General features: G+C 34.0%; 3 protein-coding genes and 1 non-coding gene across 6 annotated transcripts; all 4 read right to left on the bottom strand.

Moving 5' to 3' along the window:
- Positions 1–33,829: 33,829 nt before the first annotated feature.
- Positions 33,830–44,540, bottom strand: LOC121208248 (alanine--glyoxylate aminotransferase 2 homolog 1, mitochondrial). Its single transcript, XM_041078792.1, has 9 exons — positions 44,034–44,540; positions 43,697–43,927; positions 43,022–43,192; positions 36,038–36,181; positions 35,755–35,934; positions 35,392–35,617; positions 34,977–35,090; positions 34,638–34,724; positions 33,830–34,253 (listed from the first exon to the last, which is right to left on the bottom strand). Exons 1-9 carry the CDS (start codon positions 44,301–44,303, stop codon positions 34,210–34,212), a joined length of 1,467 nt encoding a protein of 488 aa, XP_040934726.1. The 5' UTR covers positions 44,304–44,540; the 3' UTR covers positions 33,830–34,209.
- Positions 44,541–45,910: 1,370 nt separating this feature from the next.
- On the bottom strand, positions 45,911–48,765 carry LOC107914377 (pentatricopeptide repeat-containing protein At4g39620, chloroplastic). Of its 3 annotated transcripts, none has more exons than XM_041078791.1 (3): positions 48,365–48,765; positions 46,738–47,971; positions 45,911–46,214 (listed from the first exon to the last, which is right to left on the bottom strand). In XM_041078791.1, the coding sequence occupies exons 1-2, from the start codon at positions 48,710–48,712 to the stop codon at positions 46,844–46,846; spliced, it is 1,476 nt and encodes a 491-aa protein (XP_040934725.1). In that variant the 5' UTR covers positions 48,713–48,765; the 3' UTR covers positions 45,911–46,214; positions 46,738–46,843. The 3 variants fall into 3 exon arrangements, with proteins under 3 accessions (XP_040934725.1, XP_040934724.1, XP_016698768.2); XM_041078790.1 differs by having other exon boundaries at positions 45,911–46,272; XM_016843279.2 differs by having other exon boundaries at positions 45,911–46,314; positions 48,365–48,764.
- A 101-nt stretch (positions 48,766–48,866) lies between these two features.
- On the bottom strand, positions 48,867–48,938 carry TRNAW-CCA (transfer RNA tryptophan (anticodon CCA)). Its single transcript has one exon. It is a non-coding gene; the product is annotated as a tRNA-Trp (tRNA).
- Positions 48,939–49,530: 592 nt separating this feature from the next.
- Positions 49,531–60,558, bottom strand: LOC121208246 (E3 ubiquitin-protein ligase RKP). Its single transcript, XM_041078789.1, has 11 exons — positions 60,286–60,558; positions 58,266–59,884; positions 56,965–57,789; positions 55,575–55,735; positions 54,550–54,688; positions 53,601–53,684; positions 52,695–52,976; positions 52,462–52,593; positions 51,149–51,348; positions 50,351–50,555; positions 49,531–50,193 (listed from the first exon to the last, which is right to left on the bottom strand). The coding sequence occupies exons 2-11, from the start codon at positions 59,754–59,756 to the stop codon at positions 49,888–49,890; spliced, it is 3,825 nt and encodes a 1,274-aa protein (XP_040934723.1). The 5' UTR covers positions 59,757–59,884; positions 60,286–60,558; the 3' UTR covers positions 49,531–49,887.
- Positions 60,559–72,089: the final 11,531 nt, after the last annotated feature.

A 72,089-nucleotide genomic window follows, 5' to 3' on the forward strand; every position in this document is an offset into this window, starting at 1 on the left:
AATTAGGGCCTAGTCGAAACAGTGTCTCAAGACCACAAATCTGACATTAAAATAATTATTTTATGATCATTATGAGGTCTAGGACATGAAAATAAGCATGTGTTAAAGTTTTATGAAGAAATTATATGTGTAAGGTGTCCAATTGGAAATTAAGGACCAAATTGAATAATTGCAAAACTTGGATTCTAGAACCAATTTGTATGAAATTGCTTTGAAATATTAATTAGAGGTCCTTAAAGAGTAATTTGCCCAATTTCTAAGTTTTTAGACAAAAATGGGCATGCATGGAAAATTTGGAAAGGTTAGTAAGGAAGGGCATTTTGGTCATTTGGTTAATTAATGAAATAAAAAGGGAAAATCAAGTAAAAATTCACTCATTTTCTTCTCTATGCTGCTGGATTTGAAGTAGTCTCCATATCTATGGTTTTTCAACATTTCAAGCTCAATAGTAAGTGTTCCCTAGCCCCGTTTTTAATGTTCTTCGTATTTTTGAAACCCTCGTAACATGCTCTATCCATTTTACCCATATTTTAAACTAGGGTTCATGTTAGAAATTTGACCCATGCATGAGATGGTTGTTCTTTGATGATTTATGGAGGGTTATGAAAGTTAGATGTTAGATAAACATTTTTTGCTAGGTGATTTTTCATGAAAACACCAAAAAGGGACCGAAATGAAAAAGGTATAAAATGTGGCGTAAAAATGTGAAATAGAGGAAAATGTGGGCTAGTATGAGTTTATAATACATTCAGCTAAGCTTGGGTAGCCAAGGAATTACATGCATTTCATTATACGAGACTTAGGACTAAATTGTAAATATTATGAAAGGTTAGGGGCAAAATGGTCATTTTTGTCTGGGGTGAGTTTTAGGCCTAAAACGAATAGTGTGATGTATTAATATTCTAATTTTATTGATATAGTCCCCGAGGAAACAATTTCGGATGTCGACTGTGGAAAACGAAATGTTTCGGAATAACCGAAATACGAAATCGAAGCCATTACCATGTAAGTTTGTATAACCCGAAGTAAACTCTTAATATACTTAAACATGCATGTTTTTAAATGTATGAAATTTTAGATATTCATTGCATGATAATTTATGAATATGCTTGTGTAAAGGAAAAATGATAAATGTCCCGATTAAAATAGAAAAAGAAATCTGATGGATAAATTATGGCTTACATGACATGAAATCCTGCATGTGTTGCAGAAAAGGATTTAGCCCGGACCGGTAATCAAATGATCTCAAAGTAGAAAGGATCTAGCCCGGACGGGTGTTCCTTGAGTGATCGAGCCTCCCGAATATGGGTGCATTAAGGATTTAGCCCGGACGGGTAATCCGATTGAGGACTAAATTCAGCTTGGACTAGCAATTCAGATCCGAGCTTATGAGAGCAATTATTGTAAAAAGGGATTTAGCTTGGACTGGTAATCCCGACATTGCTCTACGAGTTAATACTACAGGGGATTTATCCAGGACTGGTAATCCCGTCGTAAGATATAAGGTTCACGGGAGTGCGTACTAGAGATGATCACTTGTATAACTTGATGGTAATTGGGCTATCCATCGAGATTTCTAAGAAATTCAACAAGATTAACAGGAGAAATAGAAATGGAAATATTAAATTGATGAGCTCATCTAAGACTAATGACATGATGTATTGTTATGAGACTAACTTGATGATTGAGTGCATGGGACAGAGAAATTATTTCATGCTTGTTGGAATTAGTGCTTAATATGGTTGTATGCTAATTAACCGGTAAGTTTACTTTCCAGTTATCCGGACTTACTAAGCGTATAAATGCTTACCCCCTTATCTTTTCCCTGCCTTATAGAGCTCGTGGACTCGTGAAGATTGGAAGACGGTTGGAGAATCAACACACTATCGACTTGTCCTGCTTTGGTATATAGATACTTCATTTTGTTTAATGGCATGTATAGGATTTTTGGTTACTTTGTTATATGTGTCATTTGGCTAGCCAATGTAATGGCCAAAAAGGTATACTTATTCTTTTGTATATGGCCATGAGATATGGCTCATATTGATGTAGGTAGTAAACCTACCAATGATGCATGTCTATGTTTAACTGTTTCATGAGATATGATGATGAGGTTTATCATGACTGGATGATTGAAATAGAACCTAATAATTTGAGAGTGGACATATCATATAATGGTATTTGGTTATAAAATGGCCTAAGTGTAAAAAGTAAAATGTACGATGTTAATCCTTAATACAAAAAGGATAATTTAGCATGCACTAAACCAGTGAGATGAGGTTAACATGCAATGAGTTAGATCAAGGTTGTTCAAGAGTATAATTAGGCCATGTTACATACCATTGAAATTTCTAAGTGTATATGGATGATAGAGGGTGACCAAAAGATTAGAAAATAGCCTTAAAAAGGTCCATACGGGTAGACACACGGGCATGTGTCTAGGCCGTGTGTGACACACGGTCAGCCCCATGGGCGTGTTGCTCAGCCATGTATCCCCTGCACTTAAAATTTTAGGTCAGTTTGCATGGTAGTAAACACACGGGTAGAGACATGGTCATGTGTCTCAACCGTGTGGAGGACACGGCCTAGCACACGGGCGTGTGCCTCAGCCATGTGCCTCAAAATTGAAAGATGATGTCATAAATAGAATGTCTGGGTTGTTGGACACGGGCATGTCTAGGCCGTGTGAGGGTCACGGGCGTGTGCTTGGCCGTGTGAAAACCCCTGTAGATTCGAATTGAAAAATAAATCCAAATAATTCAACACGAGTGAGGGACAAGGGCATGTCCATAAGCACAAGGGCATGTGCTTTGCCTCCACACAGGCGTGTGAGGCATAACCCTAGTAATTTTTTTAAAATTTTCTTTGATTCTCGGTTTAGTCCCAGATCACTTTTAATGTATGTTTTTGACCTTGTAGGTCCATAATCGGGATACTGTGATGTTGTTTAGTCGGTTTTAAATTAGAATGAAATTTTATAACCTGATATTTTCAAAAGTGTCCAAGTATATGTCTAGTAACGCCTCATACTTTGTCTCGGTCTCGGGTACAGGTAAGGGATTCAGAAGCTAGAGAAGTGCGAAAGAGATCATCGAGCAACCATTTCAATCTGCATCAAATAAGTTTGGAGATGATTATAGCCGTTCAAAGGCTAATGTAGGTCATGCGAGTAGAGATCATACGAGATCACATTCGAGCTTCAGAGCTCCAGATACATACGTTGCTAGTTTTGGAAATGTCAGATCTAATCACCCTGAGTGCAAACATTATGGTAAAAGACATCCCGACAATTGTAGATTGTATGATCGGGCTTATTTCAATTGTGGATCATTAGACCATTTCATCCATGATTGCCCTGAGTCTGTCGAGCAAGAAATTGTACAAAATCCATGGCCAAGTGGCAATGCATCTCGTGGTAGACCTCTCAGAAATACGGGTAATGTGAATGGTAGTCAAAGAGGGACTAAAGACACTCCTGTTCAATCTGAGGCTAGAGCACCTGCCAGAGCCTACGCCATTCGAGCTCATGAGGAAGCTTTGTCTCCAAATGTTATAACTGGAACTTTTACTCTTTATGATACTTTTGTGATTGCTTTGATAGATCCTGGATCAATACATTCTTATATATGCATGAACTTAGTGAACAGTAAGACTTTTCCTGTAGAGTCAACTGAATTTGTAAGTAAAGTATCGAACCCTCTAGGCAGATGTGTTTTGGGTGATAAAGTTTGCAAGAATTGTCCGTTAATGTTTTGAGACATTTGTTTTCTAGCTGATCTGATGTTATTACCCTTTGATGAGTTTGATGTAACTCTGGGTATGGATTGGTTAACTCTGCATGATGCTATTGTGAATTGGAAACAGAAAACTATTGATTTGAGATGCAAGAATGATGAAATAGTCTGAATTGAATCTAGTGACTTAAATGGGTTGCTGACTGTGATATCTTCAATGAAAGCTCTGAGTATTGTGAGAAAAGGTTGTGAAGCTTACTTTGCCTATATGATTGATTCAAAAGTGTCAGAAAAGAGAGTTGAACCAGTGCCTGTTGTTTGTAAATTCCCTGATTTGTTTCCTGAAGAACTTCCGGGATTTCCTCCAATACGAGAAGTAGAATTTGGCATTGAGTTAGTACTGAGAACTACTCTGATTTTGATAGCTCCGTATAGAATGGCTTTGACTGAACTAAAAGAATTAAAGTCTCAGTTGCAAGAGTTGACTAATAGAGGGTTTGTTAGACCGAGTTTCTCTCCTTGGGGTGCATCAGTTCTGTTTGTGAAAAAGAAAGATGGTACGATGAGAATGTGTATTGATTATCGTCAATTGAATAAAGTGACTATCAAGAATAAATACCCTTTTCCCTGAATTGATGATTTGTTTGATCAATTGAAAAGAGCAACTATATTTTCGAAGATAGATCTGAGATCGGGCTATTATCAGTTGCGAGTAAAAAACTCAGACATTCTAAAAACTGCATTCAGAATGAGGTATGGCCACTATGAGTTCTTAGTTATGCCTTTCGGATTTCCAAATGCACCTACTATCTTTATTGATTTGATGAACAGAATTTTCAGACCCTATTTAGATCGATTTGTTGTCGTATTTATTGATGACATTGATTTATTTACGTGATGAATTCGAGCATGCTGAACATTTGAGATTAGTGTTACAGACTTTGAGAGATAAGCAACCGTATGTGAAGTTTAGCAAATGTGAATTCTGGTTACAAGAAGTCTATTTTCTAGGCCATATTGTATCAATATTAGGTATCTGAGTTGATCCGAGTAAAATTTTGGCTATTCTGGACTGGAAGCCTCCAAGAAATGTTTCTGAAGTCCGCAGCTTTCTGGGACTTGTTGGTTATTACCGAAGATTTGTAAAAGGCTTTTCTATGATTGCAACTCCATTAACAAAACTGCTTCAGAAAGATGTGAAGTTTGATTGGTCCGAAAAGTGTCAGAAAAGCTTTGATCAGTTGAAAGCCCTATTGACTGAAGCTCTAGTGTTAGTACAACCCGAAACGGGTAAAGAATTTGTTATCTATAGTGATGCTTCGTTGAACGGTCTGGGATGTGTTTTGATGCAAGAAGGCAAAGTGATTGCTTATGCTTCAAGACAGTTAAAGCCACACGAAAAGAAGTATCCGAAGCACGATCTAGAATTAGCTGCTATTGTGTTTGCTTTGAAAATTTGGCGCCACTATCTGTCTGGTGAGAAATGCCACGTATATTCTAATCATAAGAGTTTGAAATATCTGATGACTCAGAAAGATTTGAATCTACGACACAGAAGATGGTTAGAACTGTTAAAAGACTACGAACTTATGATTGATTATCATCTGGGAAAAGTAAATGTTGTTGCTGATTCTTTGAGTCGAAAATCACTTTTTGCTCTGTATGCGATGAATGCTCATTTGGTTATGTTCGATGATGGTTCGATTTTAGCTGAATTGAAAGCGAGATCGTTTTTTTTACAACAAATTATAAAAGCTCAGAAGATTGATAATGAGATTTTAGCAAAACGAACTCAGTGTGATCTAGATTCTGATTCAGAATTCAGAGTTGATAAAGATAATTTTCTGAGATTCTGAGATCGGATTTGTGTTTCGAGAAATCCAGAATTGATTCAGATTATTTTGAATGAAGCTCACAACAGTCGTTTGTCTGTTCATCCTGGTAATACGAAAATGTATAATGATTTGAAATAGTTTTATTAGTGGCTTGGTATGAAGTGTAATACCTTTGTATTTGTAGTGAAATGCTTAATCTGTCAGCAAGTTAAAGTTGAACATCAAGTGTCATCTTGTTTATTACAGCCGATTATGATTCCGGAGTGGAAATGGGATAGAGTGACAATGGACTTTGTTTCGGGTTTGCCCTTATCTCCAAAAAAGAAAGATACAATCTGGGTTGTAGTTGATCGATTGAGGAAATCAGCCCATTTTATTCCAGTACAATCCGATTACTCACTTGATAAGTTAGTTGAATTATACATTTTCGATATTTTGAGATTGCACAGTGTGCCATTATCTATTGTGTCAGATAGAGATCCGAGATTCACATTGTGATTTTGGAAGAAATTGCAAGATGCTCTGGGTACAAAATTGCACTTCAATACTGCTTTTCACTCGCAAACAGATGGTCAATTCGATCGGATTATTCAGATACTCGAGGATATGTCGAGATATTACATTCTTGAGTTTGAAGGTACGTGGGAACAATATTTTCCTTTGATTGAATTCGCTTATAATAACAGTTTTCAATCGAGCATTAAAATGACACTGTACGAAGCCTGATATGGTCGCAAATGTCGTACACTTTTGTTTTGGACTAAGCTCAGTGAGAGTAAGATACACGGGGTTGACTTGATAAAAGATACTGAACAGAAAGTAAAAGTGATCCGAGATAGTCTGAAAGTAGCTTTCGATTGTTACAAGTCATATGCGGATTTAAAATGAAAAGATGTTGAATTTAATATTGGTGAGAAATTATTTTTAAAAGTATCTCCGTGCACTCCGATTTGGCAAAAAAGGCAAATTGAGTTCAAGGTTCATTGAGCCGTATGAGATTATAGAGCGTATCAGGCCAGTTACTTATCATTTGTTGTTTCCATCTGAGTTAGAAAAGATTCACAATATATTTCATGTATTGATCCTTCGACGATATAGATTCGATCCTTCACATGTGATGTCTTCGTCTGAGATTGAGATTCAGTCTGATATGACCTATGAAGAAAAACCGATCCATATTTTAGCTCGTAAGGTTAAAGAACCGTGAAATAAGAAAATTCTGTTGGTGAAAGTAATGTGGCATAGACACGGTGTTGAAGAGGCTACGTGGGAGCCTGAAGATGCTATGAGACAACAATATCCGAACCTATTCGAGAGTAAGATTTTCGGGGACGAAAATCCTTAAGAAGGGAGAGTTGTAACAGTTCGGTTTAGACCCTAGTCAGAATAGTGGTTTCGGGACCACAAATTCGAGTCAAAAAATATTTAAATATTATTTTCTGTGTTTAAAAAATGTGAATTGACATGTGTGAAAATTTCGTATAAAAATTTAATCGTTTGTGTGCTCAATTTGATAAAAGGACCTAATCGCATAAATTGTAAAAGTGGCCTTTTAATTGTTAAAATGCCCATTTTCTATGTCTTTATAATTGTAAGGTCCTTATGATGCAATTGGCCTTGTATATTACTGTTTTATATGTTATACATCAATGGCAAAATTGATATTTAGAAATTTAAGTTATTTTAATTAAACCAACATGAAAATAAAAGTCATTATCATCCATTTTGCACCGAAAATCAAAGAACTAAGAAAAGAAAAAGCTTGCCAGGGTTTTGGCACTAATCTTGGCTAATTAGGTATGTGTTTTTATTCGGTTTTTGATAATTTTTATGTTTTTGTAATCGCTGCTTAGAAATCTATCAAGCCCATTTCTCAATTTCTGATTTTGTTGATGATTTTGAGTTGAGCCATTGATGAAATTATAAACTTTGTGAAGCTAGGTGTTGGTAAATGAAATATATGTTTTGGGTTAACATATTTTGTATTTGAATTTGAGTAATTTGGACTAAATTGTAAAATTTTTAAATTAAGGGACTAAAATGTGAAATAAATAAAATGTGTGGACTTGTATAAGTACTATGAGAACTCAGCTAGGCATGTGTGCAAAGAAATTTTGTGTATTTTTTGAATTTTGTGATTAGGGACTAAATTGTCAAAATGTGAAAATGTGGGGGCTAATTTGCAAAATGCCCTAAATATGTGTTTGTGTATTGATTTGAATGATTGGTTGAATAAAATAGTTAAATTTGAATTTATATAGATCAAGCACAAAAGAAAACGGAATTAGATCTGGGAAAGTCGAAAATCGTCCAGTAGTCGATTCTATTCACTCGAATTCGTACAAGGTAAGTTTATATACAAATAAATGTATTTGAAATGGTTTATTTATGCTTATATGTTATTGAAAAATAATGAATGGCTTTATGCTTTGAATATGAGACATCCGAGAAAGTATTGACAAAGTTTCGACGTTTGAAAAGCCCTGTACGAACCTTAGGAATAGTTAGGATACATATATCATGACATAGGAATTGATATGTGTTATCGTGTAAGGCCACGTCTAGGACATTGGCATCGACTTATGATTTACGTGTAAGACCACGTCTAGGACGTTGGCATCCTACTTGATTTCATGTAAGACCCTGTCTGGGACAGTGGCATCGATATTTGATTACATATAAGACCACGTCTGGGAAGTTGGCATTGTACGAGCTTTTTGAGTTATCCGCGTATCCTTATGATTTTGAACAGTTCAACGGGCATTCCGAGATATGAATGATTATATGAAATGCATATTCGATTCAAGTATGTTTGAATTGTACACTATGTCGAGAATGAAAGGTAAGTACATGTACCTTTGTGAACATATGATATAATTATGAGAAAATATGTTATATGAGCAAATGGATTGGAAGTATGTGAATTGTATGTGAATTATGTGGTATATGATAGTATCTTGGCCATGAAATATATGTATTTTATGACGTTTGTATGCTTAAGTTGATAAATTTATTTGTATATGGCTTACTAAGCTTTTGAAAGCTTACTTTGTGTGTGTTTGCATTGTTTTATATATATCGTAGCTATCGGGAGCTTAGGAATCATCGAGGATCATCACCACACTATCGAACTATATTTTGGTACCTTTTGAAAATGTATATATTAAAGTATGGCATTTATAGGCTAGAAGTAGTTGAATATGTTTTGTGAAGTGTATATTTAGCCATGCGATATGGCTTAATTATGGTTGAATTTATGGTTTGATTTTGGTATATGATATGTGATGCAATAGTGGTATGTTTGATGTGTTCATGAATGGCCAAAGAAATTGGTCAAATTGGTAAGTTTTTGAATTGTGCTTATTGGAGAAAATGTAAGATTATGGCATGAGATTGAATGATGGATATTAAGGTTATAAACCATATGTTTTGATATGATTTTGACTTATGGAATGACATGTTTTGGTATGTGATATAAGCATGAATTTGTTGTCAATAATATGGCATGAATGATGTAATTTTTGGTATTGAAATTGGCTGAAATTATAGTGCAAATGTGCTTAGTTTGATGCTTGTAGGTTTGACCCAAATTAGGTGGCAAATTGGCTTTTCAAATGGCCTATTTTTGTCCACACAGGCAAAGACAAGGGCATGTGTCTCAGCCGTGTGCAACACACGGTCATGTTGCACGACCGTGTGTCCCCTGGGGTACCCTACGATTTTAAGTTAGTCTTAAGCACGGCCAAGGCACACGGGCATGTGACTAGCCGTGTGACCCAAGTCAGTTTCAACCACGGCCAAGACACACGGGCATGTCTTGTGGTTGTGTGATTAAGGCAGTATGTATGCACTATTTTGACACGGCCTAGACATACGGGCATGTCTAAAACCGTGTGAGGCACAAGGCCTGTTCACATAGGCGTGTGACCTGTACAACTTTGAAAAATGTTTAAGTTTTGAAAAATTTTGTATGAGCTCGGTTTAGTCCCGATCCCTTTCTAAAGCATGTTTAAGGTCTCGATGACCTAAATAAGGGACACTGTATTGACGTTTGACCTTTGATGCTTTGATATTTGTGAAAAGAATACTTAATGTTCTGATTTGTCCGGTAACGCCTTTAACCTTTTTCCGGCGACGGATTTAGGTTAGGGGTGTTACAACATTAGCTACACTATGTACCACTATTTGATCTGGCAATTTATACTGCATGCCTGTATTGCGGTTTCTCGCATTACACAATACAGCTTTTACGCTAGCTTTGCTACGTAATATACGTGACTGGCAGTTTATCTGCATACTGTTAGCCCCAATACCCAAAAGGTAATGGGCAGTCCTAATTCCCTGAGGGTCAAGGACAATGCTGATGTCCATCATTGCCGGGCAACTTGAGATGACATCATATGGAGTGTAGGGTTTGATGGGCTTTCCGAGGCGCTATATGGAGTGATTAGTTGGATGAGCTTAATAGCTCTATCGAGGAGTGATGGGGGACGGAGAGGTCTGCTGGCGGGATGGGAGTGTTTTCTTTAAATCAACTGCATTCATACACATCATATTGACTGTTTTGTGAGTTCGGCTGACTGTTGTACGATTGGACTGAAAAGCATTTATAACACTATGAAATTGTTAAACTCTAATTGTATCTGACTAACTGAATTGAAGCTTGTGACTGAATGAGAGTTACGGATACTGTGACTGAATGGCACTTACGACTGTGAGGCTGAGTGTGTTTTTATTATGCTTTGAATTCTGCTGTCTGCCGATACGTCCGTTTTGAACGTACCAACTGTTCTGTATAGCTCTGTAAGTATGTTCCGCTTCTGAACTACTTTCTGGCTTTCTGTATCTAATTCAGTACTTAGATGGTTTGCTCTCACACTGAGCTCGATTAGCTCCCCCTCATCTGTTTCCTCTTTCAGGTATAGTTCTGGATTCTATTGATGGACTTGGTACACGGAGGTCTTAGACAGTCTCAGTGGAAATGGATTATCAGTTTGTGATTTCCAATTTTTATATTTGGTTTTTGTACTGTAAGACTTTATAAAACTATGGTACAAATTCTGATTTAAGTTTTACTCATTTTAATTTTGAATTTATATACTAAACTTAACTAAAATTTTACTGTTCAAGTTTTATGTGATTAAACGTTTTGATACGAAGTAATAATTTATTTTTGTAAAAATTTACCTACTATCACCTCGGTGATCAATGTAGCATTCTAGATTCGGTCGAGATTTCTAGGCCGGGTTTGGGGTGTTACACTAATTGACATTGATTAGAATAAGGTTTTTCAACCTATAAATAGAAGGAGTCAAATTTCCTCTTGTATCATCTGAATTTCAACATTAGTGAATTTTCTTCTCCTCTATCCATGGTTTTTTTCCCGAAAGGGATTCCACGTAAAATCTTTGTATTCTTTTTTTTTCATTTTAAATTGTCATTATCGATGTTTAGTTTTTGCAAACTAGTATTAGAGCTTTTCGGGTTGCTTATCTCGATGACGGTAATTGCGACACTGAAGTATGATATTTCGTTGTTGGATTGCAACACCAGATTAACGTTGTGGTAGACAAAAATGCAAGCAATTCTTGCAAAGATGGATTTGGAGGATGCCCTATGAAGGATAGATAAGATGCCTACGACATTGACGGTGGAAGAGAAAAAGCATAAAGATCAAAAGGTTTAACGTAATTACATCTGCATTTGTCAAATGAAATTTTAAAGGACATGATGAAGGAGAAGACTATCCTGCATTATGGGCAAAGCTACAATAGCTTGTTGGAAAAACAGGTTTGGACAACGTAATAGAAAATAAATTTAGGGAAAACCCAGAGTTTTAACTTTTTTTCAAAACAAGATATTATATTGTGATATCTAAAGTAATGAACACTTAATTAAAATTGTACCTTTTCGATTCGTCTAGGATGAGCACTTCGACTGAGTAGCCTTCTCTGCAATCCTTAAGCTCACGCTTTCCTACTGTGAGCTCGCCTCGAATCAGAAATTTTTTCACAAAAATTACCAGTAGGGTAATTTTACAATTTCTTTAAACTTTTGGGTCAAGTTGTAAATTAGAAAAATATCTCTAGAAATTTTCTTGAATAATCTCTTCAAAGAATTTTCTCTCTACAACTTTCTCTTGAATTCAAGTGTGTGTCAATAATGACTCAAGACTCTGTAACAACCCGAATTAGACCCTAATCGAAACGGTGGTTTCGGGACCACGAATTCGAGTCAGAAAATATAAAACATACCATAAAAAAATAAAACAAAAACATAAGTGCATATACTTTCTCATTGCGGAAACTCAATAAAAGAAAAAGAAAGAAGACAAGTTAGGGTTCGACTTATAATCAAGCTTAATCAAGGTTCGTTTTTGTTCGGTTTTTTGATAATTTCTACGTTTTTGAGATCGTTACTTAGTAATCTTTAAGACACAAGCTTTAATTTTTTATTTTGATGAATATTTTGAGTTATGCCATTATTGAAAGCTTGTGATTTTTTTTGTTTGATGATGAAATATGAAATATATGTTTTAGATTAACATATTTCGTATTGGAGTTTTTGATGATTTTGAGTAATTAGGACTAAATTGCAAAAATAATTATTTGAGAGACTAAAATGTGAAATAAATGAAATATATGGACTTGTATGGTAATGGGTAAGATTCAGCCAAACATGGGTATCTTGAAATTTTGTGTTTTTTTGTGTTTTGTGTAATAGGGACTAAATTGTAAAAAGTATAAATATTAGGGTTAAAATGGTAATTTACCCATTTATGTGTTTTTGGACTAAATTGAATGAAAATATGTTTGAATGAGCTTAATTTGAATATGTTTAGATCAAGAACCAAAGAAATCGGATTTAGATCGGGGAAAAACGAAAGTCATCGACTAACTGCCCTGCTCCGCTTTATAACGTCCGAAGTAAGTTTATAAGCAAATAAACGTGTTTAGTTGTAGTTTAATATTAAATATGTATGCTGGAATGAAATGTATGAAGCCATAAATACTATGGCCGAATATGAATAAGCTTGGTTACCACATTCCAAGTTCGTTTCGACCAACCGACGACGTCTGAAAGCCCCGTATGAACCTTAGGAATAGTTAGGATACATATGTCATGACATAGGATTCCGATATATGTGTGCGAGTAAGACCATGGCATCAAAATGTGATTTCGATGTATGTGTACGAGTAAGACCCTGTCTGGGACAGTGGCATCGATATGTGATTACATGTAAGACCACGTCTGGGATGTTGGCATTGTACAATACATGTGTGATTATTCAAGTGTCCTACCCAATTTCGAATGGTTCATCAGGCATCGATAAGTGAGAAACAAATATGTAAAATTAGTTAAAGGATCAGGTATGTATTAGTTTAGTATTTATTTGCAACAAGGTAAGTGAGTGTTATGAAATTAATTACAAGTATGTGTGTGAATATGTCATGTGTATTCGACCCTATGGACAAGAATTCTGATCCTCGTTGGTGTGATTTTATTTTTGCATATATATGTATAATGACCTTGCATAGTCGGTTATTTAGTTAATGTGTATACATAAATTTTATCTTGATTTAAAAGCTTGTTTATACAAAGGTATGTGTATTAGGTTTTATGATGATAATTTGGCTTTTAAAATGGAACAATAATTTGATGACTTAGCCTTGCGAACATTCGGCCAAGGTAATAAATATTTGTGTTTAGGTATATTATTATTGAAGTTGAAAGTTGAAAATAAGCTTGATAATGATATTGTAATTTGGTTGGTTATAATAAGTTGATTATATTATCGGTTAGTTTGTTTGCTTATGACTTACTAAGCTTATATAGCTTATTGTGTGTGTATTTGTCTTTGTTTTATAGATTTTTGAATCAAGTTACAAGCTCGGGGATCGTCAGCAAAGCTCATCACACTATCTATCATTTTTGTACCTCTATAAGTTAAACTCGAATTATGGCATATATAGGCTGAAGCGTGTTTTTGAAAAGACGAATTTTGGTTGTGTATAAAGCCATGCGAAAATGACTTAATTCTTATGTTTAAAGTTGGTTATATTGCTTATGGTTTATGTACATTTTAGTTAAAATGTTGTGTGCCTTGAATGCATGATGATTGTGGTAGGTATTATATACTTGAAAGTATGATGAATTTGGATATTTATGGGCATGCTTCGGGTATAGTCATATTTGAGAGAAAAGTTCATGTGAATTATGGATTAGTTAAATGGGTGGAACGAATTTGCATCTCATTGGTGTTGAATTGTTTATTAAATCGTAAATATGACTTGTTGTAAAGTTTATTTGAATATGTTTTGGATGTTTTTATATATTTATAGCCGAACGAATTGTAGATATTATGTTAACTTATTTTGAGTCTACATGAATAGTATAACCATTATATATAAGGTTTGTAAAATTGCTAAATGTTTCGGCCATATGGGTATAATAATTGTAAACTGTGCAACGATAAGTTATGCTTTAATTATAAAAATCTAGGTACTTATGCAGGAGGTAAATTCGAAATTCATACAGTGACTATATTAATATTGTATATGATGTATAATTTATTTATCATGAAGAGTTTGTCATATTAGGCCTTAAATTTATTTTAGGGATTTGGTTTATTGACAACGGTTATGTGTATTGAGGTACTCGGTTATGATATGTTAAACGAGATTTTATATGTGCTTTTATTATACTCGATGTGATATGTGCATGGTATAGAGATTCGTTGGTTATTTGTGAAGTCATGAAATTGTTAAAGTCGAATATGATATTTGACAAAACCAACTAAATGACTTAATTGACTAAGTATATTTGTTTGCTTGGAAGTATGAAATGAAATGCTTGTCTTTTTATTAAGTATTCGAATACCATTTAACAAATTGATAATTTGTTATGTTATATATGTAATATGTTTTTTTTTTACATATATAGATTTATGTTTTAAACTATGTCAGTAAATAAATGTTACGTGATTTAAGATTTGATATTAGACAATATTATGAGCATTGATGTGAATGGAATTTTTAAATTATAAAATGTAATGTATATTAGTAAGAACTGTGATATTATTACTAATACTTCATAACCCTATTTCGGCGACGGATACGGGTTAGGGGTGTTACAGACTCTCTTTATATAAGGAGAGTTTAGAGAGTTCAACTATTAAATTTAATCACTTTAATATTAAATTAATATAATATTGATCAAGATAAATATTAGATTAAATTTAATATTAAATCTTATTAAATAATAGAATGTTTATCTTGTACATTAAATTAAATTTAATATTAAGATAATCACTATAATATTTAATTAATAAAATAATATTAATATAAGTATTAAATTAAATTTAATATTAAACTATTATTATTTTTAGAATAGTTAATTTGAAATCAAATTCTCTAGTAAAGTTCCAGTATGAGTGTAATTCTTCCACAACTCAACCACCGATGACCAACCACTGATGACCAACCGCAGCCGACCACAGGATGCCACCGTCGCAGCCACTGGCACCACCGTGTCCGATGATGCAAGTACGACACCCTTACGACACCCTGAGCCAGTTCGGCTACTACCAGTTTAGTTTGGGTCAATGATGACCCGACCGGTTCAATCTAGCCACCGGTTGGACCGTCATCCCAGTTTCACAGATTGGGCCCGGTTCAACAAATTTTTGGGTCTTGGTCTCAATTTTGGGCTCTCGGGCCCAATTTACGATCTCATGTCTAATTTTTAAGTTCAATTATCCATTTGGTCGATTGTCTGGCTTGAAAATTAACTTCTAAAAGTACCATATTAATTTTAGTTGATTTGATTAATTTAGTTTCACTTGATCAAAATTAATTTTTTCAAAAATCATTTAGATTTTCCAAATTAATTTTTCAATAAAATTCTTTAATCAAATTCTCTAGTTGAACAATTCTCATGACCATCTAATTGAATTTCATATAGAATAAATCGACTCAATTAAATTATTCCCGAAGTCATAGAATTTTCTTTTAATCCGATCAAGCTTTTGTTGAGCTAGCGGAGGGACTAATCGGACATATACAATTAGGCTTAGTGATTGCAATTTTTTCCAAAAGCATCATTCTAATAATTCGCAATTACTTAATCATCAAGTCAGTCCACAATAAGTACCATGATTAATAACTCTTTATTGCATACTCTTTATGAAAGCAATTCATCCAACTGCTTTGTCCAATGACCTTGTAATGTATGTGTTACCCTCATATGATATCCTTGATTCCTTTGAGTTAAATTCATTCACTCAATACAATCATATTTTATCTCATTGTCACTATTGTGCCTTCTTAATGATTAATATGATCACTGTCAACAAATTATTGTGATAAATTGCTCATTCGAGAACAAGTAACCCGTGGTCACATTCCATATTTACCAATCCACACAATGCCAATGAGAGGATATCATTTACTCTTTAATTGAGTTATGAATTACACTGTTGCAAGTAAAGGCATGCCATACACAAGTCATGTACCCAACATACTAGCTATAGGATTAATCATCTTTAGAGCATAATCTTCCACTTATATAAAAGCATATGAGTTGCATACGCATGGTCAGTGACTAACTCAGGATTTAGGTAAATCACACCATGAACGTCACAAGTGAATTAACTCACAAACGGATTCAGAATTAATTCATCTTGCGTCTAGTCCAATGTATCATTCTACCAATGAATACATCTATGTCTCTACTCATGGAGTCAACTGCTTCGATAGCCAAGACTAGCCATCACCCCAATTGGAATTGTAAATGACATAATAATCATTCTCATTATTTTAATCAAATGCTCACTTTGATTCTTTTATAGGATTACAAACTCATTTTACTATTGAAGTAAGTTGTTTTTCTCCCAATGTAAATGTTCTTTTCAATTCCACTTATCTTTAGTTTGAACTTTAGACAATCAATGAGTTAATATTTGTTTGTCACAATTTTGCTATGCATGCAAAATATAAAAGACAGAAAATACAAAAGACATAATAGTGAAATGTGAAATTAACTTTATTTATTTATTCACCATTCAAATAAATAGAAAGCAATTACATTTTACTACAATATGGCCACATTTCCCAAAAATCTCCCACTTGCCCTAGTGAAGTAAATTTTTCATGTTTCACATTCGCATATCCTTGGCATGTTTGTTAAAACTCCTAGTTACAAAAGTCTTAGTAAACAGATCCGCAAGGTTATTTTCAGAAGCTACTTTCATCGCATCTACAATTCCTTCAGCTACTGCCTCTTGTATCAAGTAATACTTTCGATCAATGTGTTTATTCCTTTTGTGACTTTTCATTTCCTTGGTATTTGTTATTACAACATTGTTATCACAATATAGTGTTATAGATTTTTTCATACTAGGAATAACTTCAAGTTCGGTTAAGAACTTTCGAAGCCATATTGCTTCTTTCGTTGCCTCAGAAGTAGCCACATACTCGGCCTCTATAGTAGAGTCAACAATGCAAATTTGTTTTACACTCCTCCATACTATGACTCCATGACCTAGAACGAATATATTTCCCGACGTCGATTTCCTCGAGTCTTTACAGATTTGGAAGTTTGAGTCTATGTATCCAACAGGAGTAAGGTCCTCCTCAGAATACACAAGCATATAATCCTTGGTTCTTTTAAGATGCCTTAATATATGATTTACAACTTGCCAATTCTTGAGACCTAGATTTGCCTAATATCGATTAACCATTCCAACTACGAAACAGATATTTGGACGTCAGCAAAGCATTGCATACATAAGGTTTCCAATTGTTGGAGCATATGGAACCTTACTCATACATTTTCTTTCTTTTATTGTCTGAGGGCAGTCATATAAAGAAAGACAAAACCCTAATGCAGTCGACTGAACGTCTGGCTTTACATCGATCATTGCAAAACGTTCCAGTACCTTATTGATGTACGAAGCTTGAGATAGTGTTATCTTTCTGTTCTTTCGATCCTTAAGGATTTGAATTCCAAGAATATAACTAGCTTCACCCAAGTCCTTCATGATAAACTATTGAGCTAACCACAGTTTAATCAATGACAATTCTCCTACATCATTTTTGATAAGTAGAATAGCATCGACATACAAAACGAGGAAGACTACCTTTTTGTCCTTTATAAGCTTATAAATACAAGTTTTATCAGCATTTTGCTCAAATCCATAAGTCCTGATCATTTGATCAAATCTTTTATTCCATGAATGGGACACCTACTTAAGTCCATAAATGGAGTTTGCAAACTTTCTACTCATTTCTTTTGATAACATAGCTACTCGGTTAAGCCATGTAAATGGTCTCATCAAGATAGTCATTCAAGAATGTTGTCTCGACGTCCATTTTCTAGATCTCGTAATTGAGAGTAGTGACAATTGACAAGAGTATGCGAATAGACTTGAGTATGGCTACTAGTTAATACCTTCTTTTTGTATGTAGCCTTTCCAGAGAAAAGGTCTCGTCATAGTTAATACCTTCTTTTTGTATGTAGCCTTTCCCTACAAGTCTAGCTTTGTGTGTTTTCACTTTACCTTCTATATTTCTCTTCTTCTTATAGATCCACTTACACCCTGTTGGCCAAATCCCAATCAGTAAGCCTACAAGTTCCCACACTATATTGGATTTGAAAGAATCCATCTTGGCATCTATTGCCTATTTCAAGAGCTCCGAATCAACATCTTGTATAGCCTCATTGTAAGTGAGTAGATCATCATCCTTATGGTTGGCTTTTGTATTATAAATACTACCATCATAGTTGAAGAAGTCTGGTTTCTTATAAACTCTCCCACTACGACGGATTCCCTAACGTTGTTAATCATTGTCAAGTCTTTCTACAACTTTCTCGAGAATTGAACTCGATGATTATTCTACCACTCTTGAAAGCTCTTCGAGTACCACTTTACTTCGAGGCTTAAAGTTATCCATGTAACTTTCCTCAAGGAAAGTAGAATGAGTAGAAACTTTAATCGTATTATCTTTTAGATTGTAGAATAATCCTCTTTTTGTTCCTTTTGGATATCCAACAAACATGCATAATTCTATCTGTACATCCAACTTTTTTCCATCCTTATCCACAATGTGTGTTGGACAACCCCATATTCTAAAGTGATTTAGAGCGGGTTTTTTTCCATGCCACAGTTCATAAGGTGTCTTACAAGAAGACTTGGTTGGCACATCATTCAGAATATAGCAATTCGTTTGTATCGCATATCTCCAAAAAGAAGTAGAAAGTTTTGAATAGCTTAACATTGAACGAAACATGTCAAACAAGGTTCTATTCCTTCTTTCAACTATACCATTCTGCTGTGAAGTGCCCGGTACAGTCAATTGGGATAAAATCTCATTTTCTATGAGCTAATATTTGCTTGTCACAATATCTCTATGCATGCAAAATATAAAAGATAGAAACTACAAAAGACATAATAGTGAAATATGAAATTAACTGTAACAGCACATTTTTCAATAAAATCGGAATAGTTGTTTTGGAACCACAAATCCGATCCGAAAATAAGGTATATTTTTATTTCATTATATGGTCCGTATTATAATAGGTATTTCATGTGAAAATGTTGATATGAAAATTTTATCGATTAAGTGTTTAATTACGACAATGACTAAACCGCATAAAATGTGAAAGTTGAATTCTAGCAGCTATAAAGATTAAATAGCTATGGAATTCATATATAAAGGTCATTATATGGTAATTAGACCATTAAAGAAGTATGTAGATTTTTTTGATGACTCATCCATGGAAATATAGAAAAAGGGCAAGGACTAAATTGGAAATTGTAAAATACTTAATTAATTAAAAGATGAAAAGAAAATATCATCTTATGTTTTTCATATTCAACCTAAAATTCTATGGAAACCCTAGGAGAGAGAGGGGAAACTTTCAAGCTTAATTGGGTAAGTTTTCTTGTCCCGTTTTTAGTAATTTTGATATTTTTAAAATCGGGATAGCTTAATCTCTCTATTTGAGGGATTAATTTGAAAAGTTATCAAAGTATGGAAAATTGTTCAAGGATGTATATGCTGCAAATTAGAAATTTATGGCAGAAAACGAAATGTTGTTGATAGGTAAACAACTTTTACAAAGTGATTTTTGATGGAAACATGGTTTAGGGACTAAAATGTAAACTTGTGAAATTGAAGAAAAATTATAAATTTTTATGAATATATGTGCTGTAAAATTTGTAATGGGATTTTAGTTAGGCTTGGAATAGGGAGTAAATTGCACAAGTTTCATTTTTCGAGCCTAGGGACGAAATCAAAATTTATGGAATAGTTAGGGGCAAAATGGTAATTTTGCCTAGGACGTAAATTGAATCCATTTAAATATGAAATGTGTGAAATTGATGGTTAAATTCATTTATATAGATCTAGACAACACTAATTTGAGGTTAGATAGAGGAAAAGAAAAGGTTTCAGATTAGTAGATTTCTAACGTGAACAAGTGTCGAGGTAAGTTCGTGTAACTTAATCAGGCATGCAATTTTTTTAATTAAATGTTGTATTGTATGGAATGTGACTTATATTTATGTACATTACTTGAATTCTATAATGAGAGAATTAAACAAGTTTGGTATTGTGAAAAAGGGGTTAAGTCCCGATTGAATATTAAATTCCGATGAATTTATGCGCTTCTCAAAATGAATAAGGTTTTGTATTTGTTGCAGACGGGATTTAGCTCAGACGAGTAATCCTATCGACCTTATTATAGAAATAATTTATCCCAGACGGGTAGTCTTGATATAATACTTCTCGAGTATATGTTACTATTAGGGTTTAGCCTGGATTAGTAACCTTAATTGAACTCTTTGAGCATATGTTATATAAAGGATTTAGCCTGGACTGGTAATCCTGTTATACGATATGTGTCTTGAGAGTGTGTTCCTCAATTAAGTGCCCTAATGGGTACCATTGAATAAGAATTGACGGATTATGGAATCTACACCTCGAGTGTACTACTTGAGCATCCATCAAAATTTCAATGATTCAACGGACTTATAACCCTAGACTTGGAATGAGAATTATGAGATGAAATGTTAATGTCTTGAAAGAGTATTGCATGATGAGCTCATCTATTCTTACTTGATGTACATGTTGACCTTGTGACTAACATGTTTGATTGGATGCATGTGTTTAGGTAATTTAGCCAAATGATGGAAAACTTATTATTGTATGCTTAGATTTAATAAACAGGATTGGTAAGTTTAGTTTCCGTTATACGAACTTACTAAGCATGTAATGCTTACTCCATTTTATTTTTCCCCTGTTTTATAGTGCTCGAAAGCTTGCGAGGGTTAGAGATCATGGAGCATTGTCACACTATCAACTAGTCATTTTGGGTATACTTAGTAAAAATCATTTTGGTATAATGGCATGTATAGGGAAACTTGACCATTAGTAGCTTGATAATGATGTTTTGTAACCTAGCCATTGGAATGGCTAGTAATGGTTCATTTTGGTATTACTAAGTAGGTTATAATGATATATATACATGTGTTATGTTAAGTATATGTGAACAAAGGATGTTATTGCCTAGATAATTCAAGGTAAAATTGTAAACACACATGCATGTAATGGTATGCTATGTTGAATGAAGGAATTTGCCTAAAATGAATGAAATGGTTGATATTGGTTGTGTGTTTCAAGTGCAAGTCTTGGGTGAAATTTTGGGTGAGAAATGAAGCTAGAAATGGTTTTTTTTTGTCCACACGGGCAAACACACGGGCATGTGTCTAGACCGTGTGTGACACACAACCTGGTAACATGGGCATGTGGTTAGGCCGTGTGTTCCCTGCACCTTAATTTTGAGAAATAGAATGCTCAGAATTGGGCACACGGGTGTGTATCTCAGCCGTGTGGTTGACACGGCCTTCGACACGGGCATGTTACACGGCCATGTAAAAACTGCACCTAAATTTCGAAAATTAAATTCGCCACACGGCCTGGCGTGCGACTTGGCCGTGTGACTTCAATTTCTTCATGCCTTAAAAGTTAGAGAGTTACACGGGTTAGGGACACAGGCATGTGTAGTACACGGCCTGAGCACACAGGCATGTCTCTAGACCACACAGGCGTGTGAGCCTTGCAACTTGGAAAATTTTTGAAATATCGCGAAAAATTCTTAAGGGTTCTGATTAATTCCCGACTCGACTCTAATGCTCGTAATGGGCCTCGATGGTCCAATTAAGGCACATTTTGAATGATCTCGATAAATGAATAGTAACTTACACGAATTATTTGTAAAATATTTTGAAAATTCTAGTAACGCTCTGAAACCCTGTTCTGACAACAAATACGGGTTAGGGGTGTTACGTTAACTTTATTTATTTATTTATTGTTCAAATAAATAGAAAAAAATTATTTACTACAATGTGGGCACATTTTATAACACCCCCTACCCGAGATCGTCGCTGGAGTCGAGCACGAGGCGTTACCTGACTTAACTTACTAATTCGGGGCATAAAATTTGCTTTTAAAATTAATTTATTTACATTCATTCAATATGTCCCTAAAAAGGGCCTTCGAGACCCTAAAACATTCAATTGAAACGGTTCAGGACCAAACCGGGAACATTAAAAATTTTCCAAATACTTAGACAAATCAAAACAATTTATTTCATTATTTCTTATAAAACTGCATACCTAAGTCATAGTCACTAAATAAATCATAAATTGAGTCACAAAACTCAAAATTTAAATTTGTGAATTTTCCCTGAAACTAGACTCATATATCTTCTTACTAATTTTTTTTCCAGAATTTTTGGTCTAGCCAATTAGTACAGTTTATTAGTTAAAGTTTCCCCTATTGCACTGTTTGACTACTCTGACCTCTCCTCACTACAAATCAATTTTCTCCCTGTACAGAATTCAAATAACCATTATGTTTATTTCTATTAAAATTAAATTCACTAAGGAATCTAGAAATATAAACTATAACTCCTAATTATTTTTTTTACAATTTTTAGTGAATTTATAAAGTCAGGATAAGGGATTCATAAATCGCTATGACCCTGTCTCACTAAAATTCAAATATCTCTTAATATACACTTCTTTTGCTTACTCTGTTTCTTTCATATGAAAATAGACTCAATAATATTTAATTCTATATCTCATTCATCACCTAATTATATTTCTACTATTCTTGGTGATTTTTCAAGATCACGTCACTGCTGCTGTTCAATATTGTTTTAATGCTAATTTTATTTTTTCATGATTTCTTTGTATTAACTACCATTTAGGCATACATAACTCCGATACATGTTCTTCATTTCCATTTCAATAGCTAATCATTATCAAATATTTACATACCATTCTTTAGCCATATCATAAGGACATATACACAAAATGGCTAAGTCCCTATACATGCCATAAACTAGAACGTTTGTAAACGAAGATACCCATTTGGTAACTTAATAGTCGATAGTGTGAAGTGATCTCCAACGACTTCCAACCCGATCTTGCTTTTAAGTATTCTGAAACATGGGAAAGTGAAATAAGTAAGCTTATAAAGCTTAGTAAGTTCACATGTAAAATAATAAGCATTAGCAATCAATTTAGCTTACTACTATGCTGTCATAATTTTCTTAAATAATGTTTAGTTCTTACTTTCCCATCTTACTCATCGGAAACCTTACCAAATGCTCAGAATACAAAAGGAACCTTTACAAAAGGAACCTTACTTAATAGCTTGCTTACATACCTGTAACATCTCACTTAACACATGAGTACTCTTTCATAATATAGGCATATTGCCAATCATATCATAAAGTGTCACAAGCATAACAGAAAACTCATCACTTACTTAATATTTGATAATCTCAATTACTTACAATCTCAATATTAAATAAGCCTTAAATGCATACCTGTACTCTTTCTTCATGTTCTCACATTGTCCTTTCTTTGACTTACTCTTTAGATTACTAGGGAACCTTTTCCTTTTTAAACTTACCATTGCCATTTCTTGACATGGTCTTACGTGGTATCCTTACCTTATGAATTCACCAATGCCATGCCTTGGCATGGTCTTACATGGGACATTTGCCTTATAGTAACTTATCAATTCCATGTCTTGACATGGTCTTACATGATTTCCTTGCCTTATAGAACTTATCAATGCTATGCCTTGGCATGGTCTTACATGATATCCTTATCTTACCAAATGACATGTTTCAAACATGGTCTTACATGGTATCATTGCCTTACCAAATGCCATGTTCCAAACATGGTATCCTTGTCTTAGTGCCAATGCCACATCTTAAAGTGGTCTTACAAGGAGTCCTTAATCAATGTCGATGCCATGTCTTGACATGGTCTTACACGGGATCCTTGCCTTACCAATGCCATGTCTTGACATGGTCTTACATGGTATCCTTAACCGTCAATTCCTCCTTAAATGCCATGTTATGAACATTGACTTTTCCGTCAATTCTTCCTTAATTGCCATGGTACAAGCATGGACTTTGAGATATCAATGCATTGTCAAGTCATAGCTGAAACATACTTGCTCAAATTCTCAAGGTTAGTCGCATAACTCAATAATAACAATACTAGTAACAATAATTGCATAATAATAAAATGCTACTCAACTTACATACTTACATTCTCAATCTCATCATATCATCAACTTAACTTATTCTGATCAAACTATGCTATTAAATACTTTCTTGTTATCATACAAAGCCATAATACAAAATATGGTCTTATATATAAATTATACAAGTTCTCTTTCCAATATCGAATTATTATCGAATATTAATCATTATATCTGAAACTCAATACTAAAGTATTTATGGCCAAAATATCAATTTATCATTCAAATATACATAATTAAATGCTTATTAAACATATGAACTTACATCGATACCAAAACGACCATTTTACCAACTTTTTCAATTTTCGATTTTTCTCCTCTTCTAGGTCCAAATCTCACTTTTCAGGATCTAAAACATCATATTTCACTTATTTAATTAATTTACTATTCAAAACATTCCCTAACTCAAACTTTGGCAAAATTACAATTTTGCCCCTAAACCTTTGCAAAATTATGATTTTGCCCCTAGGCTCGAAAATTAAAATTTATCCATTTTTCTTATGTTTTATGACATGCTGAACATTTTTCCCTTCGATGGAAACGCCAAATTCCCACTATATCATGTACTTATGAACATTAGGTATTTTTACCGATTATGACGTTTTACTCGTTTTCACTTAAAATCGCTTAGCAAAAGTTGTTTAACATAATTTCAATCTTCATATTCTACCATAAAACATCAAAATAAACACATTTAACCTATGATTATATTTCCAAATATGAACCATAGCATGAATTATTGCTAGAATAAGCTAAATCAAGTTACCGGGACTAAAAACGTAAAGAACATTAAAAACGAGGCTAGAACGGGCTTACTATTGAGCTTGGAACGCTTGGAAACCCTAACCATGGCTTCCCCCATGCTATACTCGGCCTCCATGAAGAAGATGGACCAATTTTGGCTTTATTTTCCCTTTTTAATTCTTTTAATTACTAAATGACCAAAATGCCCTTAAATGCTTTTCTTTCAAATTTGTCCTATTCTTGCCCATTTTTGTCCAAACTTAAATATAATGGTCTAATTGATAAATAAGGACTCCACTTTAAGAACCCATTTCAATTAAATCCCCTTTATTATCTAGAACACACATTTTGCAAATTTTACAATTTAGTCCTAATTATCAAATTAGGCACTTATACATAAAATTTCTTCACGAAATTTTCACACAATTATTAAATCAATGAATAAATCTTAAAACTTAATTGGAATAATTTTTTTTGACCTCAAATTCGTGGTTTAGCAACCACTATTCCGTTTAGGCCCTATTTTGAGATGTTACACATTTCCTAACGCAACTACGCATGTTGAAAACCCTAACTAGTAAGTTGCATATGAAGCAGTGTCTTTACGCTCATCTTTTGGAGGAAGGTGCATTTGTGCGCGAACACTTAACTAGTTTTAAATAAATTCTCTCATAATTAGAGGCCATGGAGGTTCAGTACGATAAAGAATATTTAGGGTTAATTCTACTTTTTTCGTTACCCCCGTCTTATTCAATCTTTAGAGATTCGAGATACGATTTTGTATACCTGACTTTTCTTTTTCCCCTTTTTTTCCAAAAAAATATCTCTTTTTACTTCAAGCCCATAAATCTCTTATAGTTGATGAATTCTATGATTCCTTAACCTCGTATGACAAGATGAAACATCTTGTGGTTGGATCCGACTCTCAGGGAAAGGGTATCATTATTTGTAGGAGACAAGAACGAAATACAGATGATAATTTTGGGAGGACACAGGAATGAAATAGTCGTAATAAATCTAAAAGTAGATTGAGATCTTTAAACAGAGGTGAAAATTGTAACTTTTACAAGAAGAAAGAGCACATTAAAACTGAGTGCTATTATAACAGCCCATTTTCAATGAAATCGGAACAGTGGTTTCAGGACCACAAATTTGAAGTTATAAAATTTATTTTATTATTATTTTATGGTTTATAGCATGATAGTAATACCGTATAAAAATTTTGTTAAGAAATTTTACCGTTTACATGCTCAATTTGATAATAAGAACTAAATCGCGTAAAGTGCAAAAGTTGTGTTCTAATAGCTAAAGGTGTCTAATAGCTATAGAAATTTAAAGTGGAAGTCCTTATATGGTAATTAGACCATTTAGCTTGATAGTGGATGTACATGGCTTGGCAATTGTGTAAATTATTAATGTTTTAAAAGGTTAAATTAGTAAAAAGGTAATTACATGTTAAATTAAATAAAACCAAAGTGAAGTATCATCTTTTACTTCTTACTTTCAACCGAAAGTTGAAGCAAAAGGAAACCATTGTTGATCTAGGGTTCGGCTAGTCTTATTTCTTTGATTGGCAAGTCATTTTTGTCTCGTTTTTAATAATTTTTATGTTTCTGGGATCGTTATAGCTTAATCTAGCTAGCCCGGGACTAATTTGTGAAATTGTTAAAGTATTTGAGTTTTTCCATTGATGAACATGTTAGGTTTTTGAAGCTTAATGGTAGAAAATGAATGGTTGTTGTTAGATAAACAAATTTGTAAATGAATTTTTGATGAAATTATCAATTAGGGATTAAATTGAAAACTATGATAACATGTGTGGTAAAATTGTGAATTTGTGAAATATATGGGTTGTTATAAATATGTTTATAATTCAGCTAAGCTTGGGTAGGGATAAAATTGAATGAATTTCATTTTCAGAGCCTAGGAACTAAATTACAAAGAATTAAAAGTATAAGGGCAAAATGGTAATTTTCTAAAAGTTTGTAGGACTGAATTGAATATGAATTATATTGAATTGAGTTAAATTCATTAGTATAGATCCAGTTAGACCTCGTAAGGAATTAAATCGCGGCAAAGAGAAAATCCCAAATTAGTCACCTCCGTATCTACGAACACTCGTTGAGTAAGTTCGTGTAATTAAATTGTGTAATTATATGCTTTGATTGAATTAGATGTATGTTATTTGCATTATTATCATATATGAATACCGACCACATATCCAATGACGTATGACGATTACCGAGTCCCATTTGAACCTTAAGAATCCGTAGGATACAAATGACATGTCATTAGGGTTACTGATTTTAGCTCTTATGAGCTTACCGATACTCAGCTCGTATGAGCTTACCGTTATTCAGCTCGAAGGAGCTTACTGTTTAAATCTCGTATGAGCATACATGTACATGAATTGACAGATTACAGTTCAATACACCTCGTGTGTACTACTCGCATATCCAACGATATTCTACATGGTTCAATGGGCACAGTTCTATTACGAGTTTATATAAGTTCGATACGAACAAGTACAGGTATTTACATAAATTATATGGAAATGGTTTGTATATGATATATGGATACATGGTATATATGTTATATGTATAAGGAGTTTGAATAGTAGTTGAACTCATGCATGATTCTCGGTTTTTATATAAATTACATGGCTAACATTGTTGATGAATATATGTTAGGCTTTTGGCCAAATTGAGTTGAGATATTGTTTGGGTTTACTTACCTTAAATGTGATTAAATTGGTAAGTTAAATTAAATTGGTAAGTTAAATTCTCTATTATACGAACTTATTAAGATTAAAAACTTACTCTGTGTTATTTTTTTGTGTTTTGTAGTGATTCGAAAGCTCGTTTGGGTTGGAAGCTTGTCAGAGCTATATCACACTATCCATCAGCTCTTTTGGTACTTTCAGTTATTTAATTTCGGTTATAATGGCATGTATAGGTTAATTTGGCCAATGTTGGCATATAAGTGTTTTGTTGAGATTACCCACTTATATGGCTTAAGTTTGGTATATTTTGATGTGTGTATATATATATGTGGCCTTATCATATTTGATGTGTGTTTGGTATGGTAGAATGATGGAAAGTAAAATGTGGTTTGAATATACATATAAGATATGTTATATACCTTGGAGTGATTTAGTGCTTTGTTATGGAAAACTTATAGGTATATTGATGTTAGTTAGAATGGTATATTTGGTACCATTTGGAAATATTGTTATGTTTTGGTAAGTAAGTTTAGTGACATGAATTGATGCAAAATGATTAAGTTAAGTGACATGAAATGATGTAAAATGATTTATCTTGTGAATTGGTATTTTGGGTACCAAATGGGTGAGCTTGATAAGTGACCTACATAATAGGTTTTTGCTTCAATTATGTATATATGTATTTGGTCACTTAGGTAAATTTGGATACATGGTTAACATGTTTGCATATTGTCATTTGAGGTGTCTAAGGGCATATTGGTTGTATGTGATGATTTTACATGTTTAAGGCTAGATTTTGGCTTGTTTTGGATGCCTAATTAAGGCTTGTGTATATGCAAAATGTTGAGTGTAGGTGGATGCCAAATTGGGTGAGAAATGTGGCTTGTAAAATGGCCTACATTCATCCACATGGGCAGAGACACGAGCGTGCGTCACACCCATGTGTGACACACGGCCAAGTGACACTGCCATGTGTCACATAGCCTAGCACAACGAGTGTATGGCTTTATCGTATGGCACAAGTCAGTGAGTTACACGAGCACAGACATGGGCTAGGACACTACCGTGTGAGTCATGTAGCCTGGCCACCGGCCGTGTGGCCCTTGCAGTTTTGAAATTTTTAAATGTTTTCGAAATATTTTGAGTTTCTGATTTAGTCCCAAATTGTTTCTAATGTGTATTTTGGGCCACGAAGGCTCGTATAAGGGACATTATGTATGAATTTGATTGGTTTTTGACATGAATGCTATGTAATATGAAAGGTTCGTATTTTCTGTCTGTTTGATTTGTAAACTTTGATAATGCTTCGTAACCCTGTTTTGGCGACAGATTCGGGTTAAGGGTGTTATAGCTATAAAGTGTAGAACAATATCAAAAGAGAGGCTATGAATCAAAAGGGAAAACAACCAGAACAATTCAGTGAAAATGATATTGTAGAAGACTAAAACAATGGTGAACTTCTAGTTGCTTTTGTCGACAACTCTAAAGTGGGGCTTCTCGATTCTGGTTGCACCTTCCATATAAGTCTCAATCGAGATTCATTTACAATATATGAAAAAATGTCAAAAGGTGTTATTTTGATGGGAAATAATGCTTCATATAAAATCGCAGGTATTGGCATAATCAAAATTTAGATGTTCGATGGAGTCACCAGAACACTTAGTAGCATACAACATGTACCAGACTTGAAGAAGAATTTGATTTCGTTGAGTATTCTTAATTCAAAAGGCACAAGTACACAGCTGAAAATGGGGCTCTAAAGATTAGCAAGAGTTCCCTCATTGTGATGAAAGGGCAAAGAAAGACTGCCAAGTTATATGTTTTGCAAGGTTCTACTGTTACTGGTGATGCAGCTATCATTTTCTCTTCCTTGTCAGATGATGATGTTACTAGACTTTGGCATATGTGTCTAGGGCATAGGAGTGAGAACGACATGGCAGAATTAAGCAAAAGGGGACTTTTTGATGGATAAGACATTAACAAACTGAAGTTCTGTGAGCACTATGTTTTTGGGAACCAAAAAAGAGTTTGATTCACCAAAGGAATCCATAACACGAAGGGAACGTTGGATTATATTCATTCTAATCTTTGGAGGACCATCTAGAGTGCTTTCGAGGGGTGGCGCTAATTATATGCTGACGATCATTGATGATTTTTCCAAAAAAGTTTAGGCATTCTTCCTAAAGTAGAAAAGTGATGTATTTTCTACGTTTAAGGCTTGGAAAACTATGATCGAGAATTAGATAGGAAAATAGATAAAACACCTTCGCGCAAATAATGGCTTGGAATTCTATCCTGATGAGTTTAATGAATTGTGCAAATTAGAAGGGATTGTGAGACACTTGACAGTTCATCATACTCCACAACAAAACGGCGTTGCAGAATGAATGAATAGAAAACGTGGAAAAGGTTCGATGTATGTTGTCGAGTGCTTGTTTACTAAAGTCATTTTGGGATGAAGCGACCTCTGCTGGATGTTTTTTTATTAATCGGTCTCTATTCATTTACATTGAGAAAAAGACTCCACAAGAGGTATGGTCTGGTAATCCTGCTAATTATTTTGATTTAAAGATCTTTTGGGCGTCCTGCATATGCTCATGTTGATAATAGGAAATTGGAACCTAGATCCATTAAATGTATTTTTCTTAGTTATAAGGCTAGTGTTAAAGGGTATAAGTTATGTTGTTCTGAAAATAGAAAAGTTGTGATTAGCAGAGATGTTATTTTTTATGAAACTGCTATGCTACCTAACTTATCTCTTAAAGACTCTTCCAATAAAGACCAGTAAAAGTAGGTGGAGCTTCAGATTGATCTAGGATCTACAATAGAGTCTACTCCTCAAGTTAGTACAGAAACTCAGAGTAGAGTTGTTTTTTCACCACAATATTCTATTGTTAAGAACAAACCTAGAAGAGAAACTAAACCTCCAAAGAGGTACGTCGAGGTTGTTCTAGTTGCTTATACTTTAAATGTGGCTAAAGATATAAATACAAATCAAGAGTCATCTACTTAATACGAGGCAATTAGCTGTGAAGATTCAAGAAAGTAGATAATTGTCATGCAAGAAGAGATGGAATCACTTCATAAAAATAGAACAATGGATCTAATGAAGCTTCCTAAAGGTAAAAATGTTGTTCATTGTAAATGGGCGTTTAAAAAAAAGAAGGGACTCTAGGAGGTGAATAACCCATATATAAAACAAGGTTGTTTGCAAAAGGTTACAGTCAAATTCCAGGTGTAGACTTCACATATGTGTTTTCTCCTATTGCGAAGCATAGTTCAATTCGAGCCTTGCTTGGTATTGTGGACATGTATGATTTAGAGCTTGAGCAGTTAGATGTAAAAATAGCGTTCTTGCATGGAGAACTTGAGGAAGATATTTACATGCAACAACCAAAGGGTTTTACAGTCTTAGAAAATGAGGACTATGTTTACTTGTTGAAAAAGTCCCTTTATGGCTTGAAACAGTCACCAATGCAATGGTACAAGAGGTTTGATTCTTTTATGACTACTCATGATTTTAAAAGAAGCAGCTTTGACAGTTGTGTTTATTCTAAGAAAAATAGTTATGTATCTTTTGTGTATCTACTCCTCTATGTTGATGACATGTTGATAGCAGCCAAAGATAAAGGAAAGATAAGAAAAGTCAAAGCCCAGCTTAGTAAAGAATTTGAGATAAAGGAATTGGGAGTAGCAAAGAAGATACTTGGGATGGAGATTCTCAAAGATAGAAAAGCATGTAAATAGTACCTAAGTCAGAAAGGGTACATTGAGAATGTCCTTTATAGGTCTAATATGCAGAATGCCAATCCTGTTAATACTCCATTAGCAGCCCACTTTAGACTTTCATTGGCTTTGTCTCTGCAATCAGATGATGAGATTGACTATATGTCACGTGTTCTATATTCTAGTGTAGTGAGATCTCTCATGTATGCTATGGCTTGCTCATGTCCAAATTTTTCATATGCAATTAGTAGATACATGGCAAATCCCAGTAAAGAACACTGGAAAGTAGTTCAATGGATTTTTAGATACTTACGAGGTACTACTAATGTTTGCTTACAGTTTGGAAGAACTAGAAATGGAGTCATTGGGTATGTTGATTATGATTTTGCTGGAGACCTTGATAAAAAAAGATCTTTTACAGGGCATGTCTTTACAATTAGGGGTTGCGCAATCAGTTGGAAAGCCACTTTGCAAACTACAGTTACTTTGCCTACTAGTAAAGCTGAGTACATGGCAATTACTGAGGCTTGGAAAGAAGCTATTTGGTTCAAAGGACTCTTTGGTGAACTAAGTAAAGACCTTCAGATCAGTACATTATTTTGTGACAGACAGAGTGCCATCTTCCTTACGAAGGATCAAATGTTTCATGAGTGAATAAAGCACATTGATGTTCGATATCATTTTGTGTATGATATTATTGCTCGTGTTGATATTGTTGTGAGCAAAGTTAGTACTCACGATAATCCTACAAATATGATGACTAAGTCACTTCCTATAACAAGGTTTGAGCATTGATTGGACTTGGTTGGTGTTCATTGTTGAATATTACCCCTTAAGGGGTTTTGTGGAAGAGGTGGAGAACTTGATCGTTGAGAGTTCGTGCTGAAGAACTTATTTGTTGAGAATTAGTGTCAATGTGGAGATTGTTAGAGTTATGTGACCCAAATTCATGTTAAAAAAATAAAATAAAATAAAATACAAGTAAAATATGTATAGAACTACTCTTCTTCTATTTGATATTGATTGTACAAGTAGAATCCGTATAGTACTTATATCCTTCTATTTGACATTGATTAGAATAAGGTTTTTCAACCTTATAAATAGAAGTAGTCAAAACTCTTCTTGTATCATTCGAATTTCAACGTTAATGAATTTTCTTCTCCTCTGCCCGTGGTTTTTTCTCGAAAGGGTTTCCATGTAAAATCTTATTTTTCTTTCTTTTTTCTTTGCGTTCGTTCTATATCGCCATTATCGACGTTCAGTTTTTACAAAAACTAATACAAAATGTTATAATATTTAAATTAGTGTGTTATACACCTAATTATACCCCTAACAAATAGTACACGTGGCAAACTGCCGAATGGTCATCATCCTACCCCTCACGAGCCTTTCAATAACCCCTTAAAGAGCTAACACAAGAACGGTCAGCATCACACCCCTCGTTGGGATCACCTAGGCTTAATCATCTTGTAGAACCCCATATGTTGGCAAGACAACAAAATACACATCATGGCAACAACTAACTTGTAATGGCATCCATCGTAATGTTGAATACGTGGCACTTTAGGAAAATGGTGACCCACTATATAAGCCTAGGTACACGAGGGTCCAGGATCTTTTTCCTCTCCCTCGACACTCTCCCCTATCAACTCTCCTTCCCCTTCCTCAGAACATCTCCTCCCCTCTCCTTATTTCATCGACTTTTTACCTCACTAGGTGAACTGACACTCCCCTCCTCCCTATTGATATCTAGTGTCAACAAAGCATATGTAAAAGCAAATTAAGAAAATTAAATTTATTTAAAAAGTATATTAAACATTAATATTAAAAAATTTATGAAATCTTAATGTTTCAAATATACTTATTTAAAAAAATAAAAAAAATTATTGTAAATTCAATTAATTTTAATTTTAACTTTCTTTTAAAGAATTAAATGCATTAAACAAATGAATATTTTCCTAAAATATTGATACATGCAATTTATTTTCCGATTTATAAATGAATAAAATTGTTCATAATTTTTAATATTTCTCTAGAGTGTAATAATTAATTAATTTAATAAATATACGGAATTTCCACAATTATTAATGATATAAAAAAACATCTTATTTTTCTATGAAAATAATCCTCTTAATTGTACTGGAGCCATTTTTCTGTCAAGAAAAAAAAATAATACTCTTAAAACTTTGCTAAATTATTACAGATTATTCATTCTATTTTTTGTATCAAATTAATAAACAGTACTTTTTTAAAAAACCTATAATAATATAAACTAAATACTTTCACAATTTTAATTAATTTGAAAACACCCGTGAATGCGATCTAGTTTTTACCATTTGTCTTTCGATTTTGATCTTTTTTATCATTCTGCTATCTGCATAAAGAGGGGAGAAGGGCATAAAATAGTTTGCTGCGTAAAAATTAAAGAAAATACTGAGAATATATAGTGAGAAGACAAAGAATTATATAATGAACCCAAACTCCAACTCAAGACCCCTGAACTTAACAAATTCAAAAAGCCCGTTCATAAAATCTAGAATAACTTGTTAAAATGATTATATACTTCATGAACCTGAACTCACAATGCTCCAACCCATACCCACAACCTTTCCGTTTCCCACCTCTAACTATGCTTATTTTCGATGAATCCAATCAACAAATGCAAACACAGTGGAACATATTTCACATTATAAAAGGGATTTTGATGATCCTTTTTGACAAATACAAATGCAAATAAAATGTACTTTTATTATTACTATTAAACACAAGATTTTGCTGAACTTTGATGCCAAAGGATCCACAAGTTAGATAACCCCTTTTGCTCACAACTCTGACATTGCATAATCCAAAGCATCAACAAGATAATCTGCACAAGTACAAAATTGCATGTAACTGTATTGTGCCACGATGCCAAAGGACATAAAAGGAAAATTACAAAAATAAGCGATACTCTATTTCAATTTAATAAAAACAGAATTTCAGTCGGCCAAAGTTTAAATATCTTAATACTACACTAAGTAATTCACCAATCTAATACATTTTTTCTAACATATGTATACTTTTAAGTTTTTTAATTAGTATTGGAAAATCTTAATTCTAACCTGAACTTATGCATACACAATAGAGTATGAAAAACGAACTCACTTTTTACTAGGTAATGAGCTTAATTAATCTTAACTGAACACGTTCAAATCAAGTTTTTACTACACAATTAAGTTTCGCAATCAAATCAAAACATTAAGAGAAGTACCGGCATCATCTTTGGTGAAACACATTGGCGGCTTTATTCTGAAAACATTTCCATGCAGCCCACCTTTCCCAAGTAAAACTCCGAGTTCTTCAGTCAGAAAAGAGAACAGTTAGCATAAATTTGTCAACAATGAAGACAAAGCCCATAAGCTTATTATCCAAAGTTGGAACAATTTGATTGGATCCCCTTATACGTCCCCATGTCCCTCCCGTGTAGGGATGTGGGGGCACAAAAGCAAAAGAGAGGGATATGGATTCTTTTGCTTCTCGATTAGAAGATACAGTGATATAAAAAGCCTTTGTTTTCTGATCTTTGATTTGACTAGTCATGCCTTAATACCTCTCATTTTCTCGAACAGGATGGCAGTTTCTGCCTTGGCCGGTGTCTTCTCCTTCCTGTCGGTAACAAGTTCCACACCCACCATTAAGCCTCTACCTCTGACATCTCCAATGACTGAAAAAAGGGAAATAATACTGAGAAATTCGGTTCACTTGATAGCACTAACTTGACATTGTAAAAGAACACAAATAAATTTAAACTTAAGTGAGAATTTAGTAGTCCTAAAAGCAATTTTGTTAAATTACAAAGGTCCATTTAAAGCAATTCCTTGTGTTCAAGAATTGAATAATTTTCTGTTCAGTGCAATTCAAAATTACAAAACAATGGTTGGCGAAAATATGCATGAGCAAATTAAACACTAGTTTTAGAAACTGGTGCAAAGCAAATGGGAAGTGCCAAATTGTAGAATAATTACTATCATGTTTGTCCTGTAAAGATCTCAAGCGTCCGATCAAGTGAGAACCAACATCAGCACAATGTGCTTGACGCTTCTCCTTGTCTATAACTCTGAGCACTGCAAGTCCACCTGCAGAACATACAGGATTTCCTCCAAAAGTGTTAAACTGAATTTTTTGAGCCATCACATGTGCAATTTCTGGTGTAGTGACCACTGCACCTAATGGTAATCCATTGCCGATACCCTGACAAACACGACATGTTATGTAACAGGACACTACCATTTCTTATAGCAATGACAAAAGATAGCTAAACTAAATTAAATAATGTACCAATGTTCACAGAATTTAGTACAAAGTAACAAAGTTTGATGATTAAAGACCTTTGCCATGGTAACTATGTCAGGAATGACACCTTGAGTCTCAAAACCCCAATAATGGCTTCCTGTGCGACCAAATCCCGTTTGTACTTCATCGGCAATGCAGACACCGCCAGCCTTGCGTACAATGTCATAAACCTGTTTCAGATATCCTGGGGCTAGTTCAACTGCTCCTCCAACTCCCTAATAATAATTAAAATTTGAAATTTTCAGTATCCAGTTTTAAAGAGCAAGAGGAAAAAAAAAATGAAAAACACCTAAAGGAGACAATTGTTGCCAATTTAACCTGAATGGTTTCTGCTATTAACCCAGCAACTTTTCCTGAAGTACCATACTCAATGTGATCTTGTACATCTTTGGCATAACGAGTAGCATCAGAGCCAAACACTCCACGAAAAGGATCTGGATTAATAACATGATGGATTTCACCCTGTCACATGCCAATATAACATTCAGAAATCAGCATTCGAGTTTGAACTTTGAATGATAATATCTCTGTCAAAGAGCTAGTATATAGATGTAAAGGGAATATATAATGGTTACATAGCTAAAATTTTTAGAATGAAGTCCAAGATACAAGTTCAAGGCTTGAAAAATAAGGCAACTAACTTGTCGATGAAAAGCAGAGGATAAATAAAAGGTAAACACCATATACACTCATCTAATACATAGTTCACACGCTCATTTAATACATACATTTCAACATTTCCATTATAGACCCAAAACAAATTTAATACTTTTCACTTTCCTTAGAATAAAGAAATAGATAAATGTGAGAGGATCATTTTGGTGCAATATTTTAGTGCATGTAACTACCCAATAATAAAAAACAATTATTCCAATCCCATGGGATAAGATTGTGAGCTGGATACTATTACGTGCCTTGGCATAAGATCTAGTCACAAGTCTAGACGAGAAAGTATCCTTGCTTCGACCTATGGTTACTCAAAGGCAGATTCGTCTTTGACTGAACCCCCTTCCCAAACTAACGTTTGTGATAAAAAATAAACTCGTCCCTTTATTTCATATTGGCAGCCTTTTTATAGGCTGTTAATTACAAAGGAAAATCCTAATCTAATTCCTAATTTAATGTCCTAATAGAATTCCTAATTTAAAGTTTATAAGGAAATAGAAAACCTAGTAAAACTAAAACTCCTAAAGAAATTAAATAAATGTAAAACTCTAATTCCTATTCCTTCGTTGATATTGTTTTCCAATGAAAACATCTATATCATTACTCCCTCTCTCGGAGTTGAGCTTGTCCTCAAGCTCAAATTCAAGATAAGCTGCTCGAAAATTATCAATTGGTTCCCAAGTGGCATCTTCTTGAGGACATCCTGCCCATTGCACTAATAGTTCCCGTCGACCTCGATTAAGCCTGGTATTAATAATAGCTTGTGGAGTAGGCAAGGCCTTGCCATCATATACTAAGGGCAAGTCTCCTACCACATCTGGTTGAGGTCCCTTGTATTCTTTGAGGAAAGAAACATGGAATACATCATGTATTCTGCCGCCTGTAGGTAATTCAAGCTGATAGGCCACTGATCCTATTTTGTTCAAGACTTTAAAAAGACCAAAATATTTTGGCAATAACTTGTGATGCTTCTATTTAGTTATCGTCAATTGTCGATACTGTTGAAGCCGTAACCAAACCCAATCCCCGACTTTAAAATTCAACTCTCTGTGCCCCAAATCATAAGTGGCTTTCATTCGTTGCTGAGCTTGCAAGAGTCTATCCCGAGCATTGTGTAAAAGTGCATCCCTATCTTGGAGAGCCTTATCCACAGCTTCAATCCTTGTAGAACCAGCTGAATAGGAGAGAAGTCGAGGTGGATCCCTACCGTATACTAATTGGAAAGGAGTGTCCTTTAGGGCAATGTGATATGAGGTGTTGTAGCAATACTCAGCCCATGGAACCCAATCGACCCACTGTCATGGACAATCACTAGAGAGGCATCGTAGGTACATTTCTATTGTTCGGTTAACTACCTCTGTCTGACCATCAGATTGGGGATGGTATGCTGAGGAAAAAGCGAGCTTAGAACCACTTTGACGAAATAATTCCTTCCAAAACAGGCTGAGGAAAACTTTATCACGGTCCGAAACTACGGATTCCAGCAAGCCATGAAGTCGGAATACCTCTGCAAAGAAGACGATAGCAACAGATATAGCAGTAAATGGATGGGACAAAGGTAAAAAAATGAGCGTACTTCGACAGTCTGTCCACAACCACCATAAGTACCGATTTCCCTTTTACTTTGGGTAGACCCTCCACGAAATCCATAGAGATATCAGCCCAAACATGTTGTGGTATTGGAAGAGGTTGAAGTAAACCTGCAGGCTGTAAATTTTGCCATTTGTGGCATTGGCATACTAAACAATGTTGCACAAATTCTGAGGTTGCAAGCTTCATTCCTTTCCAAAAAAAATCGTGGCAAAGATGATGCAATGTTTTCAATTCCCCTTCATGTGCCATAGCATGTATAAAAGAGATAAGAGTGGGAATAATTGGTGAGGTAGGTAAAAGGTACAACCTCCCTTTGAAGAAAATCAACCCATCTTGTGCAATCCAATCGGACCCCAACTCTCCTTGTAGAATTCTTTGCTGGAGTTGTGATAATTCTGAGGAAGCTTCTATTTCTCATTTGATGGCTTTAAGAATTTCAACTTGAGGGAATGAAACAGTCATGAGGCGTGGTAAGTCTTCGTCTTTTCTAGATAAAGCATCTGCAGCCCTGTTCAACTTTCCTGCTTTATATTCGACTCGAAAATCAAACCCCATTAGCTTGCTGATCCAATGTTGTTGTGGGGATGTCGTAAGTCGTTAGTCTAACAAATACTTAAGACTGAAGTGATCAGTACGGATGAGGAAGTGCCTTCCCCAAAGATAGGGTCGCCAATGAGTCACTGCCTTTTCCAAACCAATTAATTCAAGTTCGTAAGCAGCCAACTTAAGGTGTCGATCTGCAATCTTGCAACTGAAAAAGGCAATGGGGTGTCCCTTTTGTTGCAGTACGACTCCAAACCCACTGTCCAAAGCATCACATTCAACCACAAATTCCTCCGCAAAGTTGGGTAATTGCAAAACTGGGGCTGCTGAAAGAGAAGTTTTTAATTGAGTGAAAGCAACATCAGTTTCCTTAGTCCAGTTGAAGGCATTTTTCTTTAGAAGAGATGTTAAGGGTGCAACCACTTGTCCATAATTCTTGATGAATTTTCTGTAATATCCTGCCAACCCAAGAAAGCCTCGTAGAGCCTTCGTAGTTTTAGGAGTTGGCCAATCGGTGACATCTTTAATTTTAGTGTGATCAACCTCGACCCCTTCACCATGGATGACATGACCAAGGTAGGTTACCTGAGACTCTCCAAAGAAACACTTGGATTTCTTTAAGAACATATTATCCCGCAAGAGTTCAAATACTAATCTTACATGATGCATATGTTCAGTCCATGTTTTGCTATAAATTAATGTGTCATCAAAGAAGACTAAAACAAACTTACGCAAGTAAGGGCGAAAAACGTCATTCATCAAACTCTGAAATGTGGAAAGGGCATTGGTAAACCCGAATGGCATGACAAGAAACTCCAAGTGTCCATGGTGGGTTCGAAAGGCTGTCTTTTCCACATCAGTAGTTGCCATTCTAATTTGAAAATATCCCGACCGTAAATCCAATTTTGTAAAATATTTTGCCCCATGAAGTTCGTCAAACAATTCATCCACAACAGGAATCAGATATTTGTCTTTAACAGTGCAAGCATTAAGCTCTCGATAATCGATGCAAAAAGGCCATGACCCGTCACGCTTCTTTACTAATAGTACTGGAGAAGAGAATGGTGATCTACTGGGTCGAATGATTCCTTGTTGTAACATTTGATCACACTGCTTCTCAATCTCATCCTTTTGAAAATGTGGATATCGATAAGGCCTGACTACAATTAATCCCATTCCTGGTTTGAGAGTTATACGATGGTTACATTTGCGGTTAGGAGGTAACCCAAACGGTCTTGGAATAAATGCGCAAATTCTACCAGTAGTTTATCTAATACTATATTAGTTAAATCCTGTCCCTGTATCAAACTAAGTCGTGGAACTTCCTCTGGATGCTACCCTTGCCAGAGTATCTTCTTCTTGTTTACTGCAAATTGCATAGTTAAGAAGCTGAAATCCCATAAAATTGGACCAAGGATACACAACCATTTAACCCCCAAAATCATATCAAACCCTTCTAATGGTATTGTATAAAAATCAGCTTGAAAGTTGTTATTGGCCACAACGAACTGTACTGATTTACAAATGCCAATGCTAAGAACCCGTTCTCCGTTTGCCACACATACTTGCAACCCCGATTTCTTTTGTATTTTCAGTCCCAATCTTGGCACTAGACCTTCACGTAGAAAGTTATGTGTACTGCCTAAATCAACGAGAACTAACACTGTTTTCCCTAACACCTTTGCTGGTAGTTGCATAGTAGATGAATTGCAAGTTCCTCTAATGGCATGTAAGGAAATTTCAAGATCATCTACCTCATCATCTTGCTCATCTTCAATATCTGGTACTTCTATCCAAAATAGCCTTTTACATCTGTGCCCCATGGAATAAGACTCATCACAATTATAACACAATCCCTTGGCCCTTCTTTCCGCCATCTCTGCTCGTGTCAATCTTTTGATAAATGGTGCGGAAGAACCTATTTTGTTGTTATTTCCCATTGGTTTCGTTGTTTGTCCTCCTCCCTTTGCAAAGCTCTTAGTTGTTGGAATAATTGAAGTGCTGCCAGCGTTTTGGAAAGCTGACCAGTTTAGATTGGTTTGAGATAACATCTTGAAAGAGACTTTTTGTTTACGTTCCAAAGCTCGAGCCATATTCATTGCAACTCCAAGGTTTCCCGATTGTTGCATCTCGATATCAATTCTAAGTTCCTCTACCAATCCGGCAGTAAAAAGGTTTACTTGTTGTCGAGGTTTAAGATCAGTAGACCTAGCCAGTAGTGATTGAAATTGGCGTTGATATTCTTCTACCGTCCCAGCTTGTCTTAAGTTTGCAAGTTCCCCCAAGGGGTTATTACTCATAGGTGGCCCAAACCTGACATGACAACACTCTCTAAAGCGCTCCCAATCCAGATTTGCCTCCTCTTCCTCGATTTGATCAAACCACAATTGTGCTTCTCCTAAGAGATGGAATGAAGCTAAGCCGACTTTGTCTTCTTCGTTAGTCCGCTGATTGCCAAAAAAAATTTCGCATCTTTTTAACCATCCTAAAGGATCTCCAACACCATCATAAGTGGGAAATTCCATCTTGGAGTATCTTGGCACCATGCCCCCACCGTGTTGCGAATCTGAATTTTTTTTCTTGCCTCCACTGCTGCCTTGTTCTTCATTATTTTTTTCTGAATTCCCTTTCGTCGTCTTTTGGACTGAAAGAGATAAGATCGCCATCTGCTCCTCTAATGCTTGTTGCCTTGTAGCCATTTGTTCCATGAATGCCTCCAGCTTGGCTGTCAAAGTTTTTTCGTCACCCATGACAGCCGACTCCGATACCAAGTTGTTATGCGCCTTGGCGTAAGATCTAGTCTCAGGTCTAGACGAGAAAGTATCCTTGCTTCGACCTATGGTTACTCAAAGGCAGATTCGTCTTTGACTGAACCCCCTTCCCAAACTAACATTTGTGATAAAAAATAAACTCGTCCCTTTATTTCATATTGGCAGCCTTTTTATAGGCTGTTAATTACAAAGGAAAATCCTAATCTAATTCCTAATTTGAAGTCCTAATAGAATTCCTAATTTAAAGTTTATAAGGAAATAGAAAACCTAGTAAAACTAAAACTCCTAAAGAAATTAAATAAATGTAAAACTCTAATTCCTATTCCTCCGTTGATATTGTTTTCCAATGAAAACATCTATATCAGATACCCATTAATAAATAGGGTAAACTACCAAGTTGGTCATCCAACTTTTAAGGCGTTTTTATTTTGGTCACCCAAACTCACCCAACCAACCGTTATCCTATAATGGGGTCTGACTTGGCACACCCCTTATTGGTTAAATCCCACTACAAGACACTTCTTTGACCAAGTCAAACTTCTGAACGAATCAAAATTTTCTTTCCCCTTCTTCTTCTTCTTCCTCTTCTTCTTCTTCTTCCCTAACCCAACTTTTTTTCTTCCACGCCTCTACTCCTTCTGTCCCTTTGCTCCCTGCTCTAAAACTTGATTTGTATGTTAGTTTTCCTGATTGTTCTGTATATGTTGTTCTTAGTATATACAAAGAACTAATACAGTTTTTTGCAAGAATGTTGCTAATAACAACCTTGACGGACCTCTTCCCGATAATCTTGTCTCATGTACAAATCTCAACAGCCTGTAAGCACTGATATACCGATCTAATTTCTGTTCTAAACGTGAAGAACCTTAAGGTAGTAACCTATTGATTGATTTGTTGATAGTAATGTGCATGCCAACAAGTTGAATGGAACCATTCCACCCGCTTTTGAAAGGCTAGAGAGTATGACCTACCTGTAAGCTTCACTCTTGTCATATTAATGCTCCCCCACCATGCTCCCAAATGGAGCCTAAATACTTGGTTCAATTGCACAGTAGCAACTCCCTGTTAGTATTTCTAATTCATAGTAATATATAAGGTTTGCTTTGTTATTTTTTGGGGTCTGAATGATCTTGCTCTTGCTGATCCTCCCTATTCACTTTGTTCAAACAATACCAATAATACTTCACCGGAATACTTCATTACAGAGTAGTCTGATTCATGTTTAGAAAATTTAGGAGCAAACTCGATCTTCATAGTTTGAGAGCAGGGAGCAAAGAGGTACAAGGAGCAGAGGGTGAGAAGAGAAAAAGTTAGGGTTAGGGAAAAAGGAAGGGGAAAAAAAATTTTGATTGGTTCAAAAGTTTGACTTGGTCAAAGAAGCGCCCTAAAAATTGGTAACAAATATAATATCTATAAGTTTAGCATGCACCAAAAGTGAGATAAGATTAAATCATCTATTCCCATTCACTTTCTTATCTTATACTATCCTCTAGAACTTCCAGCATATCAAATCCATTGTTCAACATCATATTTAGCTAACAAGCAATTGGAAAAAGGGAACATCAAATTTATCTAATTATTTGAACAAAAGCACACCATTAAGCAAAAGTCAAAGAAAGTTTAAAGCCAATGGCTGCTAAAACAGAACATCTAGTTTTCAACATGACTTGGTGATATAAAAACATGAAATTTTTTGTAGGAATTACTAAGACATGATAAGTAAACAAACCTCTGGTATTGGGTACTTCCATGTGTTCAGTGCAGTGAGTCCAATAGTACTAGAACTTCCACCATGATAAGCATTTCTCAAGGAAATCATACCAAGATTACCAGAGTACAGTCTGGCCATCAGCATTGCTAACTCATTTGCCTCACTCCCAGAATTCACGAAATATACAACCTGAAAGAATTTCATAAAACAATTCATTCCAGACATCATTTAGGGATCAATTGACCAAGCCTTTCTTTTCCAGCCATTTCCCCCATGAATACCAATAGCCAAACAATCTGTTCTTATCAATAAACAGTTTTGTTGATAACACTGGATGAATTCATATATTGCTTTACTTGAAATTAAGAAGGAAAAAAAATTGCAACCATTTTTTAACTATTAGCATTTTTGCTTTCATAAATTTTATTATTAATAATAAATAAAAATAAATAAAAGGATAAACAAAAATTTTAACTAAAATGATCAAATGACTTCAACATAATAATTTCATATTACTCAATTATGAATTTGTTATAACTGCCAATTCCATTTTCCTTTAATCCAAAATTCTCATTAAAAAGGAAAACATAAATATTAAGAATCTACTGATGCTTCACCAGAATGGAGAAAATAATAATAAAATCATTTTAAAAAATGAAAAACTAAAGCTCAGCGAAAGAAGAAGAAATCAACCTTGAGATTTCCAGGCATTTTGGAAGCTAAAGCTTCAGCAAAATCAGAAATTGCATGATGGAGATAAATAGTGGTAGCGTGCTGGAGTAGCTTATTTTGCTCTGTTATTGCATTCAAAACCTCCGGATGGCAATGACCACACGAAACCGTTACGATTCCAGCAAATGCATCCAAATATCTCCTCCCGTTTTCATCATACAAATATTGCATTTTTCCTTCAACAATATTCAACTGAATACATTTTAAAAAAAAAGCATAAATTAATTATGAATATATAAAATAAAATAAAAAAAGGAGCGACTATATAATCTGAAAAAAAGGGAAAAAAACCATTTACAGGCTTTTGGTAGTAGTAGAAGAGAGAGGGGCCCAAGAACTTCTTCCGCTTCTCAAGGATTTGATCGGCCGACGGTCCGTTGTACGGTTTCGGCTGGTAATCGAACGGTGGAAGCTGACGTGGCGCATCGTGGGATTGTGTAGCGGCAGCGGAAGTAACGGTAGAGAAGGAAGTGCAGGGAGAAAGTATAGGGTTAGAATTGAAGTTGAGTATTGCTTTGCCTTCTCCAAAGGTTCTCCTCAACAATTTTCTCTGCAACATCATCGCCATATCTTACCCAAAACCTATAAAAATTTCACAGATTCCTCTCTCTTGTTCGAGAAAGTGGGAAAAAAGAAGAAATTTATGGAGTGAGTCGACTGTTTTCCTTTTTATTTTCCACTGTTTTATTACCAAAAAAAGATTTGATGAGATGGCACTAAATTTTTAAAATATTTAAATGCTTATTATAAGAAAATTTTCTTTTCAGATTCGTCTTTATCTAGCGAATCCTTGGATATTAATTTCAATCCGAATTTCAAGATTTTTTTTTATATATTATATTAGATTTATAAAGTGGGTATTAAAAACTCATTTATGCTTCCATTATAATAATAATAAAATTAATTGTTTATTATGAATAATATTTTATTTTGGTTTAAATTTTCATTAATTCTTTGATGTATGTACAAAATTTACAAATATCTCATTTATATATTTTTTTATTATGATATTATTTGTAGTAAAATATAAAATTAAATATTTATATATCTCAAAGACAAAAATGGTCATAATTTGATAATTGAAGTTTTAGAGTCGAAAATTATAATAAAATCCAAATTAAAGAAATGACGTGGGATGGAGTAGACTCTGACGAGGTAGTAGATAATTAAAATTGAGCAGGCAAAGGATTCATTAAAAGTGAACAAAGACAAATTACAAATGTCAGCACTTTCTTTTTAGTGAATATTCGTTGGGTTCCCCAACCCACCCACCATGGCCTCACTATACTGCCTTTTTTTCGATAATAACCAAATATATATATATTATTTTTTAAAAAATTCAAATGAAAATCGAGAATAATCTGTTTTATACGGTGCCGTAGATGACCCAATTATTATATTTTAAAAATATTTTTTTTAATGTCGTCAGAGGAACAAGTAACATAAGTATGTATTTTATAAAATATCCGTAAAAAATACGAATATTCAAAAAGGAAAAAAAACATATTTTTAATAGATATTGTCAATCTCTCAGGCGGCCCGGAAAATTTATGACACCAATGGCAAGTAAAAACTAACTTTTTGGTGTGGTTAAGCTGCCTATATATCCCCATCCCCGGAATATGTTGATTTTTTAAAATTTTCTTTTGCAGTTTAAAAAATTATGACAAATTAGTTATTTGAATACAATTTGTTTTAATCCTTGAAACAATAGAACTTTTTGCTTTGATATAACAAGAATATAAATTTTGGTATAATGAAATTATAACTTTTTAATTTAGTTAAATTGTTTTTTCTAGATAAAAAAATTGATGTTTAATATAATTGTAGTCTTTGAATTATATAATTTTTAATTTTTAATTTTTAATTTACTTAAGCAAATAGATAATTTGTAATTGTTTTGGAATAAAATAGATTAAATTAAAAAACCATATTGATTAATTGCAATTAGATTCATTTAAACATCTTCATAATCTGTCTCCATTATAAATAAATCAGTATCTGGTCTCTTTTGCTAATATTCAACAAAATCTGTTATTGCTCATCTATAAACTTGATTGAATACTTATATAATAGTGTTATTTATTACAAATTCAAACACATAATAATAATATTAGCATTTCATGCAAATAATAAAAGAAATTAAATTTTGAAGCATTTATGTGAATTTGGATATTACAAAAAACACATCGCCATCCTCTTACCATTGAATAACATTTAGTATTATCCAACATATATGCTTCCTTAAGGAAAAAGGAATATATTCAACACAGATACACTCGATTTCTTTCATACATTTGAACAATCATACACTCATAACCATAGTGCAAATATATGTTAGATACTGATGTCGGATGCAACCATCCTTTACGCAAAATGAAGAGTCAAAACAAAATTGCTGTAAGTACCTGCTTACGATTCGAGGAAGATACCCCAACTGTCTGAACTCTTTGTAACTACAACTGAGTATGGATAAAGCCTGCAATACGACCAATGTTCTGCATTAATTGTCTTATTGCATTGCCTTTGAAACCGGCCTGCATTCAGATTAAACCAGAGGGAAGAATCGGTTCGTTGCCCTGAAATATGAAACAAATTAATCTGGCTCATTTCAATTAAAGATGTCTGAAAAACTACTTCTCTCAGTTCATTTCAACACAACACATCGCATTTATCAAAAAACACAGTTAGAGAATAGCAAACTGAACAGCAGGAAACTAGATGTCAATGTCATAAAAGAACGATGAACCAAATACTACAAGCACAGAAGGTTGTCACTGGATCCTATACTGAAAGTATACTTACTATCTAGTCCACTAACAATGATGCAACAAGATGCAGATCGAACACATGACATGGTTAAATCTGTGATCTTTGTCAACAATTTAGAAAACAATATTATATTTATCAATGGAAAATCAAGCACACAAAGTGATTCTCATTAATAAGGTATAAGCTTTGCTATGCAAACAGAAAATAAGAGAACAAATTGAGACATATACCGGCCGCATTTTGTGGGGGAAAACAGTCAATATAGCCGAAATTGAAAACCATCCATTGCTCTGATGCAGGCTTAGTTGGAAGGAGACCCAAAAAACAAAGAACCAGTCAATTAATTACTTTAACCTCAGTTTTTGCATTAGTCTCAGGCCTGCCACTCCTTGTGGCTCGAACGGAATCTGGACTAGCCGGTAGAGATCCAAAGGCTTCAAGAGCCTCTAGGAAGAATCTCTTGTTAGGGACTATACCATCTTTTTCCATTTCTTTCACCAACTTCTGTACAAGGTCTTTCATGTCAGCTTTCGTGTAGGCCTTATATAGAAGTTTATATGTCGATGAATCGGGAATCACCCCAATGTTATTTGCCTTATCAAATAGCCTATCGGCTTCCATAGGTAGACCATTTCTACGGTAAACTTCAAGCATGACATTTAAGGTCGAAACTTTCATTTCCTTCCCAGAGTCAACAATCTCATCAAATATTTCCCTCGCCCAAGAAACAGAATCACAAAATCCATACATCATTATAAGACTCTCGTAGGTGATAAAGCTTGGTGTGTATTTCATATCAGTCATCTTTTTGAAAATATTTTCAGCTCTCTCTTTAAGCCGCGCCTTGCCATAATTTATGATCATCGAATTAAATGCAGGAAGGGTAGGTTTCTCCTTTGAGCGCAACAAGCTCTTAAACACTTGTTCCATCTTATCAAATTCTTGCTTCTTGCCATAAGAATCAATAAGCACGTTAAATGTAATAATATCAGGCTTACACTGATTGCTTTTCATCCGAGAAAGAACAGACTCCATCTCTCTGATCATCCCCTTTTTCCCATACGCATCCATCACACCATTAAATGTATATATATCAGGGGCAATACTGCTCTCAGCAAGATCCTTAAACAAAGCATTAACTTGATCCACATTTCGAGCTTGAGCAAAGGCCCTCAAAAGAATATTGTAAGTGACAACATTGGGTTTACACCGTTCAATTCCCTTCATCTTGTTGAAGTAACCCAAAGCTTTGTCCAAAGCTTTGGCTTTATCACGGGAATGGAGATGGGTGGTGATAAGAGCATTATAAACCGAAGAATCAGGCCGACAACCACTGTTACGCATCTCAGAGAAGAGCCACATAGCCATTCTAGTTCGGCCTTTCTTTCCCATAACCGTAATCAATTTCGAATAAACCCCATTATCGGCAATATACCACCTTTGTTTCTGCATCCATCTGAAAACCTGAAAGGTACAGTATGTAAGTAGTCAAACAGATTTACTTCATCCAAGTTTCCAGCTTCCAACAGCAATTCAGGACACTTTAAGAAGCTTAAATTCTCTAACACAAAGATTTGCTCTCAACTCATATGTTCAATAAGTTCCACTTGATTGCTGCTTTTACCTGTTTACTAGTACTAACAGATCATTGTGCCCGAACCCATTCTGTAATTATAACAGCTATGAATATAACGAGATAAGTTTAGTTTCCTTTTTTTTTTTTTTATCTTTTCCAAAAACAATGTTCGAAGAACACCCGTATTAAGAACAACCTGAAAATGCAAAATTCCAATTACCCTAAACCTTAAAAATGAACCAAAAAGGGGGAAATAAAAATCGAGAAAGGGAGCAAGGAACCTCAAGGCATTGAAGCCATTTATCAGTTTTGCCGAGTTCTTCAAACAGGAGAAAACAGTGCTCGCATCTCACAACACTCACGTATCTGCTCAATGTCTTAACCAACGGCTCTTTGTCGCCGAAACTTCTCATTAAGACCCGAACTAGTTCCTTGGCTTCGGCGTCCTCAGGTTTTGAAGAACCCGTTTTCCTCCTGGGTCGGGTAGCACAGGATATTCGTGTGATGGGTCGGGTTGGAAGATTACATGGTTGGGTGAGGGAGGATAGGTTAGTTGGTGAAGAATTATGTTTAAAAGGAGAAGGGAATGTGGAGAGTTGCAGAGAGTAAGGTGATAAAATTAGGGGCATTTTATTTTTAGCTTTCGTTGTTTGGAGCTGCTTCTCGGGGGGGGCTTCTCGGGGGTTGTTTGATAAATATGGAGTTTCTGGAAGAAAGTAAATGACGAAACTACCCAAACAAAAAACTAAGGGGCAAAAAATGGATCCGAAAGAATCGGGATTTTGAACCCGACGTGAATCGAACACGCAACCTTCTGATCTGGAGTCAGACGCGCTACCATTGCGCCACGGATCCCAGCTGATAGGTTCTTATATAAATTTATATTTATTGGAATAGTTATGGGTCCTGATACATATCGTCTGGCTCCGGTTGAAATGATTAGTCATTAAAAACCACAACAATGTGTTGTTTGGATAACAATGAGCTTTTGGTAATTGAATTGATACCCTATCGACCACCCTAAATATCTGTATTCCGATCAAATTCGGTACAAAATCCAAATTTAATCCAATTTGGAGTTTGATTTAAGCTCAATTAAGATATTTGATTTGGGATAATACTAATAATAATGTTATTGAAGCGTGCACATAAAGGATTCAATTGTCTTATTTAATTAGAATTTGTTCACTCTTAGTTGAGCAGTAGAACATCATTATCAAATTTAAACTAAAATCAATTAGAAGTAATAAAGAAAATGATAAGTGAAGCAAATGGGCCAAATCTTATTTGAGTTGATTCCAAGGGTAAAATATGCCACCTTTCGAACAAAGGAAATAAAAGATATAGATAAATGGTTTTTTTTTTTTTGAAGAAATAAATATGAAAAGTCGGATACTATTTGTTATTTTAGTAGTCTTATGCTATTTGGGATTGTTGAATAATAATCAGCCAAAAAAGCACTCGTTTCTTTTATATTATTTTCCTTGCCATTTACATCTCATATTTACAAAGACTGCCCCTCAAACTACAAAATGCGTAGTGTACCCAGAATTTTATTTTCCCAGGTACAACTGAAACTGCAGCCTGAGGATTAAACAAAGGGCTTGCTGACGCTCATTTTCCAACCCCCCCCCCCGTCTTGCTAGCTACATGCCACTTCTTTAAGGGTATATATATAAGAATATAAATCCTTAATAACAAAAGCATAAGCAATAATATGAACAAACAAACCAAAAAACCTACTTTTTTTTCAACTTTCTCTGGCTTTCTTCCCCATTTTCCTCAAACAATTTAAGATTCTGAGTTATCTTTCAACTGTGTTTTCTATGGTTCTGACTACTTCCAAGACAGTGGCATTGCAAAAGAAACATCTTTGACAATTTAAAAGATGTCTAGTTATGCAAACATAGCAAGACCTGTGAGAACACGGTATGAACTGTGCATCGGCTTCCGAAGCGTAACAGATGCAGCACATGCCATCGTCGGCATTGTTTTCTCCACATTCAAGCCCCTCGATCTTCTTTGAATCTGTATGGCTGATTAGGAGGGCCAAGAAATTCTCTAGCCGACAAAGCTTAGGCACATATGCTTCTCCCCTAAATGATGTAGCCTGGAAATCAAAGGTGTATGAGAGTTAAGACTGTAAGAATTATAACCTTGAAATGAAAAGAAAAAATGTCCCCAGCTCGCAAACATCCGATCAAAATGCCATGGAGCAAAATGAAACATGGTGGATTCTTGGATATATAAGGGATAACAGTACTAACCCAATTATACTCTAACATGTACTGCAAGCCATAATGCATAGTTTCAGGGCAATCCATGTTTGCAAAAACATCCACGATATCATTGTGTTCCTTGAACTTGGAATCTGTGCTAGCATCCAACAAATTCACAATGATCCCTACTAGAGGAGCTAATATCATGCCTCGGTTTACTTTCTCCAAAGATTGACCATGCCGTCTAAGTGACCTGTTCATAAAAAGACAAAAACAAGTATTTTATGTTACCATTTTTTCATATGTTAATTAACAAGTCATACAGTTATATTTAGTTCCACTAATAACTAGGCCAATGCAACTGGTCCGTTCATCGGAAAAGTAGAATGTGTCCACTGATATATACAAGATATCTCAACCAGAATTTGAAATTTTCAATGAAAGAAAAATAAGATGCTGACTTAAACATAAAGCTATGTTGCTCCAATTATTTTTCTTGAAGAACATGTATCTGAAACCTATATTAACTTTTTCTAAATATGGGTATGAGAAAATAATCCTTGAAAGACAAAATACATGGGGAAAAAACTAAGAAAAAATTGAAGATATCAGAAATCTAGTTCCCAAGACTGAGTAGTATTTAGTATAAAAAAGAACTAGGAACAAGATCAAAAATTCTAGTTCATCAAATATCTTGCATGCAACTTTATAAAAGAAACTCAACATTTGCCTCTCATTACACAACATATTATAGTATTAATGTGGAACATAATCAGAATATTACACATTATAATTTATAAAGAAAAAGACAGTCGTATAAATTAACTCAGTCGGGTGACAACTTACAAGTCAAAAAACTCGACATCTGATGCTGAAGTTATATAGTTCAGAATGAAGACAATCAACTCGGTCAGTCTTCGAAGGTTTGTATCAGGCCCTGAGAGGAATGCTTGAGGAATCTCATGGGTACAAAACTCCAACAACCTTGCAAGATTACACGAGAGATCGAATATGACACAGCATTTCCTCTGTTGAAACTCCAATACCTGAAAAAGCAGGTCTCCAACATCAGATATCCCAAGGAAGATGGGATCAAATCGAAAGATAAAGCTGGGGTTATCCTCAAGTATGGCATTTACACTACATACTGAAATGTTATAACCATTGACTTGAATGGGATATGTATGGACAGTCATATTCCTATGATAAAAGCAGTAAAACTTCGATTCCACGAAAAAGTAATGGAAGCCATTTACAATCTTGCAGATGTTGGGCAGCAAATATAAGGGGCCATGTTTAAATTAAAAGTTTTGAATTAACAAGCTATAACACAAAAAACCACAAATTAGAACCCCACCATACATGACTTTTTTAACCTTAATGTTATTTGGCCATCTTTGAACCACCAGAATCATGATAATCAGACTTTCCAGCAATTCAGAAAAAAGAATCCCTTCTCTATTTGAAAGGTATCCCTGATGATTCATCTAAAATAAAGTTCCTTGCCTACCCCAATCATTGTTGTCTCGAACTTTTCACCTATCCAAATTGCTCCTCAATATCATCGTACATTCTCTACACATTCATCTGTAAAACACACACCTCAAGCCATCCATGAAATACAAAGAAAACCCATCCAAGCCATGCTTTCAAGTAGGACTAAACTACCACCAACCCTATGTTAGATTTGCTTTAAAAAGTTAAAGAGGAAGAATCAGGCCTGTTTACAAGTTCAACAGTTCATCAATTATTTGGATTTGAGACCTTGACATACTAGTCAGGCAACAACAAAAGCCGATAACAAGTATACGCAATCTTTGGTTCCATATATTTACCTTTTAACCGGTTCCAATCTGTAAAATGTAGTACCATTTATAACGGCTATTCCATTTCATGGTTAAGAACTATGCAGTGTCAGCATTTTTCAGGAACATTTTTGTAACCATTTTCTTTTCTCAAGTATCCTTGTCTACTTAATGAATGTTGCACAAAAACAGACGATAATGGACATAGAAGTCCAAAAGATGCAAGTCCACTAAGTTAGGATCCAAGTTGGCGATGAGTAAATAGTATGTATACAAGAAGAATAAGAGCAGAACCTCCAAAAGAGTAATTAACAAAACAAGAAGATAATTGTTTGAATGAAAGAATAATCATACCTGGTATTTTTCTTGCATTTCCCGAATGGAAACTGAGAATTCAGTCATTGTCCAGCTGAGAGTGTTAAATAGACGATTGAGAAAAGCTGAGAACAACTCTTCATCAGAGATGCAAGCTTCACGCAACAGTCCCTATAAAAATTAGAGCCCCCCATAGGGAAAAAGTTAGAAAGAAAAGCGATTTCTGCGGGAAAGAAGATGAATAAGAAATAGTGATGGTTCACAATATTCACCTGGAAAATAATTGATGATGATGAAGATTCTCCATGCTTTGAAGAACCAAACCCAGAACCCTTGCACAGACGTAAAAGAATATTTGTAACTGGAATCCAAGATCGGTTATCGAATGCTGACAATAATGCCTTTGGCATTCTCTGTTTGGCCACTTCATTGTTCTCAAAAGCTGCCAAATACTCTCTGTACTGAACCAGGACTGATATTGACTGGAGAAGAAGATCCCTTAAATCTGCACTTGATATCCTTGGATCGTTGAAATGGGTAATTACAAATGTTACCTGATGAACAATAGGAAAACTGGATCATAACTCGTACTTGGACTTAACAAAGAAGAATACTACAAAAGTCATGTCGTTAAGCTCATGCTACATGTTAAAAATATGCCACAGATTTCAGAAACAATAGGGTTTAGTGCTTTTGGGACTCCAAAATTAGGAAGCTACTAAACAGAACATGTCAATTTCATAACAACCACAAACAACAAACAGAATAGAAATTGATTATTAAAGTTAGAAATGCATATTATCTGCATGTTCTAGATGTTTAATCAACAATGCTCAAACATTTATGAGATATAAGGTACAATTCTACTCAAGTGCACATACTAACTGGCATACAGAAATATCCCTATCCACATTGGCAGAAAGCGAATCGTTAATGGGCTTAAAAGCTTATGCACTATTATTGATCTCTATCTAATAAACTACTACTTTTTTTCTTTATAAATTGTGATATTCTTAAGAGTATAAGAATGATGCAACTTATACCAAAATAGTAAATCCAGCACAAGACTGCTCAAAACAAACTCCGATGAGAGCAAATAGTTCATAACTAGATGAAGAACACAATTCAAAACTCAACTTATGACAAACAACAATATCAGATCAATTGGCATAACGTACAAACGATGTAAGGCCTTGCTTGATAAATATCGCAGGTGGTACAAATGGCGGATCACTCTTACGCAAGACATGAAAGCAGTCCACCTGAAAAAATAATGACAAAAATTACTATCAATCAAGTAATGCAAATGGAAATAGACATAAAGCTCACCAAATAATAATTTCTAAGGTCCTACATTCCAATTCAACCAAGCCAAATGTCCTCTATTGGCAGATTATAAAACACGAACTCTACAGTCACCATGTGAGTCAAAAAATACTTTTAAAAAAAAAGAATTTTAAGAAAATCAAATTTGGTATGTTCTTTTAGAAGAAAAAGTAATTCTTTGTAAAAAAAATACTATAACAAATATTTGAAGACATAATTACCCCTATTTAATTCTTTTATTTATGATCCTTTTTGTACTTTCACCGAGTTGGTGCCACAGCTTACAATACCAACTCAATTAGATGTCTATAATGCAGTATTAGATATAAAGAGAACTGATTGAAAAAAACTGAAACTGTTCTTCAATATTTTGCCACGAAACTTTAATTTGCTAGGTAATGTATCGTGGCAGCATACACGTTGCTGGCATTTGATTTTCTAAAAACAAAACAAACTCACTCTTCAGTTTAGTTCCATTTTGTAGCTTCATGAAGTAGTTTGCCAAATACAAATGAAACTAAAATTATATATTGTGCTGGTTCACTCATAAACTGTGATTACTTGTAATATATATTCTGGAAGGATGTAAAAATTAAGCTTGTCTGCATAATTCAATGAATTTTAAAAATCAAAGAACGAACAATTTCTTTTCCAAGCAATATGCAACAAACACAATTTAAATTGCAAGTTAAAAATTAAAATTACTTGATAGTAGTATAGCAGTGATTGTCCTATCTTGATTTAAATTGGAATAGATTGGAAACAAAGCACATAACATTGTTAAAGGAAGACTTGTTTTACCAGAGCTTCAAGGTAAAATTCGGGGATGTATATAAACACTGAATCCAGTTTGCTAAGAACCAATAGCAATTGCACAACCCACATGCATGTGGCATACATTCCTCTCTGCTTCCATCGTGAAAACAAAGAGACACGGTACCTGTACAGCAAGACAAAAGAGCCAACTATGAATTACAGGGACTCAAAAACTAATTTCACCTCTTAGAATTTAGAATTTGAACATTCATCCAAACAAAAACAAGAACAAGGTATCCTGTAGCTCCGATGTAGATCTTCTTCATAGATATTACAGTGACAGATAAAGTAACAAACTGAAAAGTGTACAAACTTTATAAGTGAGGGGAGAGGGGGGAAGAAGGGAGCTAACATGTCCAGTTGATATTAATTCTGGCCAAAACTTACAAGTTAACCTGAAAGTTAGGAACATCCCCTTTTTAATTAAATTTAATCTTAACTGGCTAAATTTGACAGACACAATGAGATAAATAAATAAATAAAAAAGAGCCCTTTAACCTAGAACCAAAAAAGGGCATTTTCCAATGTCAGCAAAATAATTGTGGTTTGTACACCAGTAAAAATCTTATTTCTTAGTCAAAGCTTTAAGGGAAAAAGTCAAAATCCAAGGAATGACTCAGATTTGGTAAAAATATATGTACCATGTGTAGCAAGAAATGAAATGAAAAATAAGTATGTTCATAAAGAGCATAGCAATTGAAGCATCCGCTTGTTATCAAAACAGTAATAAGAATCAAGAATTATAATACCACATCGTCATAGTCACTATCATCACAAATCTAATATCAGCAATAACTAAAGATAGAAAAGTCTCCCCAGATCTAAGATTTCAACACTGTATGATAGAATAGGAATACTATGTTTAACATCAAAATGAAATACAACATATCACTTGAACATCTAGGGACAAATCAAAAAAAGAAAACGGAACTAACTAAATAACGAGAAGAAATAAGAAAAATAACACAGAAATGATTCATGGGAAAGCAAACTACTCATGGTCATCTTACCATGCACAATGTCTAACACAATCAATAACTTCTTCACGATAGTTATTTCGAGTCTCCTTCAAACGCTTTAATTGCTCTTTGCAAGCTCGTTCTCGTATTTGTTTATCAGTTTCTTCCAGGAGGGATATTGACTGTGACTGATGAGACATGTAATATGACGCCTATAAAAGGAAATTATTGTCTCAGTTCTTTACATCAGTTAAAAAAGGATCAAGGTGCTACAATTTCATAGGTAGAACGGTAGAGCATCAAACATAAAATCCCTATTTAAAGGAAACACAAATACTCAATTCCTCATTGCATAAAATCAATTTTATTTCTGTCAAAATAACTTAAGAGGAAAACCATCTAAAACAAAAGATCCTTTCAAACACATCAGCATGCCAAGATCAAAGCATTCTGTCATGCAGGACCTTCAAATTCACTTGAAAAGCGAATACTGCTAAGATTTCAAACTTTTCAATACTACAAGACACACAGAACATAGATTTTTAGGTTAAGATGTAACTACCTGATTGCACTTCCTTAGAAAGTTAAAACAACTATAATGTAAAACAGTTAGCTGACAGAGCTATCATGTCTCAGGCACACAAAAACATTTAGAACAACAAACGCTAAAGTTGCATAACAGAGCCTTGAGATCCACCTAAGACAATTTCATGTATCTGACAAAGCCCGGAGGTATTAACTGAAAATTTTGTGATGCATGATCTCCAGCCAAATATTACCAGCCCAAAGAAAAACCCTATTGGTAATAGCCAACACTCGGACATTTAATAATCAATGAAACTTCAGAATCTCAGAACATCAGTATATAAAATTTAACAAGATATTATTACAACTTCTTGGCAACAACCATAGGTAAAGTTCAAGATCTATTAATGGGGAAAACAACACTAACAATGAATTAGGGGGATCTTGAGGGGCTTGATCAGAGTTAAAAAGCCTCCAGTTTTCGGTTTATCAGTTTATTTCCATATAAGAACAGTGTAATAATTTTTATTTTTTTTAACAAAAGGAAATCCTGCATTACTACTTTTTTTTAATAATATCCAAGTTCAAACAAATTTTCTAGTTGAATTATTTTCCTCCCATTACCAATTGTGGAAGTAAACAATGCTGACTCTCTTAAGAGTACAAGAACCTTAGGCAGCCTACATGTACCAAATAAATGCTAGAAATTTTCCTGTTTGATACCATTTGTACCTTGAGGCTTGACACTGCATTATTTTAATATTGCCATGGAAGCTAAAGCATCTCCAACAAAATCAAATCATAGCCCAAACCATTATAATATCTGAAGTTGAAATATTAACAAACTATAAAATAATGAAAAATAAATAAGCCTGGTGCACTATTTTGAGGAACATATGATCTAATGAACTCTCACCTGCTTAAAGTTTGGTGCAAGGCCTATGTGATAAAGTAATAGCAGAGCATCCAGAAGTTCTTCCTCTCTTAGAGTTGTTGAAGCCAAATCACTATCTCTCGGTACTGTCCTCATATGCTGGACCGGACGATAACCAAACTCAGATTCTGACTGATCACTGGAGCTAGGTTTATCTGAGATCTCCTCATTCAAACTTCCTGTACTACATTCTGCAGCAACCTGAGCAGATCTTTCAGGAATAGCACTGCAGTGGTGACGGGAACTTTTGGTTGTAGTTCTTATCGGATATTTTGAGCACTTTGTAAACTCCATGTCATAGCATGAGCAACAGCATGGTTTTTGTTTGGTTAAATGAGTTACTCTTGTTTCTTCATCATCCATACAGCCTTCCTCCCACCGAATAACTTCAGCTTCCAGATCATGCATAGGATGTGATTTTGATAGGTGAGAGAATGATCCTCCAAGCCTAGAAAGTTCAGCTCGATGTGGATCATTCTTAAGAAACAAACCTATAGGGAAACTTTGGCAGCCACCTCTATGAAGAAAACCAATGTCATGACCACTGGAATCGCAGCTCTTTAACCACCCACAAATATTCCCCATTCCAAACCCTTCTGATAGAAAATGGAGAATAACAGTGTATAAAGAAACAAGAACAGAGTTACTTAAAATCCCTGGAGGTGGCATATTGCGATCAGCTCCTCTATACTTCAATAAAAGGTTCTGCACAAATGTCCTGAACACAGAACCAGGAAACTGGGGAGGCGATAAAGGAGGTATGAACTGTATGACTAAAAGACACAGGTCCCTATGCTTTTCCTCGATCTGGAAAAAGGAGAAAAGAAAAGAAAACTATAGATTAAGAGAAAGCATTTATGGATTTATAACTGTTAGTTGAACAGTTAAAAATACAATTGAAGCTGTTGCCTAGCAGAGGACTGCTGTATTACCCTTAAGAGGCAATTCAACTCCGATATGAAGTCTTTACACAAGCAGATATGCATTTACAATTTTGTATGGAAGGTCAGCAAATGCATTTTTCATCTGGTTAAAGCCCCCAAAACATGTAATGTTATCATTAACATGATCCACCAAATGTGTGAAAACATACATCTTTGGGATCATTAAGACATAAGGTCACATGATAAACATAACTCAACATTGAATACCATAAGTTTTTAAGCATGAAAGTCATCTTAATATGAAAGGACACAGGAGAATAACCAAGGACACTTGTTTCTTAGTAGGATAAGTATTGCACAAAGGAGAAAACCATTCAGTTTTAAGTGACAGGGACAAACCTTACTAACTGCGTCTGATAGAGCTGTAGTTGCCAATAACATGCTACTTTCAGTGGACACATCCTCACAAGAACCAGGCCACCAAACAGAAGGAATCATACACTGAAGGTCCTGCCTGTTTGGACTCTTCCGTGAAAGAAAGCCTTCAAATAAGAAACCAAAATCTGATGACTTCCACCACAACACCATCAATTGCTCCCGTCTTAATAAATGGCATACCAATGCAAGATAAGAATATGATCCTGAATAAGGGCATTCTGTCAGAACCAATGACGCTGTCTTGCAAGCACATGAAAGAGCATTTATAATGTGCTCGAACATAACATGTGACCCTTGGAATTCTAGAAAGACATCGAGTACTCTATCCAAACTCAACCAATCATGTGGTGCCCGTACTCCAAATAACCCCATAAAGAATAACAAGAGGGGGCCCCACCCAATGTACTCGGCACCTTGACAATCTGCTTCAACTACAGAGAAAAATTCTTCAGATATCCCATGAGAAACTGGATAAAATAGTTCTTCAAGTGATACAAACCTCTTCAGTCTCCTTAATCTTTCAACTGAAGAATGCTCAGCTCGCTCCACAGATTGCATATCCAATAACCTGGATAGGCAGTCCAGCAATTGCTTCACAAAAGAGCTAGAAGAGGGAGGTGCTTGAAGAGGATGGTAGCCATCAATAGGGTATTTAAAGGGGCGGGCACCAAAATTCAATTCACACCGTTCACCCTGAGAAAGAGAAACTGCAGGATGGTATCCAAATCCAGGTCCCATTTTCCGAATGCCAGAGAATGCCACACCAAGAGAAACACCATTCCTATAGAATGAAATCTCATCATGAGCCAAGTCTATACAGCATCCAATGACATCACCTGCCACCCATGGCTGACCATATGGCTCTGCTTCCTTGTTCCATTTTCGAACTCTTCTGCCATCAAATGCATATGAATCATCAGCATCACCTACACCTTTATGGTCAGTGAATGGACAGGAAATAGTAGCCCATCCGAGTTGTTGTATACCAGAAGTCTCCAAAATTACTTCATACATCCATTTCCCTTTCCAAACATAGGCATTAGCCCTGGCACTACTGAACACCGCTAAGCTCTCTAAAAGCAACGGTGGCTTAACAATTCCAATTTCACCACAAATACTGAATTTTTCAAGACCAATGACACCAGGTCCAGAGCCATTATCTGAAATACAAACCCCATCCCTGTTACTAACCAGAGAATCAGAATCCAAATACAAGTAGTGCTTTATGATTGAACGAACTAGACTGCTGTCAACAGGACCATTCAATGGACCAAGTGATTTATTGGGAAGACCAAATACATATTCAAGAGCTCGCTCCACAGACTGCTGACCAAATTCATCAGAATATGATACAAGGCGCGGTTTCGACGGATTTTCCTTCCCATCCCCACTATTCAATATAACAGCCAAACCAGAAGAAAGCCCACCAATCCGGAGGCTATCTTCTGCCATTCCCAATAACAGAAACTTATACGCCAAATTTAGCTCAACATCCGAAACCCTTGCCCAGCCTATATTCGATTATATTCTTTAAACACGCATAAATTTCATGAGCCTTGTCACAATTTCCCACCCCAAGACTGCAAAATTTGTAACTCAATTTCAATCAAATGCATATATAACCCCAAAAAAACTATCAGAGAATGATATCTTCTATTGACGAAATTAACAAGAAGAACACAAATGAAACCGAAACTAGATTAAGCTCACACAATCCTAAAAAAAAACATATATTCCCAGTTCCTAAAATAATGAAACCGAAACTAGATTAAGCTCACACAATCCTAAAAAAAAAATATATTCCCAATTCCTAAAATAATGAAACCGAAACTAGATTAAGCTCACACAATCCTAAAAAAAAAAAACAGACATTCCCAATTCCTAAAATTCTCTTTTCCCTTCTGTCTTTTCTCTCGAAATTGAACAAAATAGCATCCCCACAAATTGAAATTCGAAAAAATTGAAAAGCATAGGAACTTACATGCGCGCGTATTAAGTTTCAATCACCACTAGAAATTGCAAAGGCGGCTGTCACAAGCTAGGGTTTTTTCATGCCATTTAGAGATTGTAAAAGAAAAAAAGAAAATAAAAAGGAAGAAATATAATATAATTTGAATTTTTAGAGAGAGATAAAAGAGTGAAAATTAAACAGCGTTTATGTTTTTCTTTTCTTTTTTTTATTTTGCATTTTCCAATGAAAGGGAAGGAAGAAGAAACGGAAAGTGTGGACTTTTCATTTCCTTGGCCATGAGAATTTTAGTTTTCTAAATATTAATTATTTATTTATATTATTATTTATTGCCCAAAGAGTTCGGAGAAAAGTGAAACGGGTCGAACCAGGGGGCTGCATCCATGAAAGCCTGAGTCGAGGCTGCCCATGGTTCGCGTGGCCGACACGTTGCATTATTATTAGCGGTTCCTGACGTGGCCGCATATGCTATCCTGCGCCCCCCTCTTTGAGTTGCTTCCTGTTTTATGTAATTCGGTCACCGGATTGGAGATAAACTTGCCTACAGTTACTCACACACACTGCCACATTCACTATTTTTTCTTCTCGTTAATTTTTGTTTTCATTTATAATTTAGAATATTTAAGATATCAAATTTTATTATTACCTATATCTATAGTTCTGGTTTTACTCGTTCGGTAATTATTTATAATAATTAATATTTTAATGATTCAATAATTAGATTTATTAATATAATTATATTTGTTATATATATATAAATTTTTTAACCAATCTGAATATCTCTATTATATTAATCTAATATATTTTATATATTAATATATCGTCAACGGATGATTTTTTACATAAAACAAATAATTAGAAATTTTAAAGTTACATCAAATTTAATATGCATGTTCTACATAAATAAACAATAAAATATAACAGTCAGATAATTAAAATATTAATCATATAAATAATTATAGAAGTGTGTAAAATTACCTTAATTTTTACACTGCGTAAAAGGATCTATTTCCCATAATATATATAAGTACAAATTCGAAAAAACTTCTGAAGAATACTATTTATTTTTTATCGTATTACTAAATTAATTTTTAAAATAATTATAATTTAATTTAGATTTTAGTTTAAAAATTGTTCTAATTTAAAAATTAATAATATTTGGTAGATTGCCATGACGTTTCTAGACTCCAGGATTAGAAGATTGAGTGTCGTATAAGAGTATAATAAATTATTAAAAAATAAACATTTAAAAAAAAGACATATTGAAAAATTTTTAACACTACTTGTGGAATTAAAAAAAAAGTATATTGCTAGTAGGGATGGCAACAAGGTAAGGCGGGACAAATTTTGGCCTAACTCAATCCTAACCCAAAACTTGATTAATCTACCCCAACCTCAATTGACCCCACTCTTAAGGAAAAAATTACTCTGAACTTGAATTTAAAATTTAATAGAAGACTCGACTTCGCCTCACCCCAACGTGAATTTAATTTAATTGTTCTATTTGTTATTTTGGAGTAAATAGGATTGCGTTTTTTATTTTTTTTTGAAACAAATAAGATTGATTTTTTTTTAAGTATAGACTTAAAACTTAGTATATCGATTTTTATTTATATATTTATTGAAAGAAAAACTCAATATATGTATACATATTAGGAGTATTTTTATAAATATCTGAGACGAACAAGACGTATTTACCTCAAACTTACTTTGACTAAACTATTTTTCTAATTTTATATGAATTAACTCACCCCAAATTTAAATTTTAAAAAAATCGAACCATAACAAATCAAGTCGAGTCAAAACCCATTGAATTTAAGTTTTTTTTTCATCCTCATCTATCATGATACTAAATAGTAACTCATTTAAAAATATAGTAATTACTCAAAGATTTAGCAATTATGATATGTTAAAGTAGAGGATCTGATTGTAAATAACTTTTTGAGGGAGTCCTTATCAATCGTTTAACAGGTAGCATATGATTAGTCCCCAGAGTAGGCAAAATCGAATTTGAACACACCAAGCAAGTAGAAGTAATTTAATAGTGAAAAAAAACATTGCACCGAGAAAACGCTACAGTAGAAGTGCGAAAGAGGAAAAAGGTAGGAAAGATGCGCACTTTAGAAAAGACAGAAAAAAGGGCGCTTTTATTCGACGCCATTCATAGTGACGAACTCCACACCATGGAGCCTTGCACCGCTACACCAGTGTTTGTCCCCTTACAGGCTAATTTTTTTTCCTTTTCTAATCTATTTAGTATTTTTATTGTGTCGATATTATCGTTACTAATTTAATATAAAAATTATTTAAAATTTTATTTTTTAAAGTAAAAAAATGTCATGTCAAATTTAGTGGTTAATATTTATATCTTTTATTAATTTGATTTTTATTTTTTAATTAAATTTATTCTTCTATTTTTTAAAAATAATTAAATTTGACCACTAACTTTTTTTATAGAACTATTATATAAAATGTTACATTTTTAAACATAATAATTTGTATAACAATTCACGTATATTTTATTTTAATATTTTTAAATTTTTATGAATTTTTATAATTTTTTTAATTTATTTTTCATTTATCTGATTTTTTGCATGACATGTTGACATAAAAGTGCATGTGCCATGCTACATAATTTGCCACATTGGTGTGATAACACAAAGAAAAGTTTATTTATTACGTATGTAATACAATAGTTAGACATAAAATAAAAAACATAATTAATATAAAATTAAACTTGAAATTAGAAATAAGAATAAAAATTCATATAAAAAAAATAAGACATGTTCAAAATAAGCAAAAAAAAATTATTCTCCTTCCTAAAATAAAAGTCATGAGAGTGGTGAAATATCACATTGAATTAGTTTATTGTCAACCCATATAATAAACCATGCGTAAACAAAAAATATTCCTACCGAACGAAGCATTAATGTTTTAGTTATTATTTCAGAAAAGCAATTTAACACATTATAAAAAGATTAATAGCTAAATTTAACTTTAAAAAATAATAATGAAAAAATTTATAAAAAAAATGTAATTATTGAGGACTAAATTTAAACATTGTTATGGGAGTATTTTTCTTTTGTTTTAAATCATATAAAATTTTAAAAACAGCAACAAGTAAGATTTAAACCCAAAACACTATAACTTTTATTATCTTCATTTTACTAGTCCAATTAAAACCTCTTTTACTTAGAGCATTAACTTTTAATAAATATACTTTATACATAAATATATTTCACTAATATTCTGGAATAATTTAATAATATGTTTTAATCATATTGCACGCGTTGATCCTTTAATAAACTTGACAATAGAAATTATTATGTATCTATATTTATTTTTGAGTTTACTTTTTATATTTAATTATATACTTATAGTTTAATTTATAATTTTCAATAAATACTATACATATATAAGTATACCTCAATAATACATAAATTTTAATAAATTCTACCGAATAATCAAACAAATTACAATTCTTAACCCTGAATTAAACATCTCTTGAAATTTTCAACAATCATAAAATTTTATTTCTTGGATTTTTGTATGTCAAACTAGAGGTGTGCATGGGCAGGGTCGGGGTGAAAATATAGGCCCTAAAAATGAGTTTGGGCAAAAAAATTAGGCCCGTTTAAAAAATAGGCCAGGCCTCAAGTAAGACATTTTTAGTCCGAGTCTGAACTGGCCCGGCCCGAATTCACTACATGACAAAAAATCTATTTTTTTAATATTATTTCCTTATTATTTTCTCCCTATTTTGCTACTATTTTACTATTATGTTGCTACTATTTTGTTGTTATTGTTTGGATATTGTATAAATTTTATTTTATTGTTAATTTTTTTATTATTTTAAACACATTTGTTAATTTTTTTATTATTTTAGAAGTATTTGCTTGTTAAATTGCATCTATTTTAGTGTTATTTAAGTATACATATTTTTTAAAATTTATTTTCAATATGTTGAGAAATATTTATTTTGATGTTTTTAGTATTTTTTATAGTTTATATATATTTTAAAATTATATAAAAATAATATAAAAATTAATATAGGCAGGCCGGATTGGGCCCAAATTTTAACATTTTTATTTGGGTCGGGCTTGGACAAAATTTTACTTATTTTTCGAGCAGGGCCTGGGCCTAATAAACGGGCCTAAATTTTAAGCTAAGCCTGGCCCGGCCCGACCATCCACACCTTTATGTCAAACCCATATTAGAGCTCTCACTTTAAGTTTGAATGAGAGGTTAAATAATTTAATTTTCGATCACTATGAAATCCTTCAAATTTTGCTTCAGAATTTTTTGAGTTCATCTAATGTGAAGTTTTTGAAAAAAAAAATTAAGATCAAATTTATGAAATTAGAGTTATCTAAAAAGTTTTGATTTCAAATGACAACTCTTCGAAAAAGTTGAATTTAGTTTCTATTTTAATAGTTCGTAAGTTTAATATTCAATTCTCTTTTTATTAATTGTGGTTTAGTTTTAGTGTTATATATATATATATTAGTTTAATTAATTAATTTCAACATGTTATATTATTCATGTGTAAATGATAATTTGGAAAAAAAAATCCACACGTTGAATTACAGTGGCTGGTTTAACATTCATTAATAATCTAAACTCTAGATACCATAATAATATACATACTGACAATTCAAGTTTCACATTGGATATTTTTAAAGTACATATACGACTTTTTTACATCAATATTATAAAAATATATTAAATTCAAAAATGGGTTAGATGTTTGATTATATACAAAAATGGTATAGATGGGGTGGTGGATAGGCGGCACAACCACCCTAAAGCTGCCAGTTTCAATTTTTGTCATTTGAAAAAAAAAACATAATTTCATAGGTGGTGCCATGTTGATAGGCGGCACCCTAACAAAAATACACCCTATACGACACGCATACGATCCATTTTTTAACCCATTTTAACCCTGTACTAGACAATCCGAAGAGTGTTTGGTGAAGCCTATCTAGCAAGCGGCACCAATAGTGGTTGTGCCTACCTGATAGGTGGTACTGGTCTAGCATGGATGGGACGACTTTGCTTTGCTGCGGCTGCCGATGGGACGCGACCTTTAAGGGTCTCGTGAAAGGGGATGTTAAATGTTGTTTTGGGACCTTATAATGGTCCCAAAGTGAAAAAAAGAAGAAGAAGAAGAAGAAGAAGAAATAGACCAGAAGAAGAAGAGAACGAAGGGGGAAAAGAAAAAGAGAATGAGGGAAGAAAGAGTAGCAGAATAGAGAAGAGAAGAAGGAAAAAAAAGTAGATGGTTTGTAATGGAGCTGAGAATATAAGAGAAGAAAAGTAAAGAAGTTTGAGGTCAATTTAGGGTTAAGGAGAAAAAAGGATTTAGGGTTAGTTTAGTATTTAGTATTAGCTTGGAGTTTTAAAAAAATTGTCAATTTTGTTTGTTTAGGGTTTGAAAAAAAACCAAGGTATTTTTTGTAGGTTTAGGGTTTATCAAAATTATTTGTTTAGGATTTATAAATTATTTGTAGAGGGTTAAAAAAGAGAGGAATTAAGGTATTTTTATTTAGTATTTATACAACATTTGTGTAGGGTTTAGGATTTTTTTATAGGTTATAAATGTTATTTTTCTATTTCTATTTTATTTATTTTAGAAATGTTATAATTCATATTTTGATATTATTTTTAAAAAATTTTTTGTAAGGTATTATTTCAATAAGAAATTGAAGGTTGTTTGATTTATTTTAGAAAGTGTGTAGGTATGTTTCTGTTTGATTTTTAATGTCTAATTTTTTCTTTTCTATGGTTTTTATTAGATTAAAAAATAACAACATTGGTCCCGTTAGGTTTATTATGTTGAGAAAGTTTATGTTGTTTTAATATAATTTTTTTTTATGTAGGTAAAAAATGGGTCCATTTAGTTAGAATTTGATGAAATGTTTCTGTTAAATTTTTTTATGGGTATTTTTTTGGTTTATTATTAGATGCACATAACAACGTATACTCCAACCAATTAGGCTTATTTTGCTTTGGTAGTTTCTATTATTTTAACATATTTTTTGGTTTTATATGTAGGTAGGTCAAAGATAGGACCATTGAGTTGAAAATTTATGAGAAATTTTTATTTTTTAAATTATATACAGCAATAGTATAGCAAAAAATGTGATGTGGACAAAACTGTTTAGTATTTTTGTAATGAAATTTTTGTACTATATCTATTGTAAAGTTTATTGTATCACATTTAGGTATTTTGATAAATACTTAAAATGGACCACCTTAAAAATAAATTATCGAAATGTGTTATTCGCAACTCCGTATTAGGGTGTCACATATCTATAATTTAATAATAATTTTCTATTAGTGGGATAAAAATGTCGAAATACAAATTAATTCTTGAAATGTGTTTTTTGCAACAAATTAATTGAACTCTTTGTTTTGAAATTGCAGATATCGAAATGGATTCTTTGATTAAAAACGATGATCACATATCAAACACAGTTAATAAGATGATAACAAATTGTTATTTGTTACTCAGGGGTTCCCTTATAAAAAGTTTCACTTCATTTACGAAATTAAAATATGTTTTATTAACTATTTCTGTAATTTAATAGTGCCAGGGCCCGTATCGCACATTGAGGGGTTGTGTGAATGGTTTCGGATATCCCCTCGATGAACGACTAATGACATACTTGGAGTTAGCCAGATTTGTGTCAACGGTATTGATCCGGATGTTTGATTTGCAGTACAACTTAATATCCACTTTGGTCAAGTGGCGGCACCTGGAGACTAACACTTTTCATTTGCCATGTGGTGAGTGCACTAACACTCTGGAGGATGTTACACTAAAACTCAGGCTCTTAGTCGACGGGAGTGCGGTAACGGGTGTAAGTATGATCTCTAAGCTGGCCGCCCTTTATTATAACCTACTAGGAGTCTTGCCCAGTGATGTTGAGTCGAAATTCACGGGTTTGAGGTTTTCATGGCTGAAGGTCAATTTTAAGCATTTATTGATTAATACCACTAAGCGGGAGGTGATGTGCGCCGCTCGAGTGTACATTATAGACATTATAGGTGTAACACCTCTAACTCCTTTCTGTCGTCGGATTAGGGTTACGAGTATTATTGTACAATCAAAACATTATAATAATTTCATACAATATCATAAACATAACTTAATCCAATCATACAATCACACAACGTCTCTATATTGAGCCTTCGAGGCCCAAGAAACACCTTAAAAACAACTTGGAACTAAATTGAAATCATTTGGAAGGTTTAGAAAATAATTACAAAAATTTTGATACAAGGGTCACACGACCATATGGCCAGGCCGTGTGCCTCACACGATTGAGATATAAGCCCATGTGCTAGGCGGTGTAACTTTCGAATAAGTCTCACACGCCCATGCACCAAGTCGTGTGCTAAATGACTTGCACCCTAAGCATTCAATAGATGACACACGGCCGTGTCGCCAAGTCGTGTGTCTTACACGGCTAAGTCACACGCGTATGTCTCTAGCCATGTAGACCCAAAATGTGTCTTAAACAACAAGTTTATCATTTCCTACTTGCTTGGGCATTAAGCAAATAAAAAACCAATCATTTAACCAATTCAAAGTACGATCAAACATACTCAAAACATGCCAAAACAATCATCGTAGGTGCCTAACCAATGTACCCTCATTGGTACCACATTTTTTATTGTCAAAACATATCAATAATGTATCATTCAAATCAAGATTTTAATCATGCTAAAATTACTCAATTTAGCCTAACATATATGTACCTAAGGCATCAAGTTTAAACTTCACACACATACCAAGCCTTGGATCAAAACAATATACCAAACTTATGGGTTCAAACACAAACATATGCTTGAATACCCAAACCAAAATTATACTCATAACTCAAATTACATCTCATTCAAAAAATAACTAACAACCAAGACATCCTAGGTACATGCCATTATAGAATTAAAAATCACCACACTTGAGATTGGGATAGTTGTTGGATGCTGAGTCGGCGATCAAAAAAGAAGTACCTAACCTACGCACGGAAAACAAAACCGCACACTGAGTAAAACTTAGTTATATTTCTATAATCTGAACATTTAAAAACATAATGGTACATGAATGCTCAATTTAAATTATACTATCATACTACTGTCTAAGCTTACAATTACAAGATATCACCATTTCAATTTCATGGATATAACCACATCGTTTCATACTATACTCAATTTTTACATGTTTTCATACTTGATTGCTCATAACAAATATCTCAATTCATATCACTTGCTATATAAATAGCTTTTCATATATCGATCAACAATTCATATTTATACAATGGTGTAGACCAATCCATAATCATTTCATTAGTGCATCACTCATATTTTCCATTTATTTTCACAACATATTTCACATTTCATTTTCAATCCACTTTCTCATTTCCAATTCACAAACTTTGCCATTTCAATATCAGATACAAAACTTTATTATTTAATTACCCCTATTAACCCGACTCGGACTCAGATGGATACATGGATCCAACCAACACACCAGTTTGGCACTTAATATCTCATCAGATAAATCTGAAGTAATAATTGTGCCCAACGCTATATAAATTGACACCTAGTGTCTCATCGGTTAAACCAAAGCAAATTGGCACCCAGTGCCTCATTGGGTCAAAGTTGAAGAAATCCCTAAACTTTTCATATCCTATAGCATGCCATCTATATCCAACTTAGCCCAAAACAGTTAACAGGGTTCCATTTCACTTACAAATAAATCAAATATCCAATTCTCATATCTGAATTATCACATTTAAACATATATATATTCATTTTAATTTCATATAATCAATACATTCATAATATATACCAAATCAATCCATTTCAATCAACTATAATTTCAATTCAATCTCAAAGTACTAAAGTACTCACCTCAACTACTTACCATATGCAACAATCCAAAATACAATAATTAACAACTAGGTTCGGATTATAGAAACACAAATCGTGGATTCCGAACTATTTGACGTCAATTTTATCCTTCCCTTTTTAGTCGAGGATTCTAGTACAACGTTTGCTACTAAATTAAAACAATTAAAATACATCAATACTACATAATTCAATTCCACTTTGAATATTTAAATTTTTACACAATATTTGCTTAAATTTCAATTTAGTCCTTAAACCGAGACTAATTTTTAATCTTCACATTTAACTCTATATTTTCATACTCATTTCACTTTAAACTAAATTTAACTCCACCCTTAAATTTTGAATTTTTCACACTTTAGTCCCTATTCTTCAAAATGAACAATTAATTTTGGTCTTTTTTTGTTAAAAAAACAATTAATTTTACGATTTAGGCATTTTTTATTTCTAACTTAAAAATATATCAATTTAATCCCTAGTATTTAAACTATTCAACATTAGTAACATCTAAATTTCTAAGCAATACTAAAAATTGCAATACGAGTCAGCTAGCCCTAAGTACCAGAATTAAAAAAAACGTAAAAATTACAAAAACAAGGACTAAATTAACTAAATGATTGAAGTTTGAATGCTAAAAACCCTTAGGCCATGCATTCTCTCTTCTTTTCTTTCTTCTTTTTCTTTTAATTTGCATGCAACATTTTCTGTTTATTATAATTTCCTTTACTATTTATTATATAATACATATATACATACATTTAACTTTTAACTTATTAATTACTATAATATATATAAATATAATAAGTTTACATATAATAAATATATATTTCATTAATGCCGTCCACTAAACAAGGTAAATGTATATTTAACATTTTAGTCCTTTTTAATCTATTTCAATCTATAAATCAACTTTTAACCTATATGCGATTTATTTCTATAATTCAATAACTCTTAATTTCACAAAATTCACTTAATCAAAATCTAATTCACTATTAAACTAACATCGTAAATATTAATTAAAAATATTTATGAGCTCATTTTACGAAACAGGAATCCCAAACTTCTTTTTCCAACACCTTAACATTGAGCAAGACTTTAGCACAAGCTGCCATGACATGTACACAGAGATAATGAAGTGTCTAGAACCTCCTGCAATCACACTGCCTATTTCGGAGATCAACTCCGTGGGACCTAAGTGGTATACCGGGTTGACGGCCGATGGTCTCCATAACTCGAAACGTTTCCAAATGTTATGAATATATTTCTACATTTATCGACCTTGCCCTCCGACGGTTTACAACCATTGCATCCCTGACATCTTTGACAAACACGTGTCTTGCCTCCATCTGGTTGACTTGCTATTGCCCCATTCTTGGCATCAAAGTAGCCAGCCTGTAGAACGTAGATGAAAACACAGATGAAATCGAAAGATGCCGTGTTTTTCTCAACACGGAGTTAACCGCCTCCGCTAAGTTTGTGGTCATATGACTATAGCGAAAGCCCTTGTCGAAACTTTGAGCCCATTGGCATGGCTCTATGGTACCCAACCATTGTAGGAAAGGTGTGCTCATTTCACCTTCCATGTCACTCTCAAGTCGAGTCATCCTTTACCAAAAAATGTGTAGCTCTAACTCGTACGCTGTGTATGTATTAAGAAAAGATAAGTTACAGTCTCAAATTAAAACATTAAAACATATATTGAAAAGATAAGGTCATCATTTACCTATTCTCACAACTTGTCTCCGCTAGTCTGTATTTTTATACTCTCGGTGAAAGTTAGCTACGATGTGCCAAATGCAGTAAACGGATCTCCATGGTACATTGAAACTCCTAATAGAGGCAATTACTCATTTTCCTCTATCAAAGATGATGCAAATATTATCGTTACTAATAACATATCTCTACAGGTTCGTAAGGAAGAATTCTCATGATTCCATGTTCTTCTTGTCCATAATGACAAATGTTATTGAGAGTACGCTCCTGTTCCTGTCTTGAACAACCACAGTAAGCAGGATCTGCATATATTTTTCGTATAGTCAGGTCTCATCTACTTGCACAAACGGCTTGTAGTGGGGAAATACTCCCACGCATGAATCAAATGTCCAGAACATTCGTTGGAAAATTCTTTTTCCCGGTTCTAGTTGGTTATCTATGTCATAATAAGGTCGTGTCTCCAAATTAATGATAATCTTTGGCATGTACTCCTACATAGCGACTATCCACCCTCGTAGCTTATTGTACGACGCATCGAAATCTCTTTACAATTGCTCCATTTCCATCTATTTAGCTATCCATGCTTTCCGGTATGATACTCGATACTGGAATCATGCTTGCATTTCGGCAATCAGTACTGAAACTTTAATGGTCGACATGTCATTCACCATTGACATAATGCATATACAGATAGTTTTGGAATCAAGTTTCCAGTGATCTTCTGTCATACGTGTTGAACTATATGTGTGAGGCCTAACAAATATTTGTATCTCCCATATCTGCGGCTTCTAGATAAATACGGCTTGTACTCGCTAATTGTAATCTTCCATCGATCTCCAACACTTCCCAATATATAATTTCAGTTTAGACACAATGACTTTGTAGTCCACTAACACATTCATGCATACCACTTAATGGAAAATACGCACTCTTTCTTGTTTTCGAATTTCTAGCCCACGAATAACTCTTCAGAATCGAAATCTACGGCCAGTCGGTGAGTAGGTAATATATTAGAATACTTCGAAAACTGGGATACAAGCACCATATTAGGGTTTATGAGTAACATGTGTGCCCAAGATTATTGTGTATCACAATACATTGAATCTGGTTCTGACTGAAGATACGTTAGCATTTCTATCGTCATTCACGCCTTCATCCTCAATATCATCCGGAATCTTGTCCACATA

Source organism: Gossypium hirsutum, chromosome A10, assembly GCF_007990345.1.
Source record: "Gossypium hirsutum isolate 1008001.06 chromosome A10, Gossypium_hirsutum_v2.1, whole genome shotgun sequence".
NCBI lineage: Eukaryota > Viridiplantae > Streptophyta > Magnoliopsida > Malvales > Malvaceae > Gossypium > Gossypium hirsutum.

What these genes read in the sequence shown, in the direction of transcription:
- LOC121208248 (XM_041078792.1), bottom strand. Translation starts at nt 44,303, where the DNA reads ATGGCGATGATGTTGCAGAGAAAATTGTTGAGGAGAACCTTTGGAGAA. An exon ending in GGAAGTACCCAATACCAGAG is followed by an intron (nt 36,182 to 43,021) that starts GTTTGTTTACTT and finishes GGCATGTGACAG; the next exon opens with GGTGAAATCCATCATGTTAT. An exon ending in TTTACAGGACAAACATGATA is followed by an intron (nt 35,091 to 35,391) that starts GTAATTATTCTA and finishes CCCTTTTTTCAG; the next exon opens with TCATTGGAGATGTCAGAGGT.
- LOC107914377 (XM_041078791.1), bottom strand. Translation starts at nt 48,712, where the DNA reads ATGCCCCTAATTTTATCACCTTACTCTCTGCAACTCTCCACATTCCCT. An exon ending in AATGGCTTCAATGCCTTGAG is followed by an intron (nt 47,972 to 48,364) that starts GTTCCTTGCTCC and finishes TGTACCTTTCAG; the next exon opens with GTTTTCAGATGGATGCAGAA.
- LOC121208246 (XM_041078789.1), bottom strand. Translation starts at nt 59,756, where the DNA reads ATGGCAGAAGATAGCCTCCGGATTGGTGGGCTTTCTTCTGGTTTGGCT. An exon ending in CATCATCAATTATTTTCCAG is followed by an intron (nt 52,594 to 52,694) that starts GTGAATATTGTG and finishes TAATTTTTATAG; the next exon opens with GGACTGTTGCGTGAAGCTTG. An exon ending in GATGTCGAGTTTTTTGACTT is followed by an intron (nt 50,556 to 51,148) that starts GTAAGTTGTCAC and finishes TTTTATGAACAG; the next exon opens with GTCACTTAGACGGCATGGTC.